The sequence below is a fragment of the Saimiri boliviensis genome, chromosome 2 (genome assembly GCF_048565385.1).
Source record: "Saimiri boliviensis isolate mSaiBol1 chromosome 2, mSaiBol1.pri, whole genome shotgun sequence".
In the NCBI taxonomy this organism is placed as follows: domain Eukaryota; kingdom Metazoa; phylum Chordata; class Mammalia; order Primates; family Cebidae; genus Saimiri; species Saimiri boliviensis.
The window spans coordinates 178,609,698-178,681,786 of NC_133450.1; positions in this window are offsets into that span (position 1 = coordinate 178,609,698).

Sequence of the window (72,089 nt, forward strand, 5' to 3'; positions counted from 1 at the left end):
TGAATTATAATAATGGAAGTACTACTTTAAAACTTATTCAGCAGACTGTGTCATTTTCTGCTTTGAAATAATGTTTAATTTTTTATATAATTTATTAAACATTCCTGAAAATAGTTGGCAATGGCCATTAACAACTTTTGGTTCAATATCGTATGAGGTATATTTATTCCAATAGCATGTAAATTGCATGAGACTAAGGAACCTTAGCACTTGTTGTTACCTACTTGGAGATATTTTTGTATTTTTGTTACTCTCAAAGGGATAGAGCCAGACATAAGGTTAAGGAATGAATTATATTGACTCTTCTTCAGAAGAGGCAACTTGATTTCTTCATATTCCCTTTTCAGTCTTCTACTACCTGCTTATAATTTATTTTTCTAGTTCTCTTTAACTTAAATAAGTAACAAACATCTGCACTGTTAGAAACAATTACTTTTATTTTTTTTTAATTTTCCTTCAATTACCACTTTTAATTCTTACATTATACCATTTAGCAAGTGGATAAAATACAACAGAAAGACTATTATTAATTTACTCTAACAACTAGAGGATTGAAATGAAGCTCCTGATACTGAGATGGAATTTGAAACATAAAATAATGACATGTATGCCTAGGGCCTATTTCAGCCTCACAGATCAATTCTAAAGAGCCCAATTTCTTTTAGAATCTTTGTTCAGAGAGATCCAAGTATTTGTTAGTTATCCTTTTTCAGGATAGCCTAAACCTACTTTTATCAAAAAGACTATTAGTAGGTAGAATTAAAAGTGTCTCAAAAGATAAACAAAACTTTTGTTTGAGGTTTATTCATACACCATGATTCACATTGTAATCAGATTTTCTGAAAGTCATGCTCTTGGCCTTTCCAACACGGACAAATGGGGAAGAGGGCCTTAGTGTGTTGTGATGAGTGTTACAGCTCACATGGAGCTCATGGACTCAAAGAGTGTGTGGTAGTGTGGTTCATCAGGCAGAGTGAAAGAACAGCTTCCACGCAATGGAAGGGGACCCAGAGGGGATGCTGCTGCACACTTGGATGGCTGGAGATTATACCCCTGAGTTATTCCCTTTCTTTTCTTGTTCTCATCCAATGAGAGGGTTTTTTTTCAAATTCTCTGGATCAGTTGATCTTTAAATCCTTTGCTGGATTGATTACTGTTTTAAAACCCGAGTCACTGAGCCTCGCCTGTAGGAGCCAGAGGTGGGAAAAGTCCTGCCTCAGAACAAAGCCCCTAGCCGATCCTGGAAGTTCCTACACAGTCCCTCAACATTCAACATGAAGCAAGGTCCCCACAAAAAATTAGGTTCCTGCTCTCTTACAGAGACTGGAAGATAGTTAGTAAGTCAGGGCATTGAGTCAGGAAAAAGCCAACCTAAAGTTTGTTAAAGCTGAGGAAAACATTAAGGCCATCTTTGTCAGCTGGTAACAATTCTCTATGTTTCTAGTATAGGAAATTGTTGGGATATAATACAATGTGTAAATATTACGGCAATGAATGTTCAAATCCATGATCTCTTTATATACTCTCTTTAGCAGAAGTGATTTCAGAATCAGATTATTCATAACTGCAAGGCCCAGTAAGATCAAAGAAATTGGAATCTGGAATTATTTTATTTATTTATTTATTTATTTATTTATTTATTTATTTTTAGGAGTAAAGGAAATATAATCAGTTAAGAAGCTAATATTTGAGCTTTCTTTTCTAAAATAAACTTCCAGGCTGTCCTGAGACCAGTTGTTTAAAATATCTACATCAAGGGTCTTATGAAATGAAAAAAAAAAAAAAGTTGTAAAAGATGACCCTGAGGCACAGTAATGTCTATAGTCATCAAAGAAAAACACTGCAGTTATTTTCCAGGTATTCTACTTTCTATTGCAGAAAATTATATCAATTCTATTTAGGAGCATTTCTTTCTAAGAATTGAATCATAAAAGTAGTTTAAAGGAGTTAAAAAATGTGTAATCTGAACATTTTTCTTAAGTAAGGTTTTGCCATATTATTTTAAAGGAAAAATCATAATTCTGGTATGTATCTGTTGAAAGTAGAAGCTAAGTGACCTTCTAGTTCTATTTTATCTTACTTGCACCTCTTTACAAATGTTTTCACTTCCTGTAGGAGACAGTAGGTGGACTATAGTGAGACCTCTCAACAAACCGAACCATCATTAGAAATCATGCTAATTACACAGATTAAAAAGGTCAAGAAGGCATGGTTACACCAGAACTGAGAAGAAAGGGGAGAAACCATGTTCCTACACTTGAGCAGAGTACTTTGCAATCTTTGCCTTAGTAATTACAAGTTTGGAAGGTCTTAGTTCTTTATTCCTAAGTAAGCTATTTGGCCTAGGAAGAAAGTTGTGATCTTAAAATATAATGCTTTAAGTTTCTCCAGTAACTTCCTGGAGTCATCTTGTCTGTTACCCTACATTTACACACAGGAGTATTCTTATATTCTTGAGTAATATTTTTTTCCAAGATCTCCAGAAATTTCATTTTTTTTCTAAGAAGATTTAAGATCAGATATTAAGTTTTTATTTATTTATTATGTGTGCTTGGACAAGTAACTTAACCTACCCAAATTTCAGTTCCCTTGAATATAAAAGGGATAATAATTATTAGTATTAACAGAGTTGTTGAGGCTATTAGTAAGATAATGTATGTGAATGTGCTATGTAAGTTGTAAAACAGGATTCAAGTATATAAAGAATAATTAATGTGATTTGTTTACTTATGATAAAGGTGTTTTTTTCAGGGTTACATATTTTTCCATTAAGTCTTGATATAGAATAAAATTTTCTATCACAATTGAATTCCTTCAGAGCCTTGAAGTGCACTTTTTGGAAGACTATTCAAATGTTAACTCCTCTGTTGGGAAATAGTAATACATAGAACTAAAACATAAATATTCTAGGCTCTCAAATTTAATTCCCTCCTAGTCACTTGATTTATGTTAAATATTTTAAGTCTTTCTGCTCTTTCCTAAACTTCCCCTTTATCTTCAAATCCTCTTGGGAATGACCATCTCAGATACTACAAGTACTTTCCTACTTCCTTTTTCCACTCCTAGATCGTGTGTGAGTGCGTGTGTGTGTGTCAGTGTGTGCGTGTGTGCGCGTGTGTGTCAGTGTGTGTGTGTCTGTGTGTGTGTGTGCGTGTGTGTGTGTCAGTGTGTGTGTCAGTGTGCGTGTGTGTGTGTCAGTGTGTGCGTGTGTGCGTGTGTGTGTCAGTGTGTGTGTGTCAGTGTGTGTCAGTGTGTGTGTGCGTGTGTGTGTGTGTGTAGTAGTAGTACTAGTAGTAGGGGGGGATTAAATGGAGACTTAAAAAACAACATTATATCCCCTAACCTGATTATCATAAAATTCAGCAGACTTTCAATAAATTGTCAAGATCTTATGACTAAAATGATTATTTATGAAATAATACAAAGTATTTCGTAAGAGGCTAAGAAATCTATCCTTTCTCCCTTCTAATTGCTAACAGTTGAAAGGCGTAAGGATGCAAAAGGAAGCCTCATTTTCTGGCTTGACTTTTGGATACTCAACTTACTGTCCCTTTTTGACTCTTAAATGTCATGCCTTGTAACACTATATTATTAAAGAGAGGTGGACTTAAAATCATGGCCATTTAAAGCTAAACATCGGAGATGATTTAAGGTGAACTTTTATATATAGATAAACAGATGTCTTAGTCTATTCCTGCTGCTCTAACAAAATATCTTAGGCTGACTAATTCATAAATCTAAGACATTTATTTCTGACCATTCTGGAGGCTGGGAATTCCAAGATCAAGGTGCTGAAATTGAGTGTTGCTGCATCCTACATGGAGGAAAAGATGGAAAGATCAAAAGGGGTGAATGTTGTGTGCTCACATGGCAGAAAAAATGAAAGGGCAAAAGAGGAGGGAGCAGCTCCCCGAAGCCCCTTTTATAAGGGCATTAATCCTATTCACTATGGCAGAACTCTCAGGACCTGATCACGTCTCAGAGGCCCCATTTTCTAATACTGTCACCTTGATGATCAGGTTTCAACTTATGAATTGTGAAGGTATACATACAAGCATATCTTCTTTATTATGGTTTTCTTTTTTGTGTTTTGCTTGGTTGTACTTTGCAGATACTGTGATTTTCACAAATTTAAGTTTTGTGTCAACCTTGTGTTGAGCCAGTCTGTCGCCACCATTTTTCCAATAGCATGTGCTCATTTCATGTCTATGTCAGTAGTTTTTAAGAAGAAAGTATTTTTAAATTAAAGTATGTACTTTTATTTTAGACATATTGCTATTGCCCACAATATACTACAGTATAATGTAAATATAACTTTTATATGCACTGGGAGATCAAAAAAAAATGTTTTAACTCACTTTGTTGCAATATTTCCCTTATTGCTCTAGTCTGGAACCAAAATATCTCTGAGGTATGCTTGCACATTCAAACTGCAGCACAAAATGACCACAAACTCTGGTTTGTATAGCAGAGTCCATGTTTAGACCTGTTATCCTTATATAATTATTACTAGCAGCCTTGTTTATTCTCAAAGTTTTCCTAGTTTATATGAAAAAGGACAAGGTCATTTTGTATTCATGGAAATACTTTCTCTCTTAGTCACTGCAATTCATGAACGATTTTTAAACACAGATGGAAAGGCCAAATCCCACTAAATAATGGAGACAAATTCTCTTACAATGTTGACCATCTTTTATCTAAAAGCAACTAAAATATTTTCAATTTACCTCCTTCTACACTAGTGTGTATTAGTCTTTTAGTATAATATAATGACAACCTCAAACACTGTGTATTTTTTTTTTTAATATAAGTAAATAAAGTTCAGCTGCTTGGGACTAGGGGCAACATAATTATTTTCACCATGAAGAAATCAATCAGAAATCAGACAAACTTAACTAGACTCTTTCAGTTACCCAGAAATATGCCAGCTGCAAAATATTTGCTGCCTGCTATTTAGCCCTGGGTAGTAGAAGAAAATCATGCAGTTAATGGTTAATTATGTGCTACTGAAAAGAACTGGTACTGAATTCATGTCCTGTACCTTTTAGTTTGAAGGGCTTGAACTTGAAGATGGCCTACTGTCCAGGGACCCTCTGGACATGGGGCCTAAGTCTGAATAAAGCCCCATTGTTTCTCTATTTACTTGCTATGCATCAGGCATTGGGCAATCTGTCATGCATCTGCTCCATTCAGGCTTTGACTAATGATGTGGGAGGATCACAAAGTCTAATCTGACACAATGGCTATGTAAATGTCATATGGGTCCCTTGTACATTTGCCCGAGGGCTCGTTGATGGGGCACATTTCAAAAACGATAAAGGTTATAGCACCCGGTGAAGGATTTATGCCATGCAGTCTTACTGGCCATGATTTAGTTTTGTAGCAGACATTCCATTTTAAATTTATGAATTAATTATTTAGCATAGCTAGTTTTATTGGGTACTGTAGAACATATGAGAAAGAATAAAGGATAAGGTTTCTGTGTCTCATTGATTTTGTTAAATGAAAATAATAAATTCTTACGTATTTTTCTTTGATGTAATTCTGATAAAAGACATATTAAATATACATTAATCAAAAACTGTTTTTGCTTTAGAATGGCCCATGAGGTTTATAATCAAATAACGTTGTCAGTTAATCATTAATATAATCCAACACTATGAAATTCTAATTCTAGAAATCAAATATATAAAATTCTTAGATTTAATATTTAAATAATTTATAGAACATTCTGATGTCAATGAAGACCCACATATATACATAAATATGTATTATTATTCCCAAACCAATACACACAGTAATTATTAACACCAAACCAATATGTGAACACTTTTTTTGGTATAAGAAAGTTATTTTCACTGAATAAACATGAGTAAAACACCTATAGAGACCCTTAAGATGTGATCATCTATTAAAATTGTTCCTCATCCTCTAAGTTTGCGGTTCTTACCCTTAGCCCATTAGAATTACCAGGACTACTTTTATACAATGCCAATATTTGAACCTTACTTTTTTTCATGGTAGGTAGGAAGTTATTTCTACAGTTGGAAGAAAGTATCATCGAAGCTCATTTTTCAAAGATGGAAGATACAGTTGAATTTAAAAATAAAATGCTCATCAGAAAGTAAGGCTGAAAGAATGTTAAGAAGCATGTTTACCACAACCTTAGGAATGCAATTGTTGGACTGAGGGTCTCCCTAGACTCATCACATAAGTTATTAAAGGTGAATTAATACATAATTAACATCATTAGTATTGGTTGCTGAAAGATGCTGAAATTTGTATATTTGAAGATAGGAAGTTCTTCTAGGAATAGCAGTTTGAATTTTGTAAAAACTACCGTGCTGTCCAAGTCCATCTACTGAAGTAACCAACCATCCCAGTTAGGCGGGGCTTGAGGGATTTCTCAGGAACTGGGATTTTCAGTGCAAATATCAGAGGATACCTGGTTACTTGAGACTGTAGGAAAGGAGAGAAGGAAATAGCCAAATGTCACTGTAACATGCAAGTGTATTCACATCTTTCCCCTAAAAAGCAATAATTCAAGGTAAATCCAAACTGATAGCTTTGATTTACAGCCCAGAAAGTGCATTATATTTGGGATATGTTTTGGCCACATTCCCCCACCCCTTTTCTCTTGGTAAAGCTATCTGATTCTGTCACTGTATTTTGTTTGTTGTCTACATGTCTAATAACACTGAATTGTTTCTGTGAACGGACTTTGAAATAGGTTCCAATATATTTTATTCTCTACCCTCATTTATCTTTGTCTACTTTTATTAAGATTGTTCTTCTTCCATTTCATACTGTGGCTATTTTTATGTGCTGATTCATTTTCCATTTAATTTATGTTTTCTGTTTAGTTTTTCAATATGGATGTCTTTAATATGAAATATTACAGTCACATAAAAATATGTAAAATATAATGTTTAAAGCAACAATGTCTCCACTGCCAAGGGTAAATAAAAACATTAAGATAAAGTCAAAGCTCCCCACCTCAATTGACTGTCTTTTCCAACCTCCAGAGCCAATGACTAGCCTGCATTTGATGTTTATCTTTCCAAGAAATCTTTACGTTTTTACTACAGATGTATAAATCTATCAACAGTAGATTATATTGTTGGGCATAATTTTAATATTTATATAAGTAAAGTCTTACAACATGAATTTGCCAGTGTTGCGTATGCAAGATTCAGTTATACTAAATACATGGAACTCTATTTAAGGGTCTAATAGTATCTCATTTCACAAGTAAACTGTAATTTATCCATTCTACTGATTGAAATTGGTTTTCTTTTTTCACTATTTAAAATAATGTTCCTATGTTTTATAGATATATACACACATATATAGATACATATACACATATAATACATATATACACATACATATGTAACTTATGCACACACATGCACATACATATGTATCATGTGTAATACCTATCTGCACACACACATATATACATATATGCACATTATACACACATATGCACACATCATGTGTCATGTATAATATATACACATACATATATACATACATACACATATAATACACATGTATGCACACACATTATAGCTGTGCCGTATGATACCTATATATATGTATATTTCTGTGGACACATGTGAGGATGTTACTAAAGAGCATACCTAGAGGAGATGTTTGGTCATGAGGGATGTGCACCAAACTTTACAATATATTGTGAAGACTAGTGGGTACAAAAATTTATGTAGCCACCAGCACAATATGAAAGTCCCCATTGCTGATATATTTGCCAATACCTTACACTTTAAACTTTCCCACTTTTTTTTTCAATTTATATGTGAGAAGAACTCCTTTTTTTTTTTTTTGAGACAGAGTCTTATTCTGTTGCCAAGGCTGGAGTGTAGTGGCACGATTTTGGCTTACTGAAACCTCCACCTCCCAGATTCAAGCAATTCTTCTGCCTCAACCTCCTGAGAAGCTGAGATTACAAGCATATGCCACCACACCTGGATAATTTTTATATTTTAGTAAAGATGGGGTTTCACCATATTGGCCAGGCTGGTCTCAAACTCCTGACCTCGTGATCTACCCATCTCGACATATCTGTTATGGTATTTATCTTTATTTCTTTTAGTATTAGTGTGGTTGAACAGCTTTTATTGCACTTTTGGCTATGTGGTTTTTCTCTTATGTGAATCATCTATAAAGATACTGTGTCTATTTATTAGAGGACAATTCGTCTTTTACTTATTGATTTATAAGTAATTTTATTACTTATAAATTTAGTATCATATAGATACTAAATTCTCATTTCGATGGTTTGCAAATATGTACACATTCTCTCAGTTTGTGGTCTGTCTTAGCACTCTGATGTCAAGAAGTTTAAGCTTTTTAATGTAATCACATTTGTCCATATTTTTTTATGGTTTATATTTTTTAAATTGTGAAAGTCATGTATTCCATATATTTCCTTCTAAATATTTTTACGTGATTTTCTAAATTTAAGTCTTTGGCTTATCCTGAAATGATTGTTATGAATGGTGTGAGGGAGTGCTATGGGTTGAAGTTTGTCTCCCCTAAACTCACATGCTTAAATTCTAACCTTTAGTTGGTCGTAATGTATCATTATTTGGAGATAAGTTCTTTACAGAAGTAATCATGTTAAAATAAATATATTATAAAATAAGTAGATTAGGTTCCTAATCCTGTATGATTTATGTCCTTATAAAAATAAAAATTTGAAGACAGATGCAGCATATAGGGAGAATGTCACGTGATGATGAAAGCAGAGATCAGGGTGATGGTCCTACAAGACCTGGAATGCGAAAGATTGCAGGGAAAGCAGCAAAAGTTAGGCATGGAAGAGATTCTTTCTCATAGCATACAGAAAGAACCAACCCTGAGGGCACCTTAATGTTGTGCTTCTAACTCTAAAAGTGCGAGACAATGCATTTTTTGTTGTTTAAGCCACTCAGTTTGTGACCCTTTGTTACAGCAGTACTGCAGACTAAAATGCAAATAATTTATTTACTTTTCAGTATTGTTAATCAACTGCCCCCATCATCATAGTATTAGTCCATTTTCATGCTGCTTATAAAGACAGTCCCAGGACTGGGCAATTTACAGAAGAAAGAGGTTTATTGAACTTTCATTTCCACATGGCTGTGGAGGACACACCGTCGCACAGTCATGGTGGAAGGCAAGGAGGAGCAAGGCACAATCTTTGTGGATGGCAGCAGGCAAAGAGAGAGCTTGTACAGAAAAACTCCCATTTTAAAACCATCAGATCTCATGGGACCTATTCACTCTCAAAAAACTGCATGGGAAAGACCCACCCCCATGATTTAATCATCTCCCACCAGGTCTCTTCCACAACAGGTGGGAATTGTGGGAGCTACAAGATGAGATTTGGGTGAGGAAGCAGAGCCAAGCCTATCAATCATGTCTTAAATACTTCATCTTTTTGACACTTAATGGAACTATCTTAATTCTGTGAAATAGCAAGTCTCTGCATATGTGTATCTGTCAGTCCTCTATACTTTGGAAACATATATCTATTTATTTTTGCACTAAAATGAAATGTCTTATTTACTATAGTTGAATTACTATTGTTTGTACATATGATATAGTGAGATCCCTCTCTATCCATTCTACTTCAGGAGCATTCCAGCTATATTTTTCCTCATTGTTTATCCATATACTTTGTAATGAAGACCTTAATTGAACAAAGCATAAAATAAAATTTTAAAGAGAGCATTTTATTTGCATTACAAATTCCATATGAAATTTTGATTTAAGGATAATTTAAAACTTTATAATATTCAGTTTTTCTATTCATGATGTTATGTGTCTCTCAACTTACTTTGGTATTTTTAATATTTTAAATAACATTTTCTAATTTTCTCCATGAAAGTCTAGGATGTATTTTGGTTGATTTTTTTCCTAAGTGTGTTCCTTATTAGAATTTTTGTTACAACTGTTAAGAGTAGTTCTTTAAAAATACATATTCTCACTGGTAGAGGGCTGCAATTGTTTTTTATACATCAAAATTGAGGAGTAAAATGTTACTATCAAATTGTTAAGTCCAATAGTTTGCTTCTGAATTATCTTGGTTTCATAGGAAGACAATCTAATAATTGGTAAATAATATCATACACACTTAGGTTAATTTTTTTTCTGATTACACTTACTAAGGTCTCTAGTAAAATATTGGATAATATCAATTCTTGTCTTGTTTCCATTTTTAAATGAGAATGTGTCTGTGATTTCTCTGTAAGTATCATATGTGCTAGAGTTTTGTTTTTTTAAGATATCCTTTAATCAAGTCAAGGATGTATTCTCAAGAACCTGTGTCTTCACATTGGGAATCTTAGGAAATATTCAAAAGTAGTATACGAAATACACATTTGAACTTCAATTTATATTTTTATCCAAAATATTTAAAATCTATATTTATTGACAGAAGTACATGCACATTATTTTTGAAAAGACACATTTTATGTTGGATGTTCACATATATATATTTTTGTACTGTTACATCCACAATCAGAAACATTTGGAGACCCATTGTCCTACACTAATATTTCTCAAATTCCTATCCAAAGACTACTTCATCACCTAATTATCACCAAAGAGTCTTTTTTTAAAATGTTGATTATCAGACAATAAATGAAGAACTCTGGGGACATGAACTGTAAGTCTGTATTTTTATTAAATCTCCGAGTCATTATTATGAAGAAGAAAGTTTCAGAATCATTGTCTCAAATAATAAAGATACAGAAGATTCTAATAAAATATTCCCCTTTTTATTTTTAAGCTTAAAACACTCAAAAAAGAACAGGGCTCGTTTGCCTGGTGAGCAACAAAAGACTCTCCACAAGAATGCAAGTTTTGATCAATAGGAGTTTTATTACTTGTTACAAGTAAGGAGAGCCCTGGGACTATTCTCCCAAGCAGTGCTCTCAAAGGGAAAGCAACAGGAGTGTTTTATTGGGCAGTGGAAAAGGGAGCAGGCACATCATTGCATGGGGGGGCTCCTAGAGGTGCAGACACAGGGTCATCATGCCACCCCATAGGTTGAATGCTATTATAAAGTAGCTACAGCTCCTCCCAGGGTGGATACTTTAGCATGGTAATGAGGAAAGTTTACTGATGTACACATATAAGTTGCCAGGGTCTGTCAGGGGCTAGTTTCAGCCAAGTAGATGGCCATATACCACGCAGGGCTTGAAAAAAAAAAAAAAACAAACAAAAAAAAACTGTAAGATAGGAAGCTGTAAAACAGGCAGATTGTTCAGTATGGTTGAATACCTAAAATCCCTGGAGACCCTGCCTATCTGCTTACAAAACTTTCCTGAAAGTTTCCCCTCTTCTCATAGGATATTTCAACATGTGACTTGCTAAGTATCGATGAGCTACCTAATTAAAAAGAAATAAACAAAATAAGAAAATGTAAACATAAAAATCTCACTCACATAAACTTTAAAGAATTAATTAATCTTTTAAGTATTATTACTTTTTCATATAATCACTTTGTGTGTTTTTTCTTGGAAAATATGATAATGATCACGATCCCTAAGCACTGAAGCATGCTGGTTTTAATTTTAGATATCATTTACTTTATCCTTTTGTTCAGGATTTGTGGTTCAATTCTTGCTCAAATGCCCTCATAAATGTTAAGTCTAGTCTGATAATATTCTTTCTAACCGAACATTTTTGTAAAGTAGAAACACTCTACATTTCAACCACTTAGATCAAAGTGGCAATATGTTGGTTTTCAGTTCTCATTGATTATTTTCCTATAATTTTTACCAAACCACATTTCTCCCAAGAGATCTCTAAGGAGTTCGGCAAGTAAAATTTCCATGTTTCACTACCTGCTCAAAATGTACCAGTTTTCTCCTCTAGTTCTTCTGGAAAGGAAAAACAGAAGTCCATCCTCCAGTTTCCCTCCTTCAAGGCTTGCTATTGATTTCCGTCTTAGGCTTGCCTCTCTTCCATTGTTTTTCATGGTCTCTACTGGAATAAACTATGTAGGAGAAAGAAGTTATTACCTTTTCCCCATTTGTGTGAGGATGACCACTCAATTAAAAATGAGGAAGCTGGAAAATCATTACACTGCATTAGATAAGCAGTTTCTTTATTGCATTATCAGATTTGCTTCAGATAAAATTCTAGCTATCACCAGTACTTGCTACCTACATGGCAAATGTTTCCAGCCACTATGTAATAGTAAAATATGATCCAAATACATTGTTTAAATTCACATGAATATTAATTTACTCTACATGTTAACTCTTTGCCAAACAAAGGTTTGGAGAAATTATTCATCTGCTGGAGGTTCTCAGCTGGACTTCAACTATTTATTTTCTATTCATTCTTAAAAGGATTTATTCAGAAAAGTTTTTTTCTTGTTTAAAAAACTTTCATTCAGAAGAATATTGAATGAGGCAAGAAATACAGTATAAGGAATTTTGAGCAGTGTTTGTAATTTTTACTAAATGATAAATATTATTATTTAAAAATACAATGAAAAGTTAAAACTCTTAGTTTCTAACTATTGTGCACAGCAATCTACCGAGTTAATACAAATTCAATTTGTAATAATTACTTCTGTAATACACAAATTATATGGTACAGTATAATAAGCAATAATAGTACATATTACAAAATGGTCTGACATCTTAACAAAAAACATCTTAATACATGGCTATTACTGGAGGAAAACAGTATTGTGAAGTAGCTATACTTGGAGTTCACACAGAAAATGAATCATGATGCATTAATGCCTTTGAATAATTTGCAAGTAAATGAACCAAAAAACTACATGGCACAACATAGGTACTTATGTTATTTGAAGGTGGCAGGGGTAAAGGTAAGGGAGAGAAAAATTAGAATAAAGTCTTGTGTTAATAAGTGCTTACATGTGTGCTAAGCCATCTTATAATGTTTAACCAGCAGATGTCTGAAAAGCAATCACTTTCTATTTATTATTTTGCTGATTTGTTTGCTAATAAAATGTTATTGCCCAATGACAATGTTGAATTAACTGCAAAATGATGCTCTTGAAGATTAGCTAGATTAAATCATAGAATCCAATAACTGAAGAATTACTTCAGAGATCATCTAGTCGCTCTCAAGTCTCCCAGTAGCAAAATCCCTTTAAATCACTACATAAAGATGATGGTTTATTCTGTCTATGCCAAAACCTCTGTCTGGTATCTGGATCCCTTCTTTCTCACTGAGAAAATCTGAACTTATCAAGGTTGCAGAGATGCCTAAGTCAATCTTCACCACCAACCTTGTAGTTTAGATTGACCATATTATACAGGTCTAGTTAAAAATAAATAAATAAATAAGCAGCGGTCTCCTAGAGGCTTCTGGGAAACCATGTTCTTTCCTAACAAAAAAAGGATATATTTTGGCAGAAAGCAGCCTGAGTCTAGCATTCAACATCCATTTTATTTTCTGCATTTACATTTTTGAGGAATAGCAAAACCCTTATCTCTATCTTAAATACTGATGTAAAGGAGGAAGCTACTACAATAACCATCTTGATGGCTTGAAAGAAAGGTCAAAAGAATTGCAGAGACTTTGACCCTGACATCCCTGGGCCCTTAAACAGCATTTAGCTACTCCCAAATAGTTTGTTATGTGAAAACGCAATAAAAATAATCCATTTTTTAAATCACTTATGATCTGGATTTTTCTTCCTGCCATCTAACATAGTCTCAGCTTATAAACTATCTTTAAAATGTTCTACAGGTGATATATCCACAAAATGATATCAACATTATTACTAAAGTTCTTCCATCTGTATTCCATAGGTACTTTCAGTTTCATATATCACAAATTGAGATATTCATGGTCATCTTGAAACCTGTTTGTTTTTTTTTTTTATTTTATATTTCCTGCTTTGCTGAAAGGAACTGCCTTCCACGGCATCACTAAAGTCAGAAACTGAGTCATAACTTTAGACTTGTTCCTCATAGGCTCAGCGCCTTTCCTACATGAACTTGGCAAGTCAGGTATTAATATTATTCAGTGTAAGACCAAAACATGGAAGTGCTAAATATTTTTCCAAGTTTAGACAGCCATTAAGTAACAGAGCTGACATTGGAACAGAGACAATTTGATAACAGAATTCACTTTTGATACAGCCTTGCTTCTCTCTTATTCACTCGCCATATTCAGTAGTTACCAAACCTTGATTTTGTCACCACAATAACCTGTCAAGTCTGTCTACTTTACTCCTTTCTTGTTAGTACTGCTGTGTCCTCTATTCAAACAAAGACTACATTACAGCAATAATAATCCAATCAATAGGAAAGGTAATATTTATGTAGAAGGACAAGTGGGAAAGGAAACTAACACTTACTGAGTCTTTATAACATACAGACCTCTGTATTAGTTCATTTACTTTTCATAACGTCTCTATGTAGTAGTTATTGTAGTGCCTATTTGATAGATGAGAAACTAAGTTACACAGGTGGTCAGCAGTAGACTAACTGGTTTGAAGGGTAGTAATCAGATGTAAATGATGAAAGTGTCAATGATGTTGTTATTGATTGGCTTTAAAGGGCATCAATTGTCCACATAGGGATAGTAGTTTAAGATTTGGGGAGGTGAAGTTACATAATTTTGTGGCCACTGATTCTAAGTCTCAGTGGAGTCAAATGAGTAAATATATAAGACTAATCACAAAAGTTTAATTATCTGAGCAATTTACCACAGCATGTTTCAAATATGTCATAGTAGCAGCTGCAAAATATTCTCTAGAAGCCAAGCTTAAATTGATCCATGTGGGTTCAACTCTAGTCAAAATATTTCAGAGAGAAAGCAAAATCCTAGGCTGCTTGATTTCTAGAATTTAGAAAACATATTGCACTATAAAACTGCTTTTGAAATCTTAATAAGAAAAATACTCATTGAGAGCCAAATCAGATAAGTGGTCTGGTTTTATGCTCAGTTGAATGATACTAGTTGCTTCACCAGTTTGCTAAATTCTAATATATTTACTAACTTTAGTCCACATATTTTTTCTTTATCCACGTCCCTTCCCTTCTGCTGCTTTGTCCTCTTCTCTTTTCTGCCTGATTATAATAGAATAAAGATACCACAGAGTTTTACTATTCCTCAAAAATGTAAATGCAGAAAATAAAATGGTTGTTGAATGTTAGACTCAGGCTGCTTTCTGCCATTTACAAAATTCTAGGCTCATTTTCATATGAAGCCCTGCAAATAGAGGGAGTTAGACCGCAAAATGAAATGTCCTCGGAGGCTATTCCTGCATGGAGGACCACTGACAAATTTTATGGCCTTGAATCTAGAAATAAACACCATTCGGTGACTGTTTGTACAGTCAGGCCATTAAGTGCAGTGATTTGTATGTCCTCAAGAGATCCCTTAAACTACAGTGCCTTGTGTGTGCAGCAGCTTGGCAGGAGTTGTATTTTTTTTAAATCCTGCAGCTCACTGGCCAATGAAATGTGTGCAAGGTGCAATCCCTCTGCAGTAAGTATGGAGTCTCTTTGCGATGTCATGTATGCAAAGAGCATTAAAGGCTCATCTATTTTGTTTTGTTTAAACAACTTTCTTCATGCATGAGGATGTTTACCTTGTGTTGAACATCCTGTAATCTGGAACTATGGCCAAGATAGTCTAATAGTTATCTCTAGTACTTCTTAAGAGGGTTTTTAAAAGTAGACCCTTGCAAAGATAAAAATGTTCTGATAATAATGACTCAATCAACATTCTAAAATAAAGATTACCAGTATTCGCGAAGGAGTTTTCTTAAGCAAGCGAAGATATTTATAAAAAATTATATTCACTCAGGTAACTTATTCCTAAAAATTGGTGAGCCTCTTCTCCAGTTAAATAGTGGGCATCAGTTTCTTGTCTAATCTGTGTTCATCCTATTTTGGGTTCCCTGTGCTATTCATATAGTTTCTTAGTTTGTGGATGTTTGCTTGTAGGTGCGGGTTTTATTATATTTGCTCATATGATTCCTCAAAATCCATGTTAAATTTTTCTCAGTAAATCTGTATAGGTATTTTCCTTCCAGTTCTCTCTAGAATATCCTGGAAGACTGATTTGCATATTACCTAAAGAATGGCTTTTATTGATTGATAGATTGATTGATTGTAATTCTTAGTCTTGCAACCATTTTGTTTTCTGATCACTTTATATACTGATTTCTGAATGTCTTCAGCATTATCTAACAAACTATGTGGGAGTCAGGAAAATTGATAATACTTTTGGATAGAAATAATTTTAATTGGGGCCCAAGCTGAAAATAGATTTTCCATATTGGACAGAAATATATGCCATCAAATACCATTCCCTCTCATTTTCCCTTCTGAGAATATTTCTAACTTAAACTGTGTCATGTACCTGGAGCCCAAGTTCACAGATTGCAATACCTTACATGCAGTTGGAATTGAATTAAAGTGCTGAAATTTAAATGTGAAAATATTTACAAAGCCACAATTTCAAAATATATCCAGTGTTTTCTTGAGTAGCTATTATATATCAGGTTCTGTGCTAGGCTTTAGGAATGGAAAGATAAGGTCTATGACTCAAAGAATTCACTGTATAGTGAGAAGATAGATAAATAGTAAATTGTCAAAATACAGAAATATGAATTAAATGACTTTATAACTTTTAACTCTAATCTTTTATTGGGTGCACAGAGAATGTAATTCACAGAGCAAAATGAACCTGTTTATAAAAAGGGCTACACTATTAAGAAACAAGGTAAACTAAGACATTGTGTATGGGTGTTGGGGTGAGTATTTTACTTAAAACTTTGGAGACTGAATGAGTATGCTTAACCCTCTAAAATTGCATAGTACAAGGACACTATAGCAAAAACTTAAATACATCTTAAGATTATTATGCAACTATAAAAGTAATCTAGCAGTTTGATTATGGAAATGCAAAAATTTAACTTGGATTAAAAGAAATAGCATAAATAATCAATTGATAATTCTATTGTTACTTTGGTATTTAAATTTTAGGCACTCTTAGTGGAACCTATATATAAGCATTTTTAAAGCAACTACTCTGTGTAAAACACAGACACCTGCACAAGTATTGGTACCTTCAATACAAGTATTCTGCCTTTCTTTTTCTTAATGGAATCAATATCTTTATGACCATTAATAAGAATTTTGCCATTGGCCAGTCATAGTTTTGTTTCGATTTTTGTATGTGAAATGTAAAGGCTATGGCTCAGTGTGGTTTGGAATTTGTAGCTCACTTTGTATCATGTAACATTCACATCCTCTCCTACAAGATCCTTAATTTCTTCTTGTCTCCTCTGGTACTTACCTAGCACCTAATCCCTGTGAATCTTTGCAGCCATCACATATTTGTTTTTGTTCCTCTGCCCTCCTGCATCCCCAGTTCATTCAGTGACTTCTTGGAGTCCAGCACTGCTTCAGCAGGTCAAGCTCTGGAGCTGATTCTGAGGTTGGCTCTGGAAATCTCAACTGATGCATTTGAGCTTTCCTTAAATGTACTTGCCTGTCATGTGTAGCACTTAAACAGCATCTCATATGAAGAAATCATACATAGTTTATTTAAAAGCCCCTCAGCTCCCTTGCGGCAATAACCAAGCACAGGCAGCTAAATCGTTGAGTGCCTCTGTTGTTTGCTACAAATCATAACATCAAATACAGCATGAGGCACACAGAGGAGCACCCCAAAAGTAATTTATGCTGATGAACTGCAGCTATTAACATAAGTAACACTGTCTTTGCCTGCCTTGCTGAAAGTTAGATTGGGCTACAAGTGGAGGGAATCAGAACTGAGCGACAGCTTAGATCTCTAATGGCATTACGGGGTGTAATTATAGCAGGTACGCATATATAAATCATGCTTAACATTTTCAAAGTACAATCACATTTGGTCTTTTTAAAAGTAGAAAAATGAATAAAATAGAGACACTAGGGATAAAAATAGCCTCAGGAATTACAATTCTCCATAATGATAAGCAAAACAATATAACATTGACAAAAGGGAATTTCTGACCTCTTCAGGCTTCTACTATTGAACTGAAAGTATGATGATTTTACTGAAATAACCCCCCAGGTGTACAGTTGTATAAGTGATGACTACTATGCAAGTTCAAAAATCAGCAGAATTTAACACTTTTTCCCTCTTTTGCTATTCCATTGAAAGATAAAAGTCCAAGCCATACATCGCCTATTTAGGCTATAATAGGAAAGGCTGACCCAAGCATAGCGCTAATTAATTAGCGAGCTCTATCAGTGTCAGTTTCTCTAAGTCCATTTAAAAATCACTTATCTCTATAGTAGCAACCAAAAGTCATCCAATTCTAAAAAAATGAGGCATGAAAATATGTTCAGAAGGATGTAGTGGCATCAAGGTTCTGAGGTCATATTGTCTTCGAATCAATACCAATCTATTTTGAAACAAGAAGTAAGTCACATCTGACACAGTAGGTAAGATGTCATGTTGTGTGTAAATGAGTTCTTGATTTCATACAAGAAGGCTTCGCTCATGTCCTTTTATAAGACATATTAGGTTCTAAGTTGTGGAAGAAAACATGCTATTGGAAATGAGGAGAAGGTATGCCAGCAGGGCCGTGGAAATAAGTTGTATGAAAAAGTGAAGAGTCACAGGGGATAGTATGCAAACATAATTTTTAAGAAGCTGAATTAAGTTGGGTAACTAGAACTCACTTAGAGTGAAAATTCTTCATTCAGATACACTGTAAAATCTATAACCCAGGCATATTTAATTCCTTACACTTAAAAAAAATAGGATTTAGAAATGCTTCAACATATTGAAAATTTGAGCTTTCTAAACACTCTCTTAAGAAAGAAAACAACACATTTCCAAAGCATGTTCTTGGACTAGCTGTGCAGAAGAAAGATGTCTAAGATTTAAACTACAAGACTCTTTCTTTATTCTTTAAACATGAACGGATTTTCACCCAGAAATACAGGACAGATCCAAATGTTGACATGCAGGATTATAAAACTTTGCTAATGCTGTCTGTAGCAGGAACTAAGGTTATGGTTTGGTTCATACTGGTTTTCCTTTTTGCCATAAAAAAGAGACATCAAAAGTTATAATAGCTTTCTTTCTTTCTCTTTTTTCTTTTCTTTCTGCTTTTTGCTCCCCCCCCACCCCCCACCCGCACCCCCAGTTAGTGTTTTATTCATAAAGATGTTACATTCTCTCTTCATCTTCAGGTTTCTCCATGGCCTTCCCTTGGGAGAATGTGAAGTGTTCCAAACAACAGCACAACATCCGTCTAATACATTTTTATTAAACAGCCATTTGTATTTAATCATAAGAGATACAGAAGTCTGTGCTATTATCCCAGTGGGCCCAGAGGAAAGAGCATAGAGCCAAAGATAATTACATTCTTTAGCCTTAAAATAAAATAAAATTTGCCTTGCCAGGTTTGGACTTGCTAGGAACCTGCAATCCCTTTCTTGTTTCTCCTTTTAGATGGGAATGTCTATCTTATGCCTGTGGCATCATTGTATTTTGGAAGTACATATTTGTTTGGTTTCAGACAAGATAAATCATACCTCAAGTCTCATCTATGCCTTATTTCAATAATATTTATATGAAACTTAGGACTAAGAATTTATGCTGGAAAGGGGTAGTAGTTCCTTGATATTGCTTGTCATAAGGCATCCATTGATATTATTGTGGTGTGGCCTTGCTACCATTAGGTGGTGGTTAGTGGCCTAACTGTTCACTTGGCCTCCTCTGATATTCCTCTACTAGGGAGGACTAGAGATGATTTATTATAGCTAGAAAGAAACGTCCTGTCTTTCTACTCAGTTGTGTTACAGTCTGTTGAAAGCAGAAGCCTGTATTACCACCTGTCTTTACTGGTGGGGTAGGGTGGAAGCAGACTTCCTCTGTGGCATTTGGAATGGGTTAAGATTTTGCGGGTTGCGGGTTGTTGTAATGGGGATTAATGCATTGAATGTGAAAAGGACATGAATTTTGGGCACCCAGAAGGTACAGTGATATGAATTGAACTGTTTCTGTCACAAATTCATACTTCGAAGTCCTAACCCCTAATGTGACAATTTTTGAAGATAGGGCCTTTAAAGACAAAATTAAGTGATGTTATACAGCTGGGGTCCTAAGCCAATATGACTAGTATCCTTATAAGAAAAGCAAGAACTACTAGGGATATCCACACTCAGAGAAGAGGCCATGAGAGAATGCAGGGAGAAGGTGGCCCCCTGCAAGCAAAGGAGAAGCCGGAGAAAACAGACCTTCTGACACTTTGATCTAGGACATCCAGTCTCCAAAACTAGGAGAAACAAATTTCTGTCCTTTATGATAATGTGTAGTATTTTGATATGGCACACTATTACGGTCTGAAAGGTGGAGAGAGGAAGGCAGAGTGGTTAGGAATCTTGGGGTGAAAAAATCAATATGGTAAAGTTGACAACCTAGGAATGCCAGTGCATGCAGACAAAAATGACCCACCAAAAGCGTACTTTCTATAGCGAAAGGACCAGGAGAGGGGTAGTCTGGGCCCTCTCTTTATCTCTCTCTCTCTCTGTCTGTCTCTCTCTCTGTCTCTTTCTCTCTATCTATCTATCTATCTATATATATATACATACATATATATGTGTATATATATATGTATGTATATATATATATATATATAAACTTTTAGATAACTGCCATCCTCTAACCAAATGCCACAAAAAGTCTGGTTCACCCTGCCTCTGCCAGCAAAGGCAGGTAGGAACATAAACTTCCACATTCATTAGGTTGTAACAAGGACATTTCTTTCTAACTGTAACAAGTAATGTCTAGTTCTTCCTAGTGGGGTCATGTCAGAGGAGGCCAAGTAGATAGATAGGCTCCTAGCCACCACCCAGCGATAGCAAGGACACACCACAATGATATCAGTGGATGTCATATGGGGAACAATATCAAGGAACTACCACCCTTTCTAGACAAGGGAGTTTTATCAGAGGCCTTTAGGGAGCCAGTAACCCTACACTCACCAAGCAGCAATGAGGAGCCCTTCCTTCCTCTGGTGTCAACAGTGGCCAAGTGTAGAATATTGACTTCTACCCCTACCTGATATTGATGAGGTAGTATTCCTCTTTACTCTGCCAGAGCAGTGTCAGAAGAAGTCAAGCAAAACTGAAGTTCAAATAACATCCAAAGTCTTGAAACTTAATACCCAAAATGGTCGTTTATAAACAGAAAATCATTCATCATACAATGAACAAGGAAAATGTCAAATTAAATGAAAAAAGATAAAACATGGATACTAACTCCAAGAGTACAGAGACAGATAGTATTATCCGACAGATATTTTAAAGCAACCATCCTAAAAATGCTTCTAAAATAAACTACAAAAATGATTGAAAAAAATTTTAAAGTCTCAGTAAAGAAGTAGAAAATATAAAGAAAAACCAAATTAAAAATTAAGAGATAAAAATACAACAAAAATAAACAAATTCTCTGTAAGAGCCCAATAACTTAGTAAAGGATACAAAGGAAACAATCAGTGAACTTGAAGAAACAATAGAAATTATTCAATGTGAACAAGAGAGTGAAAATAATAGGCTGGAAATGAAATAAACAGACACTCAGGGACCTGTAAGACCGCATTGAAAGATCTAACATTCATGTCAACAGAGCCCTGAAAGAAGAGAAAAGATGGGCATAAAAATTTTTGAAAAATAATGGTTGAAAACTTTTCAAATTTTGCTAGAAAGATAAATCTACAGCGTCAACAAGCTGAATGAACTCCAGACAAGATAAACTTGAGTATCTACACAAAAGCATATCATAGTCAAACTTCAGAAGACCAAAGAAAAAAACAAAAATATATCAAAAGCAGCAAGAAAGAAATGATACCTATATAGGAAAATAATTTTAATAATAGATAGCTGATAAAAATCATGAAGCTCAAAAGTACGCGGCACAATGTTTTTCAAGAGCTGAAAGGAAAGAATTGCCAACTCAGATTACTGTAGGCAATGAAAATAGCTTTCAGAAATGAAGCGGAAATAATGACATTCTCAAATAAAGAAAATCTAAAAGAATTTGTCACCAGCCAATATACCTTAACAGAATTTTCAAAGGGAGTTCTCTAAACAAAAAAAAATATAATTAAAAAAAAAAGGATTTTTGGACTATCAGCAATGAATAAAAAACAAGAAAAGAGTAAAAATACAGGTTGCTACAATATATTTTACTTTTTTCTTGAATTTTCTAAATTATGTATAATAGTTGAAGCAAAAGTTATAGCAGTATCTGTTATGGATAAATATATGGTTCTAAATATATGTATGGTAGATATATTTGAAACAATTATAGAGAGGGGAAATAAAGGGATTTAAAGATAACTAAATTTTTATACTTGAACTGATAAATTGTTTTCACTCATGGACTCTGGTTAAGTTGTGTATAATACCTAGAGCAATCAAAAAAATAAGAAGGCATGCTAAGATATATACTCAAATGCTGCAGATAAATCACAATAAAGTTCTAAAATATTTTCATGTTATTCACAGTAAGACAGAAAGGAAGAGAAAAATAAAAACAAAGAGAACAGGAAATAATGTCCAGAATTTACAGGGAACTTAAACAAATTTACAAAATGAACAAACAACCCCATCAAAAAATGGGCAAAGGATATGAACAGACACTTTTGAAAAGTAGACATTTATGTGACCAGCAAACATATGAAAAAAAATCACTGACAGAGAACATGTGGTGTTTGGTTTTCCATTCCTGTGTTAGTTTGCTGAGGATGATGACATATTAAATTCTGGATATTAGACTTTTGTCAAATGGTTAGATTGCAAAATTTTTCTCCTGATCTGTTGGTTGCCCGTTTGCTCTGATGGTTGTTTCTTTTGCTGTGCAGAAGTACTTTAGTTTAATTCTATTTCATTTGTCAGTGTTACCTTTTGTTGTAATTGCTTTTGGCAATTTCATTATAAAATTTTTGCCCATTCCTATGTCCTGAATGACATTGCCTAGGTTTTCTTCTAGGGTTTTTATGATTTTGAGTTTTACATTTAAGTCTTTAATCCATCTTGGGTTAATTTTTGTATGAGGTGTAAGTAGCAGTCCAGTTTCAGTTTTTTTGGCTCAGTATCACTGATCATTAGAGAAATGCAAATCAAACCACAGTGAAATACCATCTACTGTCAGTCAGATGGCACCTATTAAAAAATCAAAAAACAATAGATGCTGATGAGGCTGTGGAGAAATAGGAAGGCTTTTACACTGTTGGTGGGAAAGTAAATTAGTTCAACCATTATGGAAGACAGTGTGGCAATTCCTCAAGGATCTAGAACCAGAAATACCATTTGACCCAGCAATCCCATCACTTGGATTCCTTGGGATACCCAAAGGAATAGAAATTATTCAATTATAAAGATACATGCACATGCATAGTTATAACAGCACCATTCACAATAGTAAAGACATGGAACCAACTGAAATGCCCATCAATGACAGACTGGATAAAGAAAATGTGGTACATATACACCATGGAATTCTGTGCAATCATAAAAAGGAATGAGATCATGTCCTTTGCAAGGACATAGATTAAGCTGGAAGCCATCATCCTTAGCAAACTTAACACAGGAACAGAAAACTAAACACCACATGTTCTCATTCATAAGTCGTAATTGAACAATAAGAACACATGGACACAGGAATGGGAACAACACACACCAGGGCCTGTTGGTGGGCAGGAATGAGGGGAGGGAGAGCATCAGGGCAAATAGCTAATGCACATGGGATTTAAAATCTAGATGACAGGTTGATAGATGCAGCAACCACCATGACATTCATATACCTATGTAACAAACCTGCATTTTATGCACATTTATAGATTTTTCCGGAAATTAAAGTAAAAAAATAAATAAAAAGGAAAAGCCAACTGTATGCTGCCTATAAGAGATTAGTTTAGCTTCAAAAACAGTAATAGGCTGAAAGTGAAAGGATGGAAATAATACATTCCATACAAGTAAAAAACAAAAGATAGAAGAGGGTATATAAACTTATGTCAGACAAAATAAAAGTAAGTTAAAAAGTGTATCAAGAGGAAAAGAAGATTATTCTATAAGGATAAATTTGTTAATCTATCAAAAAGACTTAATAATTATAAATATATATGTAACTGAAAATGGAGTGCCTAAATATATAAAGCAGAAGGGAGAAATAGCAACATGATAATAGTAGGAGACTTCAATACTCCACTTTCAACAGTCGTTACATTGTCCAGACAAAAAATCAATAAAGAAACATTATATTTGAACTGTACTTTAAATCAGATGGACCTAACAGACATATATCAAACATTTCTTCTAACAGCAACTGAATACATATTCTTCTCAAGCACACATGAAACACTCCCCAGGATAGGTCGTACTTTAGGCCACTAAACAAGTCATAACAAATGTAGTAAGATGAAAATTATATCTAGCATCTTTTCCATAGGCTAAACTCTGAAAGCAGAAATCGGTAACAAGGAAAATTTACAAATATGGGGAAATTAAAGAATACATTTTTGCACAAGTAACAGAGGAAAGAAAAAAATCAAACAGAAAATGAAGAAGTATCTTTTATAAAATGAAAACAGAAAGGCAATATACCAAAATATGTGAGATGCAGCAAAAGCAGTTCTAAGAGGGAAATTTATACCTCAAGAAACTGAAAAAAGAACAAACCACACCGAAACAAACTAGGCCCAAAGTTAGCCCAAACTTCCTTTCCAAAGGAAAAAAAATAGTAAATGTTAGAATAGAAATTAATGAAATAGAGAATTAAAAACAAAACGAAAAGAAAAGATAAACAGAACTATGAGTTTTCTTTCTGGAAAGCTAAAATGGATAAAACATTAGCTAGAGAAAAAAGCTATGTCTCAAGTAAAGTATAAATAAAAGTGGGAACATTACAAATAATATTACAGAAATGCAAAGGATCATAAGAGACTATGAGCAATTTTATGCCAACAAACTGAATAACCTAGAAGCCAGTAGTTTATAATAAATCTCTCTATTTATACACATATCTGTATTCTTTTATTTCTGTTTCTCTGGATAACCCTGCCTAAGACAAGTTTATAAATTTGAAGACAGTTTCCCATAGTCTTTGGATATGAGGTATTGCTGCAGAAAAATTTAACTCCGTCCTTCTTTCCAATGCTATAACTGCCTGTTGTGGTGGTGATGGCGATGGTTTGTGTTTGTCTATAATCTAACAGGACTGTCTTTTAATTTATGGTTTTCTGAAATGTCATGATAATATGTCTCTGTGTGAGTCTAGTTTTATTCACAGTCTTCAGCACTGGAGAGGCATTTTCAATATAGCATTTTATGTACTTTAATTTTTCCTTATGCTGCTTTTTCTCCTCTGTTTCCTCTGCACAAGACACCATTAGTGTAATTACAGATGGCAGATAGGAATGACAAAACCAATAAGAACTCTTAAAACTTATGCTCAAATGGGGGATACATTCATCCCTTCTGTTCACATTTCATTAGTAAAAGCAAATCACATAATCAGTGTTTATGTCAATGGGGTGAAATTAACCATTCTTCCACCAGGAATGGGTCTGGTGAGGAGGGTCAGTGAATATTTTCCCCACAATCCACTACACTCTGTGCCTGTTCATATTTGAGTGATTATTGGCTTTGCAGGCACATCTAAGGTAGCTGATAGGCTTTACTGTGTAGTCATTGAATGAGGAGTCATGTATTTAACAGTGGAGAATGCACAAGTTAGTAGTACATAGGGTATTTTCCCCCATGATCATCTAGTTTCTTTAGAAAGAAATCCTTAGACTCCTGCTTTGTGTAATTTTTGCCTGGCCATTGCTGTTCCAGAAGCAAAGGTGACTAAGTCCTCAGGCCTTCAACAAAATATATTACACATCTTGTTCCTGTTTTCCAACATACATGAGTCTATAGTTTCCAGCTGCTTCTATTAAGTTTCCTCAGAGAGTAAACCTTTGTTCTGCCTGGGAGCATAAATCTGGTTAGGTGGCATTATGGAACAATCTGGGTTTAAATATTTTATACATAGATGCACAAATATTACTCCATTTTTGGTTTTGCACTCACTACTCTTTCTATCTGGGAAGAGTATCTCCAGTCGCTGAACTTTTTTAAAGTCTCTTGCCATGAAATGATTTGACTTATTATCAGTATTCTTCTCACTATGCATTTAAGGTTTCAGTTCTTAAGCTACTTAAATTTCTTATAACTTTTCCATTTGGTTTCCAACTTATCTTCCATTGTCACCACTCCCATAATCTTTTTCCATGTGGGTTTTACCGTTATATATTCTTTAGTGTCAACTTAGTGGCTATTTGAGAGGAAGCAGAGATAAGCACATGTGATTTAAAGTCAAAGTGTAACTGTTTCAAGAGTTTAAAAGGAAGTAGAAATGTTGAAGAATTTTGAAACACATTAGAAGAAAAGGTAAAAATGTACTAGAGCAATGTTCAGATCAACCATGAGACAAATCAAACTTGAGGATGATGACAATGAACAACGAAGAGGAAAAAGAATAAAAACTGGGGAAAAAAAAGAGAAAAATTTCTTAACATAACGAAATGGACATAATAAATGTGAATACCAACAGGCAATAATTAATATGGAAGATAAAAAATAAAACAAGTCGTGGCCGGGCGCGGTGGCTCAAGCCTGTAATCCCAGCACTTTGGGAGGCCGAGGCGGGTGGATCATGAGGTCGAGAGATCGAGACCATCCTGGTCAACATGGTGAAACCCCGTCTCTACTAAAAATACAAAAAACTAGCTGGGCATGGTGGCGCGTGCCTGTAATCCCAGCTACTCAGGAGGCTGAGGCAGGAGAATTGCCTGAGCCCAGGAGGCGGAGGTTGCGGTGAGCCGAGATCGCGCCATTGCACTCCAGCCTGGGTAACGAGAGCGAAACTCCGTCTCAAAAAAAAAAAAAAAAAAAAGAAAAAAAAAAAAAAGAAAACAAGTCAAATAAGATCTTAATAATAAGCTTAATGAGCTCTTATATGTTTGTTTTTGTATACAAGATGAAGTTATTAAAAAAAAAAACCCATAATAAGATTTAGACCCAAGGGTGGAAAATATATTTTGTTCATTTTTAATTTCCACTTCCAAGCAGAGTGCTTGGAATGTAATTCAATTGCTGTTGCTTGAAGGCCTTGATGCCTTCATGACTTAACGTAATTGAGGGTCACAATACCAAGTTAGTAATTTTAATTCAGAAAATTTGTGCAATAGGAATCTGGCATTTGCAGAGTTATTTAGGCAGTTATTTATTAAAACACAACATAGGCTATGTTGGTAAAGGATCCCATGTTCAGGGAAATATGATGATATTTACATGAGTCTTTCATTTGCAAAGCATTTTAAATTCCTTCTAAAATTTCTCAACATTATTTTTTGTTTAATAATTACCACCAGGATTTGAGGTAGAATTACATAAAAGAAGTATTAAGTTTTATAAATGTCAAACAAAGTTAAAAGAACTTGGATTTGTTGTAGACATATGTGTTCATTCAACAATATATATATGAAACACCTATGTTTCTGGCCCTCATGCATGTTTTATTTGTAGTGATGAACAAAACAATAAGATACCTCTTTTCTAGTGGAGTTTATATAGCAACAGTGTTGACAGCTGTTGGGAGACCTGGGTTCTTGTCTTCTAAGTCTAAAAGAACTTAAGAGACACATAGCAAAGGAGATGCAGCATAATTTATCGCAGAATGGGCTAGTCTTAAGGATGAGACAGCAAAGACTAGAACTAGGAAGACTCCCTTTATGGAAGTCTTACATGATCAATCACAAGGAGGTGGGAAATGGTGTTACTAGTAAGCATGTTCTAGATGGTCATCGTGGTGCACATGCTCAGTAGCTGTACATGCCTGTTCAGACGTTGCACATCTCATTAGCATCTTAAATCTCCACCCAGGGATGTGTTCTTTACCATTATGACGAGCAAAGGGTCAGTCTGAGGACAAGTAAAATCAAGGTGTGCATGCTCTCCACAGGTGAAATTCCCTACTGAAGATAGCTTTACTTGAATGTGCTTAACTACAATGAGAATGCTGAGGCTTATTGTGTTGATTGTAAGGTCCCACAGTTACCATGTCATAACAACGTGGTCACTTTCTTGACTGTCTCTTCTGCCTCAACAGTGGTAGAGGCACAGTGAAAAAGTCAGTAAAATATATAGCATATTGATTTATTATAAAATTCATGAATAAAAATAAAGCAGGAGAGGTGGAAAATGTTCCAAAGAAGTTGGCATTTGAGTAAAACCTGAGCTTGATGGTGAGGGAAGAGTATTCCCAAAAGAGTCAACAGCAAGTGCAAAAGCCATAAGTTGCTACAGGTTTTGTATTTTTCAAGAGTTAAAAGAAGACAAGGTTGACCTAAGTAGGGTATGAGTAGGGAAAAGTAGAAGTAAAGTAAGATAGATGATAGGGAAACAAAGTATAAAAAACTTCTCGGGGGGCCATTAAATGGACTTTGACTTTGACTATAAGTGACATGAAAAACTAATGAGGATTTTGTGCAGGGGAGTAAAAGCTCAAAAGGAATTCCCTTTATCAGAGTTCACTACAAGTTCTAATAAAAACTAAGCAGGCAAATAAATATTCAGTGGCTAAATAAAAGTATCCAGTTAGGCTGCTCTTACGCATGTTTGAGTTTGAGTTTCTGTTATTATCATTAAATTGGTATACTATAGAAGATAAACGGGATTTGTGGCATCAAAGTTTGTAATCCATATCCTATCCCTTTACCGTGTAAACTTACATGGCTTCCCAAAGTAGCACTGGGTGTGACCACATGGTTCCCTTTTGGCCATATGGTCAAAAAAGTTCACTTACTTTTAAAATCTGCTAATAAAACACATAAAATTAAAAGGTCAAATATGAAAAACGATGCCATCATCCAAAAGATATCCAAATGAACTTAATAAAATACAAAACATAGTTTTGTTTAACAAAGTTCTTCACAAAATAGATGAATATAAATATGGATATTTCCCAACATAATGAAGGATATTAAATTTAAGCCAATAGTTTATATTATAAACTTGCTGTTGCTTTGTTATTAAAATTACAATGAGTTGGGTATCCATGGTAGTCAGAATTCTACAACGACCTTCAAGTTTCATGCCCCTGCTACACTCAGCACACACACACACACACACACACACACACACACACACACCCCTGTTGTTTAATACCCTCCCATTGAGTACAGATTTAATTTATGAAAATGATGGAATATCACTCCCAGATTAGTTTACTAATCAGTTAACCTTGGGTTAATAAAAAGGGGTATTAACCCGGCAAGTCTGAGCAATGGGATTTATGACCTATTGAAACCATGAGATAACAATTGCCTGTTGTTTAAAGTTGCTATTTTGTGGTAATTGTTATGCACAAACAGAAAGTTGAAACAGATTGCAAAATATCTTCATTGTAATATGACAAAAAGAAACCATATTTATCTAAAAAATTCTGTGGTAATCAAGTGAAGATTATTTGAACTAAAAGTTAATTATATATACATAAATACACATGTATAAAATAATAAGCTAGAAAATGGACTCATTTCTTGGTAGTAAAATAATTCTAAAAACCTAAAACAAGCTAACAAAAATACAATGGGTCCTTATGTTTAAATGCATGTGGCATTTTCTCTTTCAGTACTACATACTCTTACTACAACCTCTCAAGCTTCACTTCATCAGAGAAGCCTTCCCTAAAATTCATTAGGTTGAGGTCAATCTTTATAGGATCTTGGTGCTTCACATAACTCTCTTGTTTTATTAATTGTGGTATTAAAATTATATCTTTATATTGCGTGTTCTTTTATTATTATTTATTTTCTACGATGGACAGCATGAAAATCTCTTTTGACTCAGTGGTTTTCTTCAGGACTCCTGTGGAGCTTAGCCCTAAAAAATTGTTCTGATTATGACATAAAATAGTAGATGGATGTAAATTATTCCTAATGTAATAACCTACCCTGGGCTAGCATCACTGACTCCATTTTAGCGGTAAACTGCAGCCTGGCTTCCCCCTCTGTACCACAGCCCCTCTGGGTGCATAACTGGGTCATGCTGCACTTAGAAGCAATGAAGCGTACTGTTAACACTTGCAACCATTGTACCACATCCTGCCTGGCATACCTTCCTCCTGCTATTGTAAAAACAAATGTTTCCCTTTGATCATTGTGTAAAAGGAGCCTGATCACCCCCATTTTTCTTGTTCTTGATTATCATAAGCTTTTTGGGCTATGTCCAAGAGTAGCGAAATGTTCATTCCCACAAATCCCTCAAGCTTTTGCAACTTTCTTTGAATATCTGGGGCTGCCTGGGCCACAAATGCCAAATTAATAGGATGGCTATTTTCAGGAGCCACTGGATCAAACGGGGTATACATTTGGTATGCTTCCTGGCGGCGCTCTAAAAATGCTCCTTAGACAAATTCATGGGCTTTCGAGCAGCTCCCTTAATAGCTGCTAGGAGGTACCGGTGGAACTCCTTCAAAGCTCTCCCCACTTCTACGGTGTTTGGGTCCCGATTTGGCTGAGTAGAGGGTAAAACCTCCTCTAACTGGTTTTGGGCCTACTCTTCCGGTCTACCTGCTGAGGCAAGGAAAACCTTTCCAGCCTCCCTATGAATGCGGTCCCTTTCCTCAGAGGTAAAGAGGGTTGGAAGAAGTTGCTGGCAGTCATTCCGAGTGGGTTGGTGGGTTTGGAACACGGACTCCACTAGTGCGGTCAGGACCTGGGGTTTCTCAGAAAATGGGTGTGATATTTCCAGTGGTACAGGTCAGAAGTAGAAAAGGGAATATAGACCATAAACGGGCCAGCCTGCCTGCTGCCCGGTGGGGGCAGTGCCTCTCTTAGGGGAAGCAGTGGAGCGACCTCCTCTGCTTGGGGCCACAGCTTAGAGGCGATGGGCAAAGGGCTGGCTGTTGAGGGGATGACAGCAGACAGGCCACAGGAGATGAGGTTGAAGAGACAGAAGAGGATCCCAAGGGAGGTGGAGGTGAGGGTGGTGGAGGATTATAAGGTGGAGTCAAAGGAAGAGAACTGCCTTCCTCTTCTGAAGGAGACAACACAGGAGGAAGGGAGCCCAGGGTTTGAGCAAAGGAGAAATTCAGCTTAAACCTGGACCCTGGATGAGGGATTATGAGCTTGCAGGATCATAGCCAAGGAGGGGGGATTCTGGACTAGGTCCAGCCAATGGTCAATATAGGGAAACTGATCAGGGTGCCCAGGCATTCTGGTAACGACTTTCCACACTGCCTGTACCGTTTTAAAATCCAGTAACCCGGCTGGGGACCATCCCCTTCCAAACCTTGACCATTCCACTTTGCAGAGAGTTTGGAGCCTGCCTTTTGTAAGGCGGACTCCCTACTCTCCTGAAAACCCGAGGTAAAATTGTTCAACATGCACTGAAGGGGTGTAGAGAGCCCAGAAGAGACAGAACCCATTATGGGAGGTACTGAGCGGGACAACTCTCCCCGTAGCAACACCTAACTGGTTATTTAAAAGACAGACAATGGGAGGGGAATCCCATATTGGGAACTCTCCGATACCAGCCTGGCCACTCCCCTTACAGGGACGCAGGTGCCTCTTGACACAGACAGGTCGGTGTAAACCCCTGACTTGGATCAAAACGAGTCCAATGCAGCAGAACTAGCCTGATGCTGTCATTATGCCGTATGAGGTCACCACAGAACCGCAGGTTGGGGCCTACTTGGACTCCGTAGCTTCTGCCTTGGAGCCACAAACTGGATCCTTAGACGTAAGCCTCTAGGGTACCCACGCACTCACACATACACGCACACATGCACTCAGTGGTGATTAGTCTTTTTACTCTTTGTAAACAGTTTGAACCCTGAAGAACTTTTTGCCTTCTTCGTAAATGTTTCAAATTAGACAGAAACCAGGGACTCTGTCCTCCAGCATCCTGGAGTATCCACAGAGTCTAGAGGGATGCCCTCGTCAGGACTGGACCCCTCTAAATCAGACAGTAGGACAGAACCAGGGACCCCGGACACCCAGAGTCCAAAAACAGACAGAATCAGGAACTCAAGACCCCAGAGTTCAAAGACAGAACAGAATCAAGAACCTTGGATACCCAGAGTTCAAAAACCAGAACCAGGACCAGGGACTCTGGGGGCACCCAGAGCCCAAGGTCGCAGGAATCACCTTAGTCAATTCTGACCTCCTGGTAACTAGATGATCCCTGTAACTTCCAGGATTAACCAGGTCAGGCCTGACTTACCTTTTCCACTGAACAGGACCAGGGACTCTGAAGAATAATGTGGTGCAGTGCACTGGGAGTTGATCCACTCTGCTCCAGCAAGGGCTGGTCTATGGGGCCCTGGAATGTCTCAGGGGGCGCCTCACCTGTAGTCCGCCTCCCAGCTCAGGGGAGCCCGGAACGAGCCCAGTCTACACCTGGTGGCAAAAAGATACGAAATAACAAAAGAAGCTCTGGCTGTGGCCTCCAAATGTAATAACCGAGTGAGTTAGAAGGAATGCGCCACACTCTTGAGTTCCAAATTAAGAGTCCTTATTTAGCCAGTGACTGAGAGACGGCTAATGCTCAAAATTCTCTCGGCCCCGAGGAAGGGGCTTGATTATCTTTTATATATTGATTTAGGTAAGGGAGGAGGTACCTAGCTGAAGCAGAATTTTACAGAAGCAGAAAAGCAGGTTGGAAGAAGGGGCTGTGGGCACAGGTGGTTTCCATGCAATTTAATGATCAAAGAAAAATGGGGTTGATCAGGCTCCTTACACAAAGATCAAAGGGAAACATTTGTTTTTTTTTTATAATAGTGGGGGGAAGTATGCCAAGCAGGATGTGGTACAATGGTTATAATTGTTAAGAACAGTACACTTCATTGCTTCTAAGTGCAGCATGACCCAGTTATGCACCCAGAGGGGCTGTGGTAAGGAGGGGGAAGCCAGGCTGGAGTTTACAGCTAAAATGGAGTCAGTGATGCTAGCCCAGGGTAGGTTATTACACTAAGTTAGTTTATAGATTTGGTAAAGTATCAGTTAATGAATAACACAGGTAGCCTCTAACAGAGACCCTTCATTATGCTTTGAAAATAATCAACAAACAATGAAGTAAAAGAGATTTTTAAATGTGTGTACCTGTGTGTTTTTCTGCATTTACTGTATTGCCAAGTTAATTTCTGAATTATTGCACATTATTTTTTCTGTTGGCAAAATAAAGGCAGCGTGGTGAAGAAAAAATTGTGATGAAACTTGATTAACCTCTATTTAAAGCTAAAAAAATGTTAAGTATTTAGTCATTTCAATCTAATGTAGAGTCTCAAAGGTAGGGCAATACCTTTGATTACATTTTAATCAATACCAATGATTTTATTCTACTAAAGTTAATAGGTATTTATGCAATTAAATAAACCAAGGATACTATCTCTCAAAATGATTATCACCGTTTTATAATTACAGATAATTACTTATTAGCATTAATTCTCACCATATTTAATAATTTATTCAACAAATAGAGAAGACCAATAAGGCAGAACTTTTGGTGACATATGTAGAAAAATTCAACCCTAGGACACTTGATTAAGGAAACTGACCTTCATAATGACTGAGAGATCAGTAGTACCATCTGCAATATCTATGAAGGGGACTGTAGAGAGTGTAGAACTCATGAATGAAAAAGCAAGAAATGATGATAAAGAGGATATTTTTGCATAAGAATAGAGAACAGTAAAGGTAAAGAAAAATGGCCGAGAGAACAAGGAACGTAAAAGCAAAATTAGCAACTGAGAAAAATATGCGAGATGAAAAAATCATTGGGGAAAAGGGGAAATATTCAAATACATGGAAAGGAAAAATGTCCATTTTAGGAGGAAATTTATCATAGAAGGGAGACAAATATATCAGAGTAATAAGATGAGAGGCAATCAAAAAGTGATAGGCAAGAGGTAAAATAGCTGAACAATACAGAAAGTAGCAAAGATGGTTAGAAAAAAAGCAAAAACATTGGAATTCAAGAGAAACACAATTGGAGACACACAGAGAGGAAGACTGAAAGTGAAAAGGCCCAGTAGAGAGTAAGTCTTTTTAAGAGAGAAAGAAAATGGAATGAGAAGAAAAATTAAAGTGGATGAATATAAAAGACAGTAGGGGGATATCTGAATATCAATGGGATTAATATTTTCAAGCAGTTATTGTGGAAGCAAATAAATATTCTAAAATTCTTATTCTGCTATAAATCATAGGTATTCATGTAATTAAATTAACTGAGAGTATTACCCATAAATATAATCACCCCCTTCTATAATTACAAGTAATTACATATTAGTTTCATTTCTGTGTTTAGTCATTTATTGAACATATAGAGCAGGCCAATAAATGAATATAAGAAATGACAAAACCAATTCTATATGGCTTGTGCGCAGTTTTGTGTGTGTATGTGTGTGTGTGTGGTGCTGTCTCTCCTCATCTTCCTTTCCAGCTCTGTTAGGAGGAACTCATTGTAGAGCCTACATCACAGTGTGAGGAACTGATGATTAATGAAGGAGAGAGGTTTGAAATCTAAGGTTCTTCACGATCGCTAAACAGTAAAACTGCAGGGAACAACAGCACACCTGTGCCAGTACTACCTAAAAATGAAAAATGAGAAGAGGGTTGCCTTTCCTTCCTTTGTCTTTCCATAGGAAAGAAAAATCTTTCAAAAGTTGATGGAGATTTTAACATCTGGTGCTAAGCCCAAGTCCCAAAACTGTCCCATAAATATGCCTTAGAATTTAACATGCTTTCTAGCTGGGTGCTTGGGAACTTTTCCTGTGTCAAAGTATAGATAAACTACAGTTGGAAAGCTGTTTGTGGGTGTTTTCAAGACGGTTTCATTTCTCCCTGCCAAATTTCTATAGGTAGCTTGCACACGCTTGGTGCTGCATAACAACCTGTACTTCTAAATAAAAATGAAATCCTTAAATGTTGTTTCAAACATGCACTGAAGTCCATGTTATTTCTGTTAATGCCTTTGTCTTTTTAATGCAATAGATTTTCCAATCAATTTTCACTGACTTTCTAATTTGGACTTTAGTAATATGCAGTGATCTCATCAGAAAATACATTTAGCACATGGCTAAATTACTGGGTTGGAATTTCATTTTCTTTGGCATTTTAAGATACTCTGCGTAAACTGATAGTAAATGCTTTGGGGACAACAGACCTCTTTTATCAGTGTACAGCTCTCCACTCAGTGTTAAATTATTTCTTGAAATGGGTAGTTGGGAGAATAATATTGAGAAGAGAAACATTAAATATGTTTGACTAAGCTAAGAGCCCCAGCATATATTTTAAATTAGTAGGTTCAGTATTATCACTCCTAATTTAGTTCAATCACAAATAGACTGTGTTGTGGGCTAGCACATTTTTCAAATAAATAGGGACCAGAGCAGCAGAATTAGCTGACACTAACTGAATGGCAATTTTATAGATTTCTTTTTCTGTTTAAATGAGCTCCTAGTGGTACATGGAGAAGACTCTGGAAATGAACTGGTACAATTCAGAAACCTACAGAAGCTCCTTGACTTATGATGAGGGTGCATCCTGGTAAACACATCGTAAGTTGAAAAGATCCTAAGCTGAAAACACAATTAACGCCCCTAACCTATCGAACATCATAGCTTAGCCTAGTCTATCTTAAAAGTGCTCAGAACATTTATTTTAACCCATAGTTTGGCAAAATGATTTAACACAGAGCCTATTACACAATAAAGCACTGAATGTCTTTTGTAATTTATTGGACATTGAGCTGAAAGTGAAAAGCAGAATGGTTGTTTGGGTACTCCAAGTATGGTTTCTAATGAATGGATATTGCTTTTACACTATTGCAGTCGAGAAATCATGAGCCAAATTATAGTAAGTTGGGGGTCATCTGCACTTTTACAAATTTTGGTGGCAAATTCTGGTTTACAAATAAAAATATCTAAGTACAGAATTAGAGTGCAATATCGGTGTGGAAGGGCAGTGGGGCATGAGGGTAACATACACCCAAGAACACATCTTTGAAACCTCCTGTTCTCCTTCAACCTAGCCTTTCCTTTTTATTCCTCTTCTGCTCACACATGAAAGAAGAAATAGTTCCTAAAGTCCATTTCAACCCCTTCCCATGTAAGTTCTCGGTACTTCATGCTGGCTTAAAGTATGTGATCTTTTCCCATCATTTCTAACACATCCTAGTTATCTCACCTTTTCGCTGTTGTTGCAGTCTCTCCATATTATTCTGCAGAAAATCGCTGCTGACTTGTAACCCATTCTACCTCATTTTTTGGCTGTCCCATTGGTAAAGTCACATAATATAGTTGTGAATTGATAGCATAATATAATATTAATATGCATACATACATATATATGTATATATACCAATATTAGAGAAAATATGAAGGATAAAGCAACTATATAAATTTGCAACACAATCCAAAAAATGGTAAAATTTCCACCACTGCTCACTTACATAAATATATTTTTAAAGATTAAAAGCATGGGGGATGATATACTAAACCAATCTGTTTTATTGAAGTCAGTATGATTTATTTTGTCTACATATTTATAGCCAATTGTTAGTCAATCAAAGTTATTTATACATACACATATATATATATATAAATACATAAAATACACACACACACACACACACACACACACACACACAAATGAATCCCTCAGCTAAGAATATTGCTATATAGATATAGTGTAATGGGTTTTGAAGGATAAACAGTTGTTCCCTTAGGAAACAGAAGAAATAGCCCAATGTTCAATCTACTGCATATATTTTCAGTGAAATTAGTGGATGTCTTTATGCAAGAAAGATCCACTAAGAAGGGCAATGGGTGATACTTGTTCTTCCTTCAAAAAAGTTGCTTTGACCACAAGTGAAAGTACTGAGAAGAACAGAAAACAGTACTGTATGTTATATTGAGGAGCCGAAGCACATTTATTGTGACATTTGATGATAGTATAATAATGTGCCTTGGTACGATATTATTTGGTGTGCCATTCTTAGATCTTTTGTTGCCATAACGACAGAATATGTGTGTGTATTTAGTAGAAAGACAATCCTTTTTTTTTCCCAATTTTTTCTTTGATCTATAGAACTTGCTGCTTTTCTCTGAAGTTGTTCACAATACAGCATGATAGAAGGAGCACAGGTAATAATTACAGAAACTTCAAGAGAAGAAGAATACATGTTTTAAATGAAAGCGTTAAGCCCCTTGCCTTATGTCCTAGGACTCTTAAAGATGATTGAAGTGATTCCTGCCCGTATCTATCATAATGCCCTTTTACCCTTATTGGAGACAAACTAAAGATACAGGGTTATGCCTTTCTTGATTAATCTATGTGACAGGGGCAAATTGCCTGTTTTCTTTTGTTCCTTGTTTTCTTTCTTTCTTTCTTTCCTATAGAGTGCCAGAGGCAGGGAACTCCTGTGCTTCACTAGTGACTCATAAGAAAACTTAATAGATGGTCTCTAGTGCCCACTGGCCCTCCAGTATCTGATTGATGTGGTCCCAAACTAAAGTAGGCTAACCTTCATTGAACCAAGCACTTCAGAGGCATGGGAAGAAGTATGGGGAAGGAGTCCTTGTACTCTGGCAATGAGGGAAGTAAGTCTATTATTTTGCTTTTAGTTTTGTTATCTATGTTTTTGAAGACAACCTTTTGTTATCATTGTTACCTGTAGAGTATTTTTGTAGTAACTGTATTATCTGTAGTGACTCCTTTTTGTAGTTACTATATTCCTTTAGTAGTTAAAAAATATAGGTAATGGAGTTAGATGTGTATGTGAAACACTCAGTTTCCTAGATTGTAAAGTGGACTTAATAACATACAGTATTTTTGGTGGGAATTATGTCAAATAATCTATGCAAATGTTTAAAAGACTACCTAGTAAAAACTTTGAGCATGATCAATGATAATTACCATAATTACATGAAGGGATATGGAAAACACTGAAGGGGCCCTTTGAGCTACTGCTGAGCTGATGACATACGCTCTTTACTCCTAAAGTCACTGTTCCCCCTTTTCCTGCAGTGTAGAAGAGTTCATCAAGTTTGCATTTGATAATCCAGTTCACATTTGATAATCCTCTTGCTGACTGTCACCCATGACCCAAAGCAACCCAATAAACTGTTAAGAGGCACTGTGCTAGGTATTTAATACTTTGCAGCATTTACTGTGGTGATGTTGGACAGGGAGTTACTTATAACACCATGATTTTAGATATTTGACAATTTCAAAGAAACATCACATATATTTTCAGTATCAAATGTGTACACACATTTAATAGTTGATATAAATATCTTATCAGTGGTCCTCAAATGCAGCTGTGCGTCAGGAGCACCATGGAAGGTATTACAAATATAGGTTTATGGGCACCCCAAAATTGATGTTCTGATTTTGTAGGAAAAAGGCAGGGCCACAAAACCTACATCTTGACATCTTCTAAGACCATTCTGAGGTGCAATCCAGCTTGACAACTGGAGTTCTGAATAGTTGAAGTACTTAAATCTAACACAAACTCACACACACATACAAGCACGCGCTCCATTTACTCCTTTAATTTTTCTTCTCCTCACGTATTTACAGCAATGCTAAGAGAGAGACAATATGGTACCCTGTGTGACAAAACATAGGATGTACTGTATTTGCTTTTAGCACAATTGAAAGACATGCCAGAAAAAAATATAGACCTGAGAGAAAAAGACTTTATAATGCTTTGCAAAATTATCATTATTTTAATCATGGAAACAGCACTGAATTCAATTTTTGAAAGTTTTTCTTTTCTTTGATTGTTAAGTATTGAAATATCTTCAATATTGTGATCTCTTCACATTTATCTCAGCTAAAAGCAATGGCTAAATTCTATCATTGTGGCCTATTTTTGTATGTCTACTTATGAGGTTGGCCATCATTATGATGTTAAGTAATTAATGAGATATGAACAGTGAAACTATTATGGGGCTTTAAATCATTTAAAGTCTATTCAGTATTATTACATCTTTGACAAAGGAAAATAAAATCTATGATGAAAAGGAGAATTATAACCTTATCTAAACTAATCTAACTATGATTTTTAAATATCACTTGGATCAACTCATTAGCTCTCCCTGATAACTGTCAGTCTCAATATATAGGTGATTGACCTAACTTTATGGTATTCACCATATCTCTTTAGCCACAGCTGACAGGACTGAAAACTGTGTAGGACTAATTCGCATACTGGTCCTGTATATTAACACCGGCTAGTTGATTGCATGTTGCCTAAAAGCATCTCTCCTTGAAATTTGAACTTCCATGTACTCTGTTTTGATTTTTTTTTTTTTCAGTTTCAATTAACTGTCCAAATCCAACCAAACCTGGTAGAGACAACAACTAGTAATAGTGTTATCAAAGGATTCAAACAGGCATGTGTATTTAGACATGTGGATATATTCTGTTCTGCTTATTTATAGGAGTTGGTTCATAAAGCCATTTGGAAAAAGTTGCTCACCCACTTACCAGTGAAATTCTGTGTGACAGTTTTTTTTTTTTTTTAGGTATCCCCATCCATTCGAGGCACTTAGGCCTTTTCTTGCATTTCACATTTTTCAGTATGTGTGCCAGCTTGTCCTCTATCCTCTGAACTCACCCAGTTCAAGTCCTGTATTTAAAAATTTTATTAATTATACTCTTTTCAAAGAAAATATCATAAATTCTATGTAAAAATAAATATGCAGTAGTTACTATCCATTTTATCATAGTAACTATGAGACTGAGAATTAGAGAATGTACAAAAAGTATGCAAAATTGGGAATTAAAATGACTTAAACATTTTACTCCATAAATCTCTGGTAATCTTGGGTCAGTTCTTATCACACCAAGCCTCTGTTTCCTCATATGTAAATGGGAATAAAGATGTTTACCGTCTGCTTCACCTGTGTTTTTTTGTTGTTGTTGTTTAGAACTTAATATAAATAACATAGTAGATACACTTGTGTTTGACTTCTTTTACTGAGCACCTTATTTTGTGTAACTATAGGTGGTTATGAGTTTCAAATAAGGCAACTTATGTGAAGATGCTTTGAAATTGTGAAGCATTATATAGAAATGTTATTAAAATAAGTAACTTACAATGTCTCAGTTGCATAAAGTAAAAGATTGGATAGGCTTTTATATACAGCAGATTTGGCTAGAAATCAATACCATGACTTCTGTGAAATATGGTTAATAATGTCTAAAAGTTAGGACTTTGCTGAAGATTGATAAGATCAAGTTTATCTCTGGACTGCCTCTCTCCGCCAAGTTCTACTTCCTAAAACGTATCCTGTTTCCAAATCCATACATCTCAATCTTTTGCACCTAAAAGTTTAATTGTATAAGCATATATATGTAAAAATACACACACACACACACACACACACAGAGAGAGAGAGAGAGAGAGAGAGAGAGAGAGCAAGTAAATGAAAGCCTCCCCTGTTTTCCCATAGATGCTATGTATCTCCATCATGAAATGTATGTCACCATGATGATTTTATTTTTTCACTGCCTACTAAGTTATATGATAACTTCCTTGAAATATGGAACAATTGACCTAATTTGCTTTATATTTTTATTATCTAACACATGTCATATACTTAACACTCAATAAACTTTCCTAGAATTAAAGTAAGTAACTCAGTAATGGGCTACTTTACTGAGCTACTGACTAAAGAAATTATGTTGTAATTCTTGCTTATTAGATTAAATCCAACTTCTTCTCTGTTTTTTGTTTTTTTTTTTTGAAATAATAAAAAACACCCTCTCTATCTCTCATGTTATACTCAGCATTATAATAAGATACACTTTATTCAGGGAAAGTGTTTTTCTGTAATAAGCTGTTTATTACAGTAAAATTCCATTTAAAAAATTATGGTATGTATTGAGAATTATAACACTATTTCTCCTTAAGATGTTTGCCCTATACCCACAGGACATATATTTATATATTATATTGGAAATAGTATTAGCGCCATTTAAGTTCCAGACCAACTGCAAGTCCCACCCAAGCGATTAATACATCTTTTTATATAGTAGTCATATAATCCACTAAGTGTGTTTACTCACAGTGGAATTGTAACTGGGATGGATGATATGAAGTCAACCTTGTAACTCCTCAGAAACCCATAGTTGCACAATAGCAAGAATGAATACGAAGGATAGTGTCTCACTCTGCCATCCTTTTTTTAATCTGTAAAATTGAAAATAAAAAAATTAATTAATTTTTGCCCTTAAGTACAAGTAGCATTTGGAGCTTCCATGGAGTAGCTTGCCCAGCAGCCTTTCACCCTCTTACTGAATCTCTGAAAGTATATGCAATGGGTGGTGAAAGCACCACCCTCCACTTTTCTGCATTTTCTTGGTCTTTCCTTTCTATCCCCCTCAAAAGTTTATAAAAGCAGATATCAGGGATTGTAGAAGGTAATGATCATGATTGGTAATTGAGGTGGGCAGCACTGCCTATGATCCTAAGAAATGTTACTTTCCCCTAGACAAACACTAACAGTGCAAGACACAGTGAGAGTCACAGATCCATGGATGGACGATCCTTTTGAGGACAATAGAGGGAAAATTTGCATAGGTTTGCTGAGTGAGAAACCTTCCAGATGGCAGTCTGAAAGTTAGTTGTTCCTGCTCAAAACACAGAGCTTTCTCAAGAGAAAGATAACACTCTTTTCCATTAGACCGAGTGAGATAAGTTTTCAAGAGTTATTCTGGAACTAGAAAACAAAATCTGGGCAAGGAGTTTTTTTTATTGTTTTTTGTTTATATAACATAGTAGAAACATCTATGTTTTGCAGTTGAGGCAAAACACCTTCTAATGCAAGACTACAATTTTATAATGCATCTGAGGACCTTTCCAATCAGGAATAACAGCACAAAACTCAAAGATATCAGACAGACGAGGGTATGAAGCAAACTAGAAGGGGTTGAGCCTCATGCTCTACCAACTGGGCTAGTAAGGTGACCACAGAAGAGATCAACAGGACACGGAAGTGACTCAGTTACTTCCAGTTCTCATACTGGAGTTAGGCTCAGTGCTAATAAGGAAAATTGCTGATTGGTATTTATACTTGAGTATGGTCTGTAGGTGATGATGTGTACATTTAAGTTAATCAGTCACTACATTCGTTTAACCATTTTGAAATGGAGTTGTTTTTAATCCATTTATTTGATTGAAAAGTTAAGATTAAAACAAATTAGAAACCCAAATGTACATCAGCAATAGATCGTTCTTAATGAATACTAATAAACAGTAAAAGAGAATAAGCTATAGTTACACAAAATAAGGTGCTTAGTAAAAAAAGTCAAACACAAGTGTATCTACTATGTTATTTATATTAAGTTCTAAACAAAAAAAAATATCCTGTGATACAATGGTACCTATAAAAATGGATAATGACTTTTATGGCAGGTGTGTGACTGAAGGAGGGTATGGAAATTGAGCAGGGGGAACCTCTGGATGATGGTAATATCATTCTTTGATCTAGATGCTGGTTACTAGGATTTTATTACTTTGGGGAAATTTTACCCAGTTATGGAGAATGACTATTCATATGTCATCTTTCATTTGAAAGAGTTCAAAATAAATAAACACACAGGTCATGAAGTAATATATAGAAGAACTACATGGCAGAACAATTTTCTTGTCAACAACTCTCATATTTGACATCCCAATGCACATATTCCACATGTCAATGAACAATTTGCCAACTCCAAATATCCTAATACTTCAAATTTGAGGCTTTGTTTCGTTTTGCTCCCCCATCTCGGATCATCTACCTTTTCTCTGTCTTGGAGCAACCAAGTTCAAACCACAAAGCTCATATAGTATTTCTCTGAACTTAAGAGCTCCTGATCTAAGCATCTTTGATAATCTCTAAATGAACTTTTTTTTTTTTTCCTGCCTATGATATAGTTTGTGTGCTTGTCCTACTCTCTCTCTTAAACATGGAGTTTCCTAAGTCAGGGGCTCTGCCTGCCATCTTTGTGTTTTTATCTAAAGTACTTGACTTAGTTCCTGGCCTATAATAGGTACCATAGTCTATAAATATTTCTACAATTGAATGATACAGTCATTTTGACTGCAGTATCTTTATATTCCGCACAATTTTTGAGGTCATTTTGCAGTTCCTCAGAACGCTATGATCTTTTCATTTATGGTCAAGGATAAGATTAATTTTGGTACTTTATCCCATTGTAATATAACAGCAAACTTTAATTGTTTAATATTTCAATCTGCAAGGTCTCCCTAACAGGAGGAAAAAGTGGCTCCTTTCTTGTGGGAGTGAATGTTCCAGGGAGACTAGTATAACTATCCTGTAACTATATTGCAACAAAACAAATTATCAACTCCATTCATGCTGGGGCTGAAACTTTCTACATTGATGTGCATTCACTAAACAATTTGGGTTAAGCCTGGCTCTGAGGATTTCATCATTATTATAAATGTAATGATCTTTTATGCTGTTCTCTCTTTCTGTCTCTTCATGATTGTCATTTTTCTTCCTTGAACCTGGAACGCCAAGAATTAGGAGAAAGTTGCAAGTCTAGAAGGTGAAATCAAGGATATATTCTTCATACTATTAAACAGAATTAAGGAAACTGTGACACGTTTTTTAATCAGAAAGAGTTCTGTATGCACTAGACAATACTATTCACTTTAGGTATGTTTCGATAGGGACCAGTTCTGTCTCTTGGTTGAGGGGATTACCATAATTTTCATTTTTTATTTCAGAAGAGCTCAATGTCTGTGATTTCTTTTTGTACCTCAGCAGTCAACTAAGTCATTGAGACAGTTTTTTACATAACCTTCCCACCTGCAACATGTTTGGCACATTATTCTGCTTGAGAGAACAGTGAACCAGCTATAAACAGGTCCTGAGGAGAAGCTTCCAGATTGCAGCAGTTTAAGTTCCGATTGCTTCCCTCCTGGCTATGATGTTGTTTTTCCTTAACATTGAAATATCATTATTTTCTTAATACAAACGTTGCTTACTGATTGTGATCTTGTTGCCTAGGGTTTCAAAAAATTAGTTCCCGTTAAATAATCCAAGAAGAAAAAAAGATAATCTAAGAGAAAGCACAGTTACCATGCAGAATCTTACAAGGTTTGAAACTGCACTGATTGGAATGCTTTTCTGTGGTTACATATCTTCATCTGCCATATTGGCTAGAGACAAAAAAAAAATGCCTTCTCTTCGTTTTATTCACACAGACTTCTAGAACTGACTCTCGCTCTCAAATATGCAGTATCCAGAACTCCTTGAGAAATAACATTTATCAAATATTGACCGTTCACAATTGTAAAAAATAATGCACTCATCATCTTGCAAAAGAGCTTTCAAATGAAACATAACAAACTTAACTGGAAAGCAGAAAAAAAAGAGGGGATCAGGGAGATGGGACTGCATTATAGCAGCAGATAAATATTTTTCATTAAACATTAAAAACAACATCTGTTACTCTCTTTAATAATGTGAAGATTTCACTTTATTAAGTTTGGGGTAGTTAATGACTTTCGAAGTAATTTGCAATTTAAACATGCCTCTATCTAGTGACTAATTCATGACAGTCTTCAGCATTAACTATCAATTTTATTAATGGTCTCTCTCTCAAAAGTGAAAAAGTGGTACATCATTTCCTTGAATTGTGATAATAATAAACAAATGAATATGCTAAAAATATTTAGTTTGTGACATTTCTCAGTGTTTCCCTTTTCTAAACTTTCTCCTTTTTCTCCCAGAAAGGAATATTTGGGAACCAAAGAACAATTGATTGGTAAAAGCAAGAATCTCTTCTTTTCCTCTTTATTATTCATCTCCAAATTGCTAGCTGATGGTGATCATTACATTTCTTGTAATGACGACTTTATTCACAGAGCCAGGCTCAGCCTAAGTTGTTTAGTGAATGCAGATCAGAGTAGAAAGTTTTAACCTCCAAGTAATGGAGTTGACAGCTTGCTTTGTTGCAGTACACCTAAAGCATGGGTGAGATGATGAGAACTCAGAGGATGCTGGAGCCACAGCGCTTGCCTGTATATTCCCAACCCTCACAGTGAGTTTCAGCTTCAGCTTCCTATCACCCACTGGAGCTGTGCTCTCGACTGCAGCGTGTTAACTGACGCTCTTAGTAATGTCTTACCCCACAAAAGGCTCAAAATTATTTCTTAGTTTCAATCAATATTTGCAGTCAATACAACAGAAACATCAGTTCAATTCAAACTTGTGCTTATCATGTTCCTCAGGATGGCAAGACACCACCGATAACCTCACCTTGGTAGTCAACCTCTTCTCTCCCTGGCTTTGCCTAATATTAATATTCTCTCTTTATCCACTTATCTATGCCAGTTAAGTCCCAGCAGGTTCCAAGTCAGCTTAGTATATAAACAATTTGAAATATATATTTCATTATATGTATATATATATATATATATATATATATATATATATATGGGATCAATTCTATTTTTTGTTTCTTTATTCCAAACCAATTTTTTTTTAATTCAGAGAAAACATGATTCCATATTTAGAAAAGATAAGAGAAAGAAGAAAAAGAATAAAGGGAAGCATTTTCTTTCCCATGCAATATTGTATAATTGCCCCTCTTGGTACTATTTATTATTAAACTGAACTAAATATGTTCAGATAGACTGCAGTGTCTAAATTTTTACAAAATGATAATCATATTTCCCTTCAATATATCTATAAGATATTCAAATGAAGGAATTACTAAAGTCTTATACTATCCCCTAAAGATAGAATTGAGGGAGTCTGATGGATGAAGAAAATAGTCTAAATCAATCCTGGTATTTCTATGACATCTTATATTTTATTTGATAGATTCATGAAGATTTTGGATTTGACTCCCTAATGTAGGTAAGTGGGTCTTCTGTGGCTGCATTTAAGATTTTTTTTTTTTTTTGCATTAACATGAGTTTTGAGTAATTTACGATGTGCACTGGTATAGTTTTCCTCACATTTCCAATACTTGGGTTTTGTTTAGCTTCTTAGTTTGAGTTTATAGTTTTTCTGAAATTTGAAAATATGTTGGACATTATTTCTTTGCTTGTTTTCTATTGTATGTACTTTAAAAAATACCACAAACTCGGCATTTAAAGCGGTAGCCCTTTATTCGTTCACAGCTCCATAGGTCAGAAATCTAGCAAGGCATAGAGAGATCGGCTGCTTAAACTGTTGTGTCTGACTGAGTTCTCTATTATTTTTTTCCCTCTTTCTTTTGGAGGCTCTGGTAACAAAATCTTCTAAAATCATTCTTTTTGTTGGCAGAATTCAGTTCCTTATTATTTAGGACTGGATTCCCATTTCCTGCTGGCTATAAGCCAGGAGTTGCTTTCACCTCCTTGATGCTGCCTGCTTTCCATGTCACTTGGAACCTTCTATCCTTAGGCCAGCATTGATATGCTGAAGCTTTCTTGTGCGTCACGTCTCTGACTTTCTCTTCTGCGTCCAGCTAGAGAAAGCTCTCTTCTCTCCAACACTTTATGTGATTAGGTTAGGCCCACACAAATAATCTCTCATTTAAAAGATAGTTGTGCCTTATAACATATCCGAATCACGACAGTAAAGTCTGCCATATTAACTGTCCTTGGGATTATATAGGGTGAATATACCAGGGGCTGAAAAATCTTGGGACCATATTAGAATTCTGTCTACCACATTGGCTATTATTTTGTGTCCCTCATCTCTCTCATTGAGGGATTCTCATTATATCCGTATTCAGCCTGTGACATGGTCCTGCAGCTCACTGATGCTCTGTTAATTTTTTTAGTATATTTTGTCTCTGAATTTCATTTCCAACTATTGCTGCTGCTATATCTGCAAGTTAACTACTCTTTTCTTCTACCATGTGTGATCTGTTCATTACAACTAGTGTATGTCTCACATGTTATAGTTTCATTTCTAGAAGTTTGAATGGGTTTGTAAATATCTTCCATGTCTCGAACTTTTTGAATGTATGTTATACAATTATAATTATTATTTTTAAGTCTTGTCTATTAATTTTAATACGTGTATCTTTTCTGAGATGGTTTCAATTGATTATTTTCATGATTATATTCCATATTCTCCTGCTTATTTGTAAGCCTGGTAATTTTTACTTGGATATTAAGCATTATAGATTTTATTTTGTTGTGCCTAGATATTTATGTGTTTTTATAAATATCAGGTTTTTTTTTTTTTTGGTTTTTGTATTCTCTGGGACACAGTTAAGTTACTTGTAAAATACCTCATCCATTTGGACCTTGCTTTTAAGATTTGCTAGGCAGGACTAGAGCAGTATATAGTCTAGAACCAGAGGGGTGACAGAAATGAAGAGCTCAATTTTTGATGTGTTAAGTTTTAGGTGCTTATTAGGCATAAGAATGAAGCTACAGAATAGATAGTAGGATATGTAAGTCTGATTTCGGGGGAATAGATTAGTGATGGGAATATAAATTATCTTAATAATGCAACCAAGCAATTTAAACACATACATATCTGTATATGGTTTAACTGAAGGGGTCTAATCAATAGGCCTGGCAGAAAAAGGACACGCTGACTTTTTATGTCATTGTTTTATCATGGTTCAGTAATTTTCCAAGTGGAGTCTCTGGATCAGCAGCATTGTCACTTAGGAATTTGTTAATAATGCAAATTTCTGACTCTACCTCAGGCCTACTGAATCAGAAGTTTCACAAGCGGGGCCAGCCACCATTTTAAGTAAACCCTCTGGATAAATCTGGTAAATTCAAGTTTGAGAACCACCCATCTTGCCAATAAATGCTAGAGAGTACTTCGTGGATTACTGTACTGTCATCTTAGATGCCAGGTCTCAAAGAAAGCAGACATTTCTAGATGAGGAATAGAGAAAGGACATTCTCTGTGAGGGAAGCAACCTGTGAAAAGGCATTGGGTCTAAATGACATTGAAATCAGTCCATCACTATTTAGAATAATTTATATCATCTTTATTACTTGAAAGAGCCTCTCTGAGCACCACTAAGTGTCAGTTCCTAATCAGGGTATTCAGTGAAAATCCTTTTCCCCGTAAAAATTTTATGTGAGGTTGCTAGAAAATATAGTGTTTCAAAATACAATGCCAAAATACAGTAATTCAAAAACTCCAATTTTATAAACGTTTGTAATGATGATATGTGTAAATTCAAGTAATAATTATTGTTGCTAATCCTATATTTACTTTGAGACTATGAACAAGTCAGAATTTTCCGGATACTTGTAGTACTGTAACATTTCCTACAAGAGCTTAACATATGCCTAATACATGATAAGTATTTAACAAATAGTAGCAAATATAATTTGTATTATTTCAAAAGCACTGACTATTCCCTTGGTGCATTTTGAAGAGTGTCACAGGGGCTCTGTGATTCATAGCTAGTGTTCTAAGTAATCTCTTCCATTTAGGCAGTATGCATTTGCATACCATAAAAGTAGAGCATGATTAATTGCATTGGTTATAAGCCCTAATAAAGTGCTATTTTGGAATAAATATGGCCTGTCTGTAAAGGTATTATTAAATACCACACTTTCTTCTTTCTCAAAAGTAAAAGATAGATATTACCTGTCTAACTTCCCCATAGATGGGCTGGATTAGACACTTATAAGGGAAGCATAATGCTGAGACAAGGTCTGCAAGGCCAGAAATGTTAAACTGGCTGTCAGTTGTGGGGATATAAATTCAAGATTAGAAATAAAATGTGAAAGCAAATAAAGACAGGAAATGAGAGGGAGATGAAGAGTTAAGTAAGACCAAGCTGAATCAGCCCGGTATTAGGTGAACTGAGCTGGGCTTCTCTTCTCACCATCCCAGAGCTCCACCCTGATGACTGGTTTTGACAAAATGCTTTGCTTAGGATCTGATGCACACTCTCTTCCACTTCTGAAACTGACTCCTGTTTAATTCAGATTTCAAGCAATTTCAAAACAAAAATTTCATACTTCAATGCAGGAAGGTGATCCTGAAATGAACTAACTTTTCTATTTCTGTCAAAAGCATCATTATGGGCTCAAGATTTTACAATTATATTATCAATTCTCTTTCATTAGCCACACTTCCCTTTTCACTTCTTCTTCTTCTTCTTCTTTTTTTTTTTTAGATGGAGTTTTGCTCTTGTCACGCAGGCTGGAGTGCAATGGCATTATCTCAGTTCACTGCAACCTCCACCTCCCAGGTTCAAGCAATTCTCCTGCCTCAACCTCCTGAGTAGCTGGGATTACAAGCATGTGCCACCACACCCAGCTCATTTTTGTATTTTTAGTAGTTACAAGGTTTCCCCACATTGGCCAGGCTGGTCTCAAACTCCTGACCTCAGGTGATCTGCCCACTGCTGCCTCCCAAAGTGCTGGGGTTACAGGCTTGAGCCAGTGCGCCCAGCCTCCATGGTGTTTTTCATTTGGTGAAATACATTACATTTTTGAGTATAATACAACACACTAAAGAGTATAGAAAACTTATGATGCAGTTATGTTACTCAGGCACCAGGATGGGACCCACCCATGGTCTAGGAAGTTGAGTGGTAACCACCTACCATTAAAGTTTTTCATGCCAAAATGATCTTTTTCATAAAGTACTGTACAGAAATCTGGGGTTTCAATTTGTTTACTTTTCAAAAACTTTTAACAGATTCAAAACACTCTTGTGAAGAAACCTGTAGCCTGGTTGCAAATATCCTTGGGGGTTACTTCTGTGGAAAAGGGTGATTGCCCTCTGGCTGGCCAAGAAAGAAAGTCAGCCTGTCAATTTTGAAAGCACAATGCCATTGCAACCTCTAGTTCAGCTTGTTTCTAAAACATATAAATCCCTTTGTAATTAATACTAGAACACTCAGGCATTAATTTCAGAATAGAACTATGAATGAGTTGTGATGCAGCATTTTTCAAAGACTGCTTGGAACATCTAATACTTAACAAAAACAGCATAGTTCTTTTAATTCTCTAGATTCAATAAACTTATCCTGACATTTAGATAGCCAGAAATAAGGTACCAGTGTAATATTGTTTCAGCTATCCTTAGGAATCTGTTCATGAGAACATCAAGTACACACTGAATGACGGAAGATGTGGGAGACACCGTGCTGGGTACCTTGGAATATCAGAGGAAAAGGAAATACAAACCATTTATGATGGCAAGTTCTGACTACAACTCTTCGAGAGGGTTAACAGCAAAAATTTTCATACATAGAATATTAGTGTATTTTTAAAAATCAGTATTAATTAGCATTAACATGTGTTTTAGAATCAATGTTGAAAAAAAGCACAATATTTCTTATTCTTATTTTTTATCCCACAGACTAGTTTAATAAATATTGATTGACTTCCATGTATAATAGAAATATGATGGGAAGCCAGGTAGGGCAGGTACTCCCTACCTCGAGGAAAAATACACCAAAGGAATCTTAGGAAGACTGCAATTAAAGACAGCCATATAAAGCTTTAAGACCATTTGAAAAATTGTAAAAGAATCAAGTTCCAATAATGAAGCCTGAAGAAAATAATGGGAAATTCATTACACCTAAAAATGTAGCCTATCGGAAGCTATTCTTTTTAAGGGCATAATTTATCTTTTATCTTCCTGCTACTAATAGTTCTTCTAAAAAGACTGAAAACTTCATATAATTCCTTCTTGTTGGCAATAATGATGACTTTATTTCTCAAAATACAACTGCTTAAAAAAGTCAAATGATGAGAAATTCTTTACTAACCCTGTTTCTTGTTAAGTCACATAAAATACAGAAGTCATTCCACATAATTATATCATCGGGTCACCTCTATTTCTCTACCCTTTTTTTATTTGAGACAGAGTCTTGCTCTGTTACCCAGGCTAGAGTTCAGTGGTGTGATCTCGGCTCGCTGCAACCTCCGCCTCCCAGGTTCAAGTGATTCTCCTGCCTCAGCCTCCCAAGTAGCTGGTACTACAGGCATGTGCCACCACACCCGGATAATTTTTTTGCATTTTTAATACAGATGGGGTTTCACTCTGTTAGCTAGGATGGTGTCTATCTCCTGACCTCATGAGCTGCCTACCTCAGCCTCCCAAAGTGCTGGGATTACAGGCATGAGCCACCCTGCTTGGCCTCTCTACTCCTAATTTTTGTCATGAGTTTATATTTTCCATTTTTATGTTACATTTCTTACTGTATGTGGTTTCAAACTTCCAAAAACAGTTTAGGAAAAAACAAAGCATAGCAAACTTTATTAAAGATGTGCAAACGTGGAAAATAGATTCCATATATTAGGTGGAAATTCTCAATTCCATATTAAGTGTAGTTATTTTTTTAATTCCATATGAAGTGCAGTTATTTCCATGTTAAGTGTAGTGGCAACCTACAACATTCAAAGAGCGTATTACCTATGCCCTTTAAGAGCAAACACACCACCCATTACATATGTATGTATATTTTTGTGTGACCTGCGAAAAACTCTATTAAGACCAACATCAGTTTTCCACTTCCTCTTTGTTAACAAAGAGACTTGATCATGATTTGGTAGGTTTTGTGAGAGGCAACGCACGGAGGCCAGGGCGGTGTATCATGTATATTGTGTCCTCATTCTCTATATTCATAGCCTTCATTTCAGCTGGGACTGGATGTATGATCCAGTTTTTGCTAATTATGACAGAGGAAATCTGATGAGAGGATTTCTGAAAAAGCTTTTTCTTTCTTATAAAAAGTTCACAGAATTGTCAGGCACTTCCTTTCCTCCTACCTTCCTTGATTAAAAGGCCATGTCAAAGATATGGCAGATATTTTGTGACCATGAGACATTACCCAAGAAGATGGAAGCCAACAGCCTCAGAATGCTAGAGAAGAGTTCAAGATCCCAGATGTCATTGGGTGGCAGAAATGGGGAGACGTCAAAGGGTCTAAACCTCCAGTTATGAGTTGTTCTGGGGATCTGTGTACAGCATGGTGACGATAGTTAATTTTAATATATTGTATACTGATTTTGTCAAGAGAGTATATGTTAAGTATGCTTATCACATATGCATAAAAGAAAATTAAGTGAGGTGACAGATATGGTAATTAGCTTGATTATGGATAACATTTCACAATGAATATGTATATGAAAAAATCATGTTGCACACCTTGAATATATACAATTTTTATTTGTCAGTTGTCCTTCAATAAAGCTGAAAACAAAATCCTGATACTATGTCATTTTAAAGAAGCCGAACCAGCACTAGCAATATCTGCTACGGTCTTCTTACTATGTGAAAGAGATTAACTGCCATATATTTAGAAAATTATTAGTTGGGATTTTGGTTTATGACAGCTGAACGTATTCTTAACTTATGCACTTTCATACTTTTTCATTAGTAGTACTCAGTAAAAATTTTTTTTCAAGTTTTTCTTTAATCAGGATGTCATGTATGTTCCTTCTCAACCTCTTACTCAAGTGATCTAAATTAGTTACTCACTAATTTTTGCCGGAGCGAGTCAGTATTTAATAACTATTTGCCAAATGAAAATGAATAAAATTTTCATAATATTCATGTTTTCCTGCTACATAGATTTCCTTCTCTTTCCAGTAATCTTGAGGTCGATTTATTTTTCCAAATCATAATTTTGATCATGACTTTTTTTCTTTCTTATTTTTTTTGAGACAGAGTCTCCCTGTGTCACACAGGCTGGAGTGCAGTGACATGGTATTGGCTCAGTGCAACCTCTGTTTCCCAGGTTGAAGTGATTCTCCCACCTCAGCCTCCCAAGTAGCTGGGACTACAGGTGCATGCCACCATGCCCTGCTAATTTTTTGTATTTTTTGGTAGAGACGGGGTTTCACTGTGTAGCCAGGATGGTCTCAATCTTCCTGACCTCTTGATCTGTCTGCCTTGGGCTCCCAAAGTGCTGGTATTACAGGTGTGACCCACTGCCCCCAGCCACCTATTTTTCTGTTTATATATGTTAAATGGCTCCCCAGAGGCTACAGAATTCCAAATTTGTTACTCCATTATTGAAAATCATTCAAAATCTACCCTTAATATTTCTTTTCAATCTAATTTCACAGTATTGATTACAATCCAAACAAACTGCTGTCACTTTTTCTTACATAGCTAATCAGCTTGGAGAGGGGATACTAATTATTTTGCTGAAGTGACTGACCACTCCTCATTTCTGCCTAGCAATCACAGAAAACCTTTCTTCATTCCTCAGTTTAATCAGCCTCCACCAAAATGGAAACAATATTCTCCTATTCTTAACTACAAAACAGTAACTTATTTGTTATTTCCTAACAACTTATATAGGCTGCTGAATATTATAGATTTCTAAGTACAAGTCTTTTCTACTCCACTGTATTTGGGATACTGTCTGTGCTTTTATGAATTTTGTTGCAGTGTAAAATACACAGAAGTAATGTTTTTTATATATGTAGTAATATACAGAAAATTATAAAAATCACAAGTATAGAGTTTGAGGAATATTTAGGCACATGAATACTGTTATGTAACTCCCACTTAAATTAAGATAGAGAACAAAACCAGTATATCCAGAATCCTTTCTAAGGTTCCTTCCCAGTGACCATCTGTGTAACAGGTAATCACTACTCTGATTTCCGTCATCATATATTAGAATTGCCTGTTCTTTAACTGTATGTGTTATCATTTGTTATGAGTCCTTTTGTGTTTGGCTTCTTTTGCTCAGCATATGTTCATGAGCTATTCTTTTTGTTCATATGAATGTAGTTTGTTCCCTTTCATGAGGATAGTATTTTGTGTACTATAATTTTTATCCATACATTAATTTTATCCAAACATAATTTTTATGTTTATTGATAAACATTTGGTTTGCTTCCAGGTTCTCACTATTATAAGTAATGTTGCTATAATCATCCTTGTACAAGTGTGTTGGGAGCACATTAGATACGTTTCCACTGAGTATATATCTGAATGTAAAATTTCTGGTAATAATGTGCATGTAAGTCCAGATACTCTGCTTTGCAAAAGAAAAAGAAAAAAATTCTCCACTTCCACACAAATGGCTGTATATGTGTGGATCTGTTGCTGAACTTTCCATTGTTTGTTTTTTTGTTTTTTGGTTTTTTTTTTGCCTGTTTTTATACCAAGCATCACATTGTTTCAATAACCATAGCTTTATGATAAATCTGAATGTCTGATAGGGTGAATCTCCCATTTTTAAAATTTCTTGATTATTCTCTATCATTCTTGTCAATACATTGAAATGAATATAACTGTTACAAGTGCATGGAACTATTACAGATTAACTTAGGAACATTTGTTAAAATTCTCAGTTTTCTAATTTAAATAGTATATCCCTTCATTTATTTAGGTCATATTTATCTTGTAGTTCTTTATGTTGAGGTTTTGCACCTCCTTCCTCAGAATTGTTTTTATATATTCAATTCTATTTCTTTTGCTTGCCTTATTGAACTTGTAAAAAACTCCAAATGATGATAAATTGAAGCAATTATAGTTGGAATGCTTGTCTTGCTCTCTTTCCCGATCTCTGTCATTCAATATTTTACCATTAATGTGACTTTTGCTGGCAGATTTTTGCAGATGTGCTTTATCAGATTTTTTTAAAACTATGATTTCTGGTTTAATAACAGTTTTTAACATGAGTAGGAAGGATTAACCTTCTAATCATAAAAATCTGGTATAGAAGCTGTATATCCATAGTAAACAAATTAAAAACTGGTCAAAATATATGAAATGACTGTTTTTAGACATTGAGGACAAGTAGTGCTGGGCTGTGATTCCTGATAAAAGGGAAACAGATTCGATGGTCCCTATTGAATTTCCAGCTTTCTTGATGGTGGCAATTTCCAGACCTCAGTACAAGGAAGGGAAACTGAAGGAGAATAAGGCAGTTACATTCAGCTAGAACCTGATAGCAGAGTTTGGTTAGGCTGAAGCAGCTGGAAATTGCGGAATCTAATACCAGAAAGGAGGCTGCCATATGAAGAACTCCAAAAATGTGAGCAATGATCCCGTGTACTCTGTTGTCAAATACTAAGCTGTGCATTAACAGTGTTGCTGGCTAATATGCGAATGTGGGTGCTTGGTTTCAGAAACCAGTACCCCAAAATATGGTGCTTCTGTCTCTCCCAAAGCATAGAATAAGGTTCTCTGAAGTCTCCTCACTACCGCAAGTCTGGACTTGCCAAAGAAGAAAACTATGACTTCTGGTGACTTTCCTGAATTATCATTAAGTGAACTCTTATCACAGGATGAAAGACTGAAGTCTGGCAACATACCAGGGCAGACTTTTGTCACTAACCACTGTCTCTTCTGCAAGCCCAAGGACTTTGTTCCAGGCAATTGTATGTTCTTTAAGCTCATCGAATTTCCCTAATAATCATTTACTTCCCACCCTAAAACCATCCACACTTCGCCATCTCACTTTTCCCTAGGAAGGAGAGTATGTACACATTTGTATCCCATTGCATGGACGTCTCTCTGTGGTTCTTGTGTTTCTCTCCCAGGTACATTAATAATTTTGTATGTCTTTTCTCCTATTAATCTTCCTTTTTTTCAGTTGATTTTCAGCAAAACTTTAGAAGGCAAAGGGGGAAGTTTTTCTGTGGGCCAACATGGGAATGTTTCTATAATAGTATGCTCAGGCTTCTACAGGAAAATATCACAGACTGGGTGGCTTAAATCGGGGGTCCTCAAACCCTGGCCATGGATGGGTACGAGCCAGTGGCCTGTTAGGAACCAGGCCACACAGCAGGAGGTGAGTGGCCAAGCAAGCATTACGGCCTGAGCTCTGCCTCCTGTCAGATCAGCAGTGGCATTAGAGTCTCATAGGAGCACAAACCCTATTGCTAACTGTACTTGCAAGGAATCTAGGCTGCATGCTCCTTATGAGAATCTAATGTCTGATGATCTGAGGTGGAAAAGTTTCATCCCAAAACTATCCCATGAAAAAAACTGTCTTCCATGAAACCCGTCCCTGGTGGCAACAAGGTTGGGGACCATGGGCTTAAAGAACAGAAATTGGTTACTCACAGATTTGGAAACTGGAAAGCCCAAGATCGAGGTACCTACTGATTTGGTTCCTGGTGAGAGCTCTCTTCCTGGTTTCTAGACAGCCATATTTTTAGCTGTATACTCATATGACCTCATCTTTGTGCATTGGGGTGAGAGAAGAAAGCTCTCTGCTGTCTCTTCTTATAAGGGCACATAATCTAATAGGATCAAGGCTCCACTTTTATGACTCACAGACCCTATCTCCAAAAAGTAGTCATAATAGGGCTTAGAGTGACAGCATATAAATCTGGGGAGGAGGGTTGACAGGAGGTCACAATTTTGTCCCTGTAAGTTTCTGTTTTCTGTTTCCTCCCCCTTTCCTGTGTCTTACTGTATCTGGTAATTTCTGCCTGAATGTCAGAAATTATAAATACTTAATTGTTATCTCTGGGCCATATTATTTCTACCACAAATGATTTATCTTCTTCTAGGAGGCAGCTGGGGTATGAAACAGATTACCTTAAGGCAATCAAGACCAATCAGATTTATGGTTGCTTTAATTGTGGTCATAAGGCTCAGATGCTTTTTAATTTGCCTCCACTCCTAAGACATAGCTCTGCAGGTATTCTAGCTGGAGACCTGACTCCAGTTATTATTTGATCAGTTACTTGTATATGCTGAAAATTCTTCTCTCCCTGGCAGCAGCTTTCTGTTTTTCTTCATAGCCTCTTTCCGTGTACACCTTAAGGAATTAGAGTATTCCTCAAAAGAAAATATCCAGAGTGTTCCCTTTTCCCCATCTCTGAAAACTCTGAGACCATTGTCTTCAAGTCTTACTTGTTATCCTAAACAAAAGTCATTCGCCAACCCCATGCAATTACCAAAACCTGCTCAGCTTATCTGATTTGGTTATGGTCAGTCCTTTGTCCTGTTTTGCAGACTCTCACTTTCCCAAGACCATAACTTGGCAGATTCCCTGAGGGAAAAACGTCCTCTTATTCCATTTTTGCTTTTCTGCTTCCTCACTTACCTTAGCAGCGATATAGTCTTTTCAATTTGATTTTTAAACATTTTATCCGCTTTGCTAAATGCATTGACTGAAGTATTGGTCTGCCATGAGCTGCTGCATCAGAGCCAGAAGTGAAAGTATGACTCTTTGATATGTCACTCAGTACCTAATATGTAATAAATGTTACATAAATCTAAATTTGTAGTGATTGAAAACAAGAATAAACAAAGGAATAAATTAAAAAATACTTTTTTTATTTACTAAAGAGAACTTAATCAAAGTGATAAGTTTGGCATTGAATTTTCTTGGAAATTATAACAACATTCAAACTATTCTTTCAACTATTGCTTTTTATAAGGGCATGGGTGTTATGTTATAGAGATTATAGCAGAAAGAAACTCTGGGGCAGGATATGTAAGGCTATTTCACATTTCCTTCTTCCACCAATGTGATATTTGAGAACTGGAAATATTAGTTAAATTAATGTGAGAACACATTGAGAAGGTTAAACTTTTCTACTAGTTACTGTAATTTTACAAAAGGACAAGAAGTATATTAAGTTAAAATTTCTTAATGTTGGGTTAATTTTAATAAATAAGAATTTTTTAATTTTAGAGCATCTGATTAGCTTTATTTAACATATGAAATGCTAGTCAATGGAAATTAAAAAAGGTTAATGTTTTGATATGTATATTTTATTATTTAGCATTATATTTCTCACATTTTCAGTGCATATTAATAAAATAGGATGAGAACTTGGCATTTCTCCTACAAAGAATGAGAAGATAGACAGTACATGAAGATTATGTACCATACTCCTGTTGTAGTTTTCCTCCAATTTAAATTTGGCAAAGCTCAGTTTAATATTTATAGATAAATGATGGAATATAAGTAGCCTCTTATCATGATTTTCAGATACCTATTTAAGGCATGAGAAATGTATAATATATAAACCTTAATTTGTTTCTTTTTTTTTTTTTTTTCTTTTTTTGAGACAAGATCTTGCTCTGTCACCCAGGCTGGAGTACAGTGGCTTGATCTCAGCTGACTGCAACCTCCACCTTCCAGGCTTAAGTGATTCTCCCACTTCAGCCTCTTAAGTAGGTGGGAATATAGGCTCATGACAACACACCCAGATAATTTTTTTTTTATTTTTTATAGAGACAGGATGTTGCTATGTTGCCCAGGCTGGCCTCAAACTCCTGAACTCAAACGGTCTGCCTGCCTTGGCCTCCCAAACTGGTAGTATTACAGGTGTAAGCTACTGCCCCCAGACTAAACCTTAATGTTGAATTTACTCTCTTACTTTAATTTACAATTGAGCCTAAAGAACCAAGGTTAAGTATAGAAAAGTGCTGATGATCTTCGATTTGAAGAGAACATAAATGTGAAAGAAAAATTGCACTGGAAAGAGTTAAACAAGAAGACTTTATTCAAGATGATTGCAGTAGGGAAGAGAGATTGAACTCAACCCTAATGAAACAAAAGCCTGGAGAGTTTTTAAGCACTGGGATGAGCTAATGAAAAGGAACCAGAAAATTATAGGCCAGTGTGGTCCACTGTGTTTGCTGATTGGTGCTTATGGATGTTAGGTTCCTAGCCTCCCACTTAGACTAGGAGATAGGAACCCTATCTTCCTTGATTGTATTTCAAAGTTATATCTGCCAGGTCCTTGAAAAATACATGCCTGGACTGTAAAACTGGAAAGAGGCTTGGAGAAGATTTACCTCTCAAAAAGTCAGGAAATGATTTACAATAAAAATTGCCTGAGGTAGGCTGGGAGCAGTGGCTCATTCGTCTAATCCCAGCACTTTGGGAAGCTGTGGCAGGTGGATCACTGGAAGTCAGGAGTTCTAGACCAACCTGGCCAACATGATGAAACCCCGTCTCTACTAAAAATACAAAATTAGCCGGACATGGTGGCAGGAGACTGTAATTCTAGCTTCTCTGGAGGCGGAGGTTGCGATGAGCCAAGATCACGCCACTGAACTCCAGTCTGGGTGACAGAGTGAGACTCCATCTCAAAAATAAATAAATTAAAAATGAAACTGTCTAAAGTAAATGCTCTATAAAAGGGATGTCAGGGCCCTAACATTAGGAAGAAACCTATCTTGTGTTTAGTCAAGCTGAGAGGAACATTACGGCCTTCTTGGATATAATCTAGCTCAAAGCCTGTGGAATTCCATAGAGAAATTGTCTCTCTTTTTACCTCAGTCAATATTTGGAATAACAACAATATAATACTCCTGTGGTGGTCATATTTTCTCACCTTCTTTACAAAAAGAGAAATCCTTACTTAGAAAAGGTAGGTACCTGACCCTAATGACCTAGCTGAAAGTGACAGTTCTCTATGGGATTCAAGAGTCTGTTTTCCTAACCATTGTTACAGAGATGAAGTAGACCTAATTGTGACATCCTTTTCCTCTTTTATGCCCTTTTTATTTACCCTTATGTTGCCTTTATCCAAATCAATGCACTAGGCAGCCTAACAAAACTAGTTTACATGTCATTAATTATGGGTGCATGTAAATAATAACCCTTAACCCCAAACATTACCACAGTTCAATGACAAAGGTTATTAAGGAGGATATAAATCCTTCAGTTGTACTGAATGGCTCCCAGGAAAATAGAGAGGATTGGCATTTTTTATTATTAATGTGATCAGAGTCATGTTGTAGGCAGTTCCATTCTATCACATCAACGAATAAAAAAAGTAACTACCTTTTTTTATGGATAAGATGTCAGCTTCTGTGCTTGATTTGCATAACTTTTTTCGTTTAGCTGAACTGAGATCTAGTGAGATAGCAATGTTCTCCATTTTAAAAGTGAGAAACTTGAGTTTTAGAGAAGCTAAGTAACTTGCACTAGGAGAGGTCACTTTAGCAATATTCGTAGTTATTAAAATTTGAATCTGGAATTGAATTTGCACTAGTTCATTCCCATGGTTATGCTCAAGGGCTGCCCTCTGCTGCTCTGATTCTGGGCAATATGTCGGCTTCTTCCTTCTTTACTTTCTGAAGGAGACCACAGAATGTTTCCCCAAAATATGGCATCCTAGTATGATTAAGTATTTTGAAATGAAGGCCCTTGGAACTCAGCAGGGGCTAGGAGAGGCTTTTCCCCTATTTTCAGAGGGACTGGGCACACCCAAAGAGAAAAACCGTTACCTTCTATCTCTTCCCTGAGTTTTCATTAAGTAAACTCATGTTGTAGGGAGTGGGGAACGTAATTACACATGGACAAATTTATTTTACCAGGAGCCACTGTCTATTCCCATAGACCCATTCAGTTTCCAAAGAGAACCGTTTGCTAACCGTTGTCTGAGCACTGGGCCTACTCATTTCCCTAACATTATTTACTCTCCATTCCCAGCTCCCTTCCCCTGTGAAGTGGGGTTTCTAAGCATCTGTACTTGATTGGGTTCTGAATAATCACTGCTGTGATTTTTTTTTTTAACCCATGCACAATAAAATTAATTTGTATGTCTTTTTCTCCTATTAATGTGACTTTTGTCAGTTTATTTTCAGCATATCTTCAGACTGCAAAGGGGACGTCTTCCCTCTTCACTCCCATGCTTTTTTCCTTTCTTCATTTCCTTCCTTTTTTTCTGCCTTCCAATTTACCTTGACTACCTTTCTTTCTTCCAATTATCTCACAATCTTGAATAAATCAATATTTGGGGGAATACTATGTAGTTAAGCACTTTTATATTTGAGCAATGTGAATAATGTAATATAGGTGACTCCTCAAATGGAAGGCCTTCCCTTGGGCTTTCACAGTAATTTTAAAAAGAGAACAAAATTAAGTTTCATAAATGGGAAAAAAAAATTAAAATACTTTCTGTCACAGGCATAAATTTATATTAAATTTCAATTAAAATAGAACTACTTTTATAGTATACTTCATTAATTTGTGGTAGAAGACACTGATAATCAAATATATTGTTGGCCAGAAAAGAACACCTCCAAATTTGTCACTTTGGACTTCAAACAGAGCAGGTAAAGAGCAGAAAAGGAAGGGAAAGGCTTTCCTCTGATATATCCTTAACTGACCCAGGTAAGTTCCTCTAGAATACATACAATTGTCAATCAGGGAAGATTAAATCAGAAAAAGAGACTGCAAGTCTGACACCTCCACTGAGAGACTTTAACCACAACCACCATCAACCCTCTGAGGGCTGCTCCCTGAGCAACTTCATCTGCGTAGTAAGACAGGCTTTGTTCCCAGTGCAGTTTCTCTAACCCTGCTGTGGCTTGTCACTATCTTCCCCCGAAAAGCTCCCAGACCCTGTTCTTTCTCTATGGTATAAAACTTTAATCATTTGAAGGTATAAAGGTATAAAATCTTCCGTCATCAGGCCTTTCTTCAAGTCTCATATTTTGTAGTATGTCCATGCATGTTGACATAATGAATTTGTTTGCCTTTTTACCTCTTAATAATCTGTCTACTGTCAAGTTTCTTCCAGAAATCTAACTTTCAGGGGATAGAAAAAAATTCACTCCTGCCAATGCATTCTTTAAATTATACTTTTACACCTTTAATAAAATGCTTAGGAATCCCTACTTCAGTGCTTTTGAAATCCTGGCTAAAGAATGACCTAAGTAGTTTAAGAAAAAATTAAAATATACTCAAACCCTACCATGGAGCCATTCTAGATTGTCAGGTGTCTGTGTTTAAAAACATCCCCATTGTTGATTCTGATATATAGTCTGAGATTGAGAATCTCTGCCCAATTTGTTTTTATTAACATTTTAACACATTGATCAGTTTAGCTTAAAAATGATTTAAGAAGTATTAATTTTGCTTCTGTGCTATATAAATAGCCATGTTAGTGTTTCTGGATGTTCATCAAATATTTCCAGTTCTGTCTTTCGTATATCTGATTGGATTGTACCTCCCAGCTGTCTTGTGGTTGGGAGGAGCAGTGTGTCTAATGAAATTGTGTTTCTAGGGGCAGAACACTTAATTGCTAGTTTAGTTAGGGCTGTGCTACTGAAAATACACCAGGCAGTGCAGCAGCAGCACCGTCACTTGAACTCTTCTTAGAGGTGTAGATTTTCAGGGTCTGCCCAGATGTACTGAATCAGAATCAACATTTCCTTAAGATCCCCAGGTGAGCTCATACAAGTTAAAATGTGAGAAGCCCTTCCCTAGAGTTCTAGCTTTCCCTTGTACTATGACCAGCAATATGTGAGATGGTAGCTAATTTCTCAGCCTGGAACTCTTGAGTGATTTTGTGGGCAGAACTCCCTGCCTACTAGCAATGGACATGTAGCATGAGCTAAACCTTTATGTTTTCAGATGTTTGTGTGACTTGCCTTTGTAGCATAACATATCCCATACTGACTAGATACCTTGGATGTACAGGATTTCCTCGCCTTTCTCTTCATGCTCACTTATAAAATATACAGTGTCAAATCTAAACCAAAAATCTTTTAAAATGTTTAATTTAAACACAGATTTTTAGCACAAAACGCAGAGATTTAGATTGATAGGGAAATAAATTCAAAACCAGGAAGAGACAGGACAGGAGAGGAAAGTTTCCTTCAGGTCATTGAGGAAATAGCTCTGAGTTGAGCGTATAATAAACCAAGAAGAATGGCTGCCTATGTTTTGGTATTTGAAACTGTTTAGTACTAAATCCAAGGCCAAATGTGTGAGTGAGGGGTTGAGGGTATATTTTCACAGTTTGTCAGATGGACGACTCTGTTTACCAAGCAAGGGAAAAAGCAGGTGGATTTTAAAAAGGAGAGCAGGAAACAGAAGAGAGGAATACAAATAGCAACAAAAGTTTCCACAGCTTGCTCTTTTATTTCAAACCCAGAAAATAGCTCTGGGCACGTTTGCCTTGATGAACTGGAAAAGTTCCACACATTAAGGCCAGCAACCCTGACATAAGGCCATATTGAGAATGAATACATCTTTTCGATGAAGGGCTAATCTTGTACAAACACATTGCAGGGTGTTTTCAGGTCCTCTAATGATCCCCAGACTCTCTCTTGCACCATATTGTTAATGGAGAAGATATTTGTGTTAAACATTGTGCAGATTAAACTGGTGGATTATTTTCCCTGCATTTAAAAATCTCATTGTGCCCCGTGGCCAGATCATTCCTAACCGAGAAATAAAAAATGCAACTGAACTTTCCTTTGCTTCATTAAAGGAGGCTTGAGAAAATTTAAAGGGACTGTTCAAATTTCTTCCTTAAAATATGCCTATTTCTAGGACACCCTATGATACCAGTGGCTTCAGATAGGAGTGAGATTATTATAGACTAGATGACAAATTTATTTAATCATTGAGGTATCCATTTATTCAAAAAATGTGTGCATGCTGTCTTTGTACCAGACACTGTAGTAGGAGCTGGTGACATAGTGGGATACAGGACAAAGCCATGCCCTTATGGAGCTTACATTCTAGGATATACCTCTGCTATAAACAGAGACCAAACACTTCCACTAGTTCCTGGATTCTCTGGTAAGTTTCATGAACTCACCCTGCTTGGTAGCATGACATCATTTTATGATATACTAGCTTCTACCTTGCTTGACATATCAATGTCTTTTGACATTTTTCAGCTTACTCTATATTTTGACAGACCATTTATTTTGCACTTTCTGTCATAAAACTTAATCTTCTGACAGCGCTGCTTTCCCGGTGCATCTTTATCAATGTTGTTTGCAAGGAAGTGGGTAAAACAACACAGTGACAAAAGAAATTTGCCTATCGGTTCTCAGCTTACACCAAAAATGTATGCCACATCCATAAAGGATGCCAACTATTGGCAGTACCCAGGAGACAGTCCTGGTACCAAACCAAAGAGGTCTAGTACAGAGAGCTGTTAAAATCAAGCTCCAGGCTAGAGTGATGGAATAATGTATTGAAGGAGAAATTAAGTCAGTGGGTCATGTATGGATGATCTGTGGATGGGAGGAAGATAAAGAAAATAGAGATTGGGTGGAGGGAACTGAGGTAATAAATAGATGTTAGTTGGTCAAGTGCTCATTTGAAATTAAGGTTGCAAAGACTGAGTATTCATGCATCAAACAATTCTTGTACACAATTTTATTAATTCCCTTAGGCCTGGATATGTCCTTAAAGCCATGAAACTAGATTATACAATTTAGGTAGTGCAAGAATATAGATGGGGAGTATTGCATTGCCAAATGATTTGCCAGCATGTCTGCAACAACTGTTGCTTCTCTCATAATGTTTTTGAAAGAAGCAAAGGAGAAAATATCTGTGAAAGTGTTTTACAAACCAGAAAGCACTTTACTTGGGAGAAGTGGTGCTATTGTTATTATTACTGTGCTTGTTTTAATGCAACCTAGACACTGAGGTAGCGTCACTGTTATGTCACAGGTCATTGTCTCCTAGAAAAGCACATTCTGATTTTGTTGGTGCTGTCATTCAGATATATCTGAGATAGGTAACTCTGACCTTTCATTGTTCTTAATGCTCTTGCCCTGCTGAGCTAAAATAGGGCAGTGTGCCTTCTGCCCTGCTTCTCAGTGAAACTGCACACATGGGTTATAAATTGAGACCTATTTATGATGAAGAAAATAAGAGGATGAAAATAGAGTGCTTATCAAGCTGTCACAATAGGAGGAAGCTGAAAAGTAAAGTGTCATTCTCATGCTATCCTCAGAGAAAGAAAACTGATTTTCCTTTCAACAAATATCAAAAGGAAATTTTAAGGCTGTCACGTATGGCCTGTATTTCTAGAACCTGGACCAACTTGACAACTACAAGGCTTTGTGAACAGAGCCATCCAGAGGATGCTGTTTAGAGGGAAGGAGGTGGGATATTACCAGAGCAGAATGGTGATACACAAATGCAGGACCAGAGAACAAGAAAGAAGATACACAAAGAAAACAATTATGGTTGGCAAATCGTTATGTCTAATTAACCCATGAATACTTATACCAACTAGAAATGTACATAATGGCTACTTCTCTGTCTTTGTATGTCCACACTCCTGCTTGCAGTCACATGCACTCATATATTCTGTCCTAAATTAGATTTCTCTAGAAGGAGACCTTATAGATAGGATTGTATAAACGAAATTTGTCAGGAAAGTGGTCCTAGAAATTTCCAGTAGTGGAGTATGAAGAGAAGAAAATCTAATCAAGATACTTTTGTTAGCTGGTCACTGTTGCAGGCAACTAGAACTCCCTATTTTGACAGAGACTTCATATCTTGTACACCTATGGATGAAAGTGCAAAACACACATATAATCCCACATGAGGAGCAAAAAAACCAAGACTTTTATCAATTGTATTCATCTTTGGTTAAAGGCTATTCTTTTTTTTTCTTTTTTATTATACTCTAAGTTCTGGGGTACATGTGCAGAACATGCAGGTTTGTTACACAGGTGTACATGTGCCATGGTGGTTTGCTGCACCCATCAACCCGTCATCTGCATTAGGTATTTCTCCTAATGCTATCCCTCCCCTTGTCCCCCAACCCCCAACAGGCTCCAGCATGTGATATTCCCCTCCCTGTGCCCTATGTCTTCATTGTTCAACTCCAACTTATGAGTGAGAACATGCAGTGTTTGGTGTTCTGCTCCTGTGTTAGTTTGCTGAGAATAATGGCTTCCAGCTTCATCTATGTCCCTGCAAAGGACATGAACTCGTTCTTTTTTATGGCTGCATAGTATTCCATGGTGTATATGTTTCACATTTTCTTTATCCAGTCTAACATTGATGGGCATTTGGGTTGGTTCCAGGTCTTTGCTATTGTAAATAATGCTGCAATAAACATATGGGTGCATGTGTCTTTAGAGTAGAATGATTTATAATTTGGGGGGTATATACCCAGTAATGGGATTGGTGAGTCAAATAGTATTTCTAGTTCTAGGTCCTTGAGGAATTGCCACACTGTTTTCCACAGTGGTTGAACTAACTTACACTCCCACCAGCAAGTGTACAAGCTTTCCTATTTCTCCACATCTGTTTTCTGACTTTTCTCTCCAGCATCTGTTTTCTGACTTTTTAATGATCGCCAGTCTAACTGGCATGAGATGGTATCTCATTGTGGTTTTGATTTACGTTTCTCTAATAATTTGTGATAATGAGCCTCTTTTTTTTTTCATGTGTTTGTTGGTCACATAAATGTCTTCTTTTGAAAAGTGTATTTTCATATATTTTGCCCACTTCTTGATGGGTTTTTTTTTTCTTGTAAATTTGTTTAAGTTCCTTGTAGATTCTGGATATTAGTCCTTTGTCAGATGGATAGATTGCAAAAATTTTCTCCCAGTCTGTAGGTTACCTGTTCACTGTAATGACAGTTTATTTTGCTGTGAAGAAGCTCTTTAATTAGATCCCATTTGTCAGTTTTGGCTTTTGTTGCAATTGCTTTTGTTTTTTCACAAAGTCTTTGCCCATGCCTATGTACTGAATGGTATTGCATAGGTTTTTTTCTAGGATTTTTAAGTTTTAAGTCTTATGTTTACATATTTAATCCATATTGGGTTAAGTTTTGTATAAGGTATAAAGAAGGGGTCCAGTTTTAGTTTTCTGCATGTGGCTAGCCAGTTTCCCAGCACTATTTATTAAATAGGGAATCCTTTCCCCGTTGTTTGTTTTTCTTATGTTTGCCAAACATCAAATGGTTGTTGATGTGTGGTGTTTAACTGAGGCCTCTGTTCTGTTCCATTGGTCTATGTATCTGTTTTGGTACAAGTACTATGCTGTTTGGTTACTGTAACCTTGTAGTATAGTTTGAAGTCAGGTAACGTGATGCCTCCAGCTTTGTTCTTTTTGCTTGGGATTGTCTTGGCTATGCAGGCTCTTTTTTGGTTTCATGTGAAATTTAAAGTAGTTTTTTTCTAATTCTGTGAACAAAGTCAAAGGTAGATTGATGGGGATAGCATTGACTCTATAAATTACTTTGGGCAGTATGGCCATTTTCACAATATTGACTCTTCCTATCCATGAGCATGGAGTGTTTTTCCATATGTTTGTGTCCTCTCTTATTTTTATTAAAGGCTGTTTTTGAGACAGTAACATCTAGGCCCCTTCATCCTCTTTCCTCCTGCATTGAAGATACTCTTGCTATTAGAACAATCTTGAGAGAGTGTCTGAGTGTGTTCCGGAGGAAGCAGGCAGTGTTTATTGAATGATGAATGTGAGGAAATATGGGCATGTTATTGAAAGTATCTGCTATGCACACTATTGTCCCAAGACTCTATGATACTAACCTGGGGTTTTTCTTGAAGTCAATCTTATTATTCACTTTCAATGAATATCACCTGTGGAAGAGCACTTTCTGCTCATGTGTTGGATAGCGAGGCTTTTCCTCTGTATTGCCACCTTCCATCCAAGAAGCACTGTCCAGTAGAAATGTAAGCCACAAATGCATGTATAGTAATTTTTTTCCAATAGACTGTTTTTTTTAAAAAAAAATACAAAACAGCCAAAACTAAACTAATTTAACACTGCATTTTATTTAACTCAACATAACTAAAACACTGTTTCAGTATGTAATCAACACAGAAATGCTAATTTGATGTTTTACATTTTTTTCTGGCAAAGCCTTTAAAATAGATGTGTATTTTACAGTTAACAACACATTTCTATTGTGACTTCTGCATTTCTAATAGCCATGTAAGTACTCAATAGCCATGTAAGGCTAATAGCTTTCATATTGGACAATCAAGTCCTAGGTCCTCTTCACTCTGCATCTGGAAGGAGGGGAACTTACGAATATCCCAATACTTTGGGGGAATGAAAGATGGCATTTCTCTGGACCCTAAGTGAGAGATGTACTAGCAATGCCCATGATAATTCGTCATCAGTTTTTAAAGTGGCTATATAATAATGCCAAATCTCAGATATACCTGCCCTTTTAAACATCCTCTTTCTTCTAAAACAAAACAAAACAAGAAAACAAAAACCTAGATTTGGTGCTACATAAGGATTCACACAGCTCCAGGAATGAGTGGTTGAGGAAAACCTCCCATTCATTGTAATTAGGTTTCTACACTTTGGCAAACTGAGAAGGGAAAATCTATGTGTCCTCTCTATGATCTGTGTTTTGTATTTACAGTCTTGTATAGGCCTTTTTCACATTGTGTCAGGATTGGTTTGTGTGAACAGAATAAAGCATAAGTACTAGTCATTCCTGAGGTCAGATTGTAAAAGAAACCTTCTTGCTGTCATTCCCATAGCTCATTCTAGGGGAAGCCAACTGCCATATTGAGAAAACAGCCCTATAGAGACGGCCATGGAACAAAGAACTGACTTCTGCCAACAACCTCATGAGTGAACCTAGAGGTGACTCTTCTAGCCCTGGTGAAGTCTTATAGACTGTGGCTCCAACTGATAGTGTGACTGCAATCTCATAAGAGACCCTAAGACAGACAATCCAATAAGACACTCCCTCCCAGAGTCCAGACTCTCAGAAGTTGTGTGAAATAATCATCCCCAGATATTTTAAGCTGCTAAGTTTTGGGGTAGTGTTTTTCATAGCAATAAATAACTAATACAACATCTAAGAAATAAATTTCTATGATAAATATAGAGAGTAGATCTCTATGTTTATAGACTGAGATTTGTGTTCATTGGAGACCAGTTGAAAGGAATAATGGTGAACCTGAGGTTGGAAGATGAGAGACTGTAACAGTAACAGAGAAGAACATGAAAAACATTATAGAAAGAAAAATTATATTCCAGAGTTTCATTAAACCGAACAAAAATACAAAAAAAATAAATCCCACACTTGTTTTCATTGTTTCCTACCCTCCTGTAAAAACATAGGGTCAGGAGTGATTTATTAAGAGGAAATTCTAGGTCTAGAAGTCATCCCAGTGTTATCCAGATCATCAACAATTAAGAGAATAAAAAATTCTTCCTCATAGGGCTCAGGGCATATTCTGAGACTATACAGCAAAGTCAACTGAAAGTATCATTGTAACCCCTGCCTAGAATTTCACCTGGTATTAAAGGAGGCTTTGGTCCTCCCTGGGGCCTATGTTCCAGAAATGTTAACTCCATTTCTAAGGAATGTTAACTACATTTCTTAGGAAGCCATGCCATTGGACTTAGTGTACAGAATGCTTTATGTGAGCTTCATTAATCTTGTTAAATAACATGTCTTTGCGATTCATTGATTAGACATACAAATCATTCATCCCCAGAAGGAATTGCAAAGGAATCTAAAGTCACTCAAAACCCATGCTTGTGCTGTCTGTGGTTGTCAAGGTAACAAACGTCTGACAATTCCAAGCTACCAGACCTCGGCAGACTATTTTGAAGCCACCATAGGTATTAGTCAGTCTTCCACCTTCCACTTCATATAACAGTTTCCAGAGGCATTCTCAGGAGAGCTAATCAAGATATTAAGTTTATCCACAGACAACTAGAGTGCCAACACCCTGTAGCAAGTTAGAATAAATAAATAGGATATTTTTTATTTTCAACCTTGGATACTAAGTTCTTCAGCACTAAACCAGAGCCTCCTATGCTATCAGTGCTTACTATAGCATCTGTATTCAGAGCAGTAGCTAAAACAAGTGAACAAAGTCTGGAAATGTTCATTCTATTTGCTCCTTTATTGAGCACAGCTGTAATTATATATAGTATTATTCCTTAACTGCTTAAAATAGGGCCACACACATTTAAATATTACCTCCTGTTTTAAATATTACCCTATGGAAAATGGGTATCCTCATGCTGGTTTTAAAGATGAGAAAACTTAGGCTCAGTGTGTGGTTAAATTCTTACCAAGAACACACAAGTATTCAGTGGCAGAGCCTTGGTGTGAACCGAACACTATCTGACTTCAATGAAGTTCTCATATCCGCTGTGCTTTTTCTCACTACCACTTTGCTTCTTTCTGAAATTGACTCTATCTCTTCCTATTTTGTTTTTAAGACCCCACTGATTACTAAACATTTTCTCCCCATGTCTGCAAAGATACTGTCAAAGACATTTAAGAATTGGTGTGGCATGAGAGTTGACCAATCAGTATAGATCTCTTATACCTTAGTACAGAAAAGGGTCCCAGAAGACACTGAAATGCCATGGGTTGGCATTCAGAATCAGAACTGAGGGGTTCTGATGGAACCATGGAGGGGAAAGCATGATTCTGAAGGGCTCAGAACAGTCTTTTACTATTTTAATAGGGGGTGTGGTCATACCATGGCAGGATGGCTGAATGTAAGCACCGACTGACTGAACAACTGATAATAGCAAGACAGAATTCCGACCTTATGAGCAACCATTTTGCCCCAGAATTCCCACCAGAAAAAAGATGTGGAAGAATTTGTGCATTGTATGGGAGTATATATTTAGTTTTTCAGACAGAGACTAGTCATATTAGTGCTAAGAATATAACACAACTGAAGAGACAGTTAGTGGTTTCAGCTACATAACCTCAGATCCCTTAGAGATGAAAAATTCTACATTGGATACTAAAAACTTATAAGTTGCCTTCATTGTTAGTTTCTTATGCTGCATGTATTTTTATTTTTATGTATTTATTTATGAGACAGGGTCTCACTCTGTCATTCAGGCTGCAATGCAGTGGTACAGTCATGACTCACTGCAGCCTCGACCTACTGGCTCAAGTGATCCTTCTGCCTCAACCTTCTGATGGGTGGAGACTACATGCTCACGCCACCAAGCTCAGCAAATATTTTAATTTTTTGTAGAGATGAGATTTCACCATGTTGCCTAGACTGGTTTCAAATTCCTGGCCTCAAGTGATCCACCTGCTTTGGCCTTCCGAAGTGCTGGGATTATAGGCGAGAGCCACTCTACTCTGCTCTGTGTTTTTAAACGTAATGTCACATGTATTTTTAAAGATAATATTCACTAAAGAAATGTAAAAAAATAAAGAGAATTTGGCCTTTTAAAATGAGTTTCACGTTTTGAGAATAAATATATTAATATACTGCTTTGCTGGTTCAACAAAAGTCAGGTCACTTTGCCATGATCATCTTTGGTAAGCAAATAGTACAAGAATGCTGCAGTTGAGATAGTTGACAACCACATGGGAAGAGGACAAAGAAGGGGAGAATATGCCGAAGGTCCGCAGTGACATGCACTGAGGAAAGTTTTTGAAACTAACCTGTACTCTCAGACAAATGAATACCATTTCTTTGAGAGTCCATTAGTGAGGTAAAAAGTATGAGAATCTGAGTTGGTGTATTTTCTTAAATAATACAAATAGAGCCTGGCGCGGTGGCTCAAGCCTGTAATCCCAGCACTTTGGAAGGCCGAGGCGAGTGGATCACGAGGTCAAGAGATCAAGACCAACCTGGTCAACATGGTGAAACCCCGTCTCTACTAAAAATACAAAAACATTAGCTGGGCATGGTGGCACGTGCCTGTAATCCCAGCTACTCAGGAGGCTGAGGCAGGAGAATTGCCTGAACCCAGGAGGCGGAGGTTGCGGTGAGCCGAGATCGCGCCATTGCACTCCAGCCTGGGTAACAAGAGTGAAACTCCATCTCAAAAAAAAAAAATAGTAATACAAATAGAAAGTCCTACATCGTTAATAACATCCTTTAAAAACATTTTATTAGATCTAACATACTATTAAAAATATCTTTAAAAACATTTTATGTCTGATTAGTTGTTAACGGATAAACAAATAAGCTATAAACAGGTGAAATTAACTTAGAAATACCTTTAAATAAAGTAATAAAAACCATTCTTACCCTTTAGAGATTTCTGTGCAGTTGAATACTTTTTAGCATCCAACATGAAGTATTTCTCTTGCAGGACTCTGCTGGTTACTAGACATTTCAGGCTGACCAAGGGAGTAAAAGTAAGCATTAATTTTGGGGGCTCATTTGTCTCCATTTAATAGAAAAACACCCATTGACAAACAATAGTTAACACTATCTTAGGCATTTTGCTAACTAATTTCTAAATTTTGGTTTAGCCATTACTAATTTTAAGATGTGAACTATTTTTTGTGGAATGAACCCTATATCATCTTGCCAGTGCTGCTGTTCCAGCCATTGTACCCAAAGAGCCTTGGGTAGCCATGATTTTAATGGAAAACCGCCTTGGGCACTGTGGCTGCTGGCTATTACTGTCT